Source organism: Vigna angularis, chromosome 3 (genome assembly GCF_016808095.1).
Source record: "Vigna angularis cultivar LongXiaoDou No.4 chromosome 3, ASM1680809v1, whole genome shotgun sequence".
Classification (NCBI taxonomy): Eukaryota; Viridiplantae; Streptophyta; class Magnoliopsida; order Fabales; family Fabaceae; genus Vigna; species Vigna angularis.
The window spans coordinates 17112546-17184634 of NC_068972.1; the positions used below are offsets into that span (position 1 = coordinate 17112546).

Here is a 72089-nt window from a genome sequence, read left to right on the forward strand (position 1 = left end):
GCTCCTTAAGAGCAACCATCTTTTATTATGGTTTTTTTTTTCTGTTGAGTTAGTTTAGGGATTTTTGACAAATCCCGCTTCTCCCTTTCGATTTTACAGGATTCCTATATATCTAGGATTCCTCTCTCTTTTCCTTTATAACATAGAAATAATACACAATATCTTTTACATACCTTTTTCTTCTGGTTCTCTGGATCTCTCTTTCTCTCTGCAGCATCGCTCTGTCTTTTGTTGGTGTTGCTGCCTTAAACCATGGATGCCTCTGCTGCGTTCTCTCTCTCTACACGCCAACGTCCTTTTGGGTTTTATAAAAGATACCAGTTTTAATATAAGTTTTCGTCGTCTTTCGAAAACCTATTAAAGGTTTGGTAGATTTCGAAATTCGTTGAACTCTTAATCGGTTTTCGAAATCTTATTAAGAGCTCATAGTTTTTGAAAGTCGATTAAATTGTTCAACGAATTTTGAAAATGATTGAACTCCTAACTAGCTTTTGAAGTTCGGTTAAGAGTTTGTTGACTTTCGAAAGCCAGTTAAGAGTTCAACGTTTTTCAAAAGTCGTTGATTCTTCAACCGACTTTCGAAAGCTGATGAGATCTTAACCAGATTTTGAAAGCCAATTAAGAGTTCAACTATTTTTGAAATCCGATTATTTATGACATAAAGGGGTTTTAAGTGAAATAACTTACTTGAAGAGCACCTCACGTACCACACACCTTACACCACATACTCAAGGACCACCACACATACAACAATCGGCAATGACAGGTCACCATCATGAACATTGGGACCACGAGAGTGAAGGAAGCACCAAAGAAGAAGAAGGGGTGAATGTCAATGAAGAAAAAGATGGAGTGAAGACGAAAGAGTGAATGACGTGTAGATAAATATACCAATAACATGAATTAAATTGAGTTGGTAAAAATTAAATGGATTTGGTAACATTTACTTATTTCTTTACCTATCCATATTTTTTTTCCATTTTATTCAAAGGATAAACACATCCTTTTAGAGATAGAGGGAGAAGACAAGGAGGTGTAGGGAAAAGTTCCTTAAAAAGGAATAATGTTTGTGCAAGCTAAAGAGGTAAACATACAAGCTAAAAAATCTTATAAATGATGATATACACATTCAGTTAGTTTATCATTCTACAGAAATACAACAAAAGTCATTATGGTCCACGAGTATATCACAACAAGATGAAAAGTTGTGCATTTGTCAACCTATCACTCTATGTAGACAATATTATGATCTACATATATATCATAAAAAAGTGGAAAATGGTGCATCCATTACCTATGATTATATGTAGACAACATGTTAATAACATTATAAGATGAGATGAGATAGAAACCTTTAAATAGTTACTTTGAGATGAAAGATATATCGCTTGAGAAGATTTGGATATGGTGTGTGTGGAAGGAACGTTAATAAAATGAGAAATGTAACATTAGATGCCTTAAGGGATGAAGGATATTGATATAATCTTCTAGGGTGATTCACAATATAGTCTTATTAAGTTCTTTGATTTTGACTATGTTGCAAATTTGGATGTTAGATGGTCAATTACTAGTTAAATATTCATGATTGACAGGTCTTTAGTTGGTTAAAAAATTACTCTATAACCTAAAATAACCTTGTGAACCATTAAAATATATACATTGATGAAAATAAGGATTCATCTTGAGTTTTCAAATTAGAATATTATAATAATTTGTGATAATTTAAGTGAAATATGTTTTTCTAAGGATCATGTTTACATTGAGAGATAAAAAAACATTGACATTAAATATTTCTTCATTCCTATTAAAGAAAAAAATTAAGTGTAAAAGATTAACCATAAATCCTACTAATATGATTGTTAAACATTCCTATTAAAGAAAAAAATTAAGTGTAAAAGATTAACAATAAATCCTACTAATATGATTGTTAAACCAATTCTTAAGATCATATTCACGTACTATTTGGATTTGTTGAACATTATTAAAGTTCGAATATTGGTTATTTCATGTTCCAAGTGAAATTTGTTAGAAGGTGTTCTAAAGTCTCTATGGTAGACCATATAGGTAGATTGATAATTTAGTATCATATAATATTTTGTTGTGTTAGTTAATTAAGTTTTTATATTTAGTTTAACCTAATTATGTATTTTGTTGTTTATTGCATAATACACAAAAATTCTTTATTATTGTTTTAAGTTTTTCATTATAATTGTTTACACCATTTAAATATATCAGTAGTTAATTTGAACTTTATAATAACTAAAATGTTGTAGATTGATTTTATAATTTATTACTATTATTTTTATAATAATATTTAATGAAATAGGTTATAGTGATATAAAGAAAAATGAATTAAAATTAATTTTGATTGTATTATAATAAATATATAAATAATAAATTGGAAGATCAAAGTAGTTTTAGATCAGTAGTAAAAAGAGATTTTTAAAATCATAATATGTTTTAGTTTAAAAAGAAACCAAGTATTTCAAAATGTAATGATATTTTTAAAATTTTTTATACAACAATAAACTTTGATTCTAAAATAATCGAAGTTTAAAATCTTATATCTTTTCTTTTTATTTCGTCTTATTGTTGCGTGTTTCGATTGTGAGGTCGAGTCATTCCAAACACCTTTTATAATTTCTCCTTCAGTGCCGTCCAGTCTTCCTCTTTGGTCGCCTTCCCCGTTTCTGCCGCTCGGAGGTGTACTTGCCAAAAGATCTCCGATGTTAGCTGTCTGTTTGGTAGCTCAATGCAATAGTAATAAATAAACAGTAATTGTGTTCTCCTATCTCTTACCTTTGATCTATATTTATAGTTTTTGGGCGTGAGCCCGAGATTAGTGAAATCTTAATCGTGGCTCAATCTCAGCCTAACACCCTTAATTATTATTTACCTTAATCCATGTAGTATAATGTTCTTTCTATATATTGTCGAGTGTCCTTAGTTGACCGATAGGTGCAGTTATATTCGGTTTTGTCCTGACTTTATTCTTAGATCGTCCAACTTTGACTAGCATGGAGACGTACTGTACTACCGTCCGTTTATACAGTACATTGCGGTCAAAAAATCAAAATATAATATAAAAATCCTATATGAAATAACCTATTATAGAATCAGGTTACGAAATTTGTAATTCATTAAAATATAAATATAATTAAGCTGACTTATTTTCGTGATTATAAGTTAGATCACTTTGAGAATACTATATGTTCTAATCAGACTTTCTATGAAACATTCATTCTTAATTGAGTTCTTGAACCGAATCTTCGACCTATTGATATAGAAATAAAAGGATTATAGTGACTCTGACAAGTGCTTCACGTATAACAGATAATAAAGCTAGATCACAGTTAATTTAACTCATGACAAACTCCCACAATGCTAAAATGACCTGTTGTAAGATTAACCGTTAATATTGCATCCATTATTTTCTATTTTAACTAAATTTATGTGTGAACGATAAAACAAGGGAGATTTGTATCATATTTAGTATAAATTGTACACTAAATTACCAATAAATAACTCATTCCAATCACTTTACTATTTTATTAAGAATTTTTTTGTCGTCTTTTTATGAGACAGACTCCAAATTGTCGGTCCAATGATTCTTTTGTACACAAAGTTTCCTTAAATGAAATACAATATTTGATTTGGCATAAAAAATAAATTTCCTATATATAAATTATTGATATATTTAACATGATTATAAGTTAATTATTTTTTAGATTTAATTAAGTTTTAAGTTTGTTATAAATTTATGTATCTTCAATTGAAGTCGTATTAAATATACAATATAAAAATCACATCCCTCAAATATTAATTACATCATTCAAATAACATTAACACAAAAATAGCTTTTAACATATGTTATTTTAGGTTTTTGACGTCTGTTAAATGTTTTGATGTTATGACGTTTGTTATCGTTGAACTGACGTCAATTCACGTATGTTGCAGTTATAACAAATAGTAATTAACGTATGTTGTAAAAACAACAGACGTCAATTTATGGGCTTTTTTAAAAAAAAAAATCACCGCCGTGAAGGTGAGGGAGTAGACAGGTGTCGTTGTGAGGGTGAGGAGTAAAACACACACAATAACGGGTAGAAAATCGCCATTGGAGTTGTCCTAGAATGCGCCCAAGAACTGCACCAATAGTCAATGAAAACGAATTTTAATCGGTACAAATGAAAGATAATGGTTCTAAACATAATATAATCGGTGCAAAATGATTTTAAACGGTGCAAAGTGGAAGAAAACTTACCTGAACGTTATTGGCGAACGAGAGAAAGCAGAGGAAGAAGATGGACGCATGGCGAACGCGAACGAAGCAAAAACTCAAACGAAAATGCGAAAGAAAGTGAGGCTCGCATTATGTGTGTTTGGGGTTTTAAAGGGCATTTGACGTCGGGCCCCCTCTAGATCCGACATCTAATTGGTAAAAAAATTCCATTTTTGCGCTATTTTCGCAGCTTATTAATGTTTGGGGAAGGGGATCTGATGTGTAATGTGTATTAGACTTATTAATGTTTGGGGAAGGGGATCTGATGTGTAATGTGTATTAGACGTCAGACCCGCTATGTTCGACGTCTAATGTTGCAAAAGTGACATTTCAATTTTGATTTTACAGCTTCTGACAAAGGATTTGACGTTTGATCTGGGGTGCACCGACGTTTATGTCGTAAAAAAAATTAATATTGACGCTTAAAATGAGATATTTCGAACATTTTCTTATCTAGGGGGCCCGACGTCTAAAGAAGGATTTGACGTCTGATTTGGGAAACCGACGTCTAAAGGAGGATTTGACGTCTGATGCTGGAGGAACCGACTTCTATAATGACGTTTTATTTACAAAAATGCCACTGGTCATTTTTTACGTTAAATTTTCGATGGTCAGACCTTAAAGATCATTTATGCACTAGTGTAATGAAAAAGAAATAATTAAAAGTTAGTTAAAAAATTTGAAAATTTTAAGTACCCAATTATCGATAAAAATTGAATATAAACTAAATTAAAAATATCCAAATTTATAAGAGGTTTAAAATTTAATTAAGTCTTATTAGAGCATAAAATGTGTACTTGCCTAAGAAAATAATTTAATATACTACTTACTCGTTGTTTGCCAAATTGGATTAGAAGTTCATCTAATAAAATAAAATTGATTCTATAAATATCAAAGTTCTCTACTAAAGCGTTTCCATAAATTTTCGTGTTGTAAGCATGGTTAACAACTTTTGACAGAATATCAAATTATATTTGATTAAAAAGCAGTAGTTATATTATAGTTGTGTGTTAGAATTCAGTATTCGATAGTGATAAAAAGTAATCCCTATGCCATATACACTCTCTTTTGTTTAATAATTTTAAAAAACACGTTTTAAATAATGTTAATAAATTAAATTATATTTTTATCTTTTATTTCATTTTTAAAAATCATTTTATTTTTATATCTCTTAAAACATAGCATGTATTTTTAATCTTATTGCTTCAGATCAATATGATTCTTATAAAATAATGTTTTTTGTATTTTGGAACATTATTGAACCAATTATTAACCGGTTCAAGATACGAGCATGTCATATTTGCTCCACACGCATACAAATTAATAAATATAAGATATTTCAACAAAAAAATAGTTATAAAATGGAAAACAAGTTAAAGAACAGTAAACAAGAATAAGTATAAGGTATGAGTTGAGTTAAAAAAATATATCAATTTAGTCTGATTTATTTTCTGTGAGAAAAAAATTTATAATTTGATCTAATCCAAATTAAAAGGTTAAGGAATTGAGTCACTTACTTATTTTTGTAATTTATTTTATGTATTTATTGTAATACAATAAAAATAAATTGACTGATTCATTTCTCATCTAATTATCTAAATATTATTATAAAAATAATAATTAAAAATCAAAGTATTAATATATATAACTTGACAAACAATAAATTAAACACACAGACTATTTAAATTTATTTGAATAACATTATAATATTTAGAAAAATCAAATCAAAAGTCTAAATAATTAGAAGTGATAATTATAATAAAAAACTTATAAAAAAAATAATAAATAGAAAACTAATAAAGTTTGATTGGTGATGAGTGACAAGTGAATTCATTTTCAATGGTTTAATCCTTAAATTAAGTGAATTGGATTTAATATAATCCACTTAAATTTCATCTATAAATCAAGTTGGCTAATAAATTATAATTCATTGTAACAACATCTCTAAATAATATTAGACATATTTATTAAGGTATTTATAATTTAAATATTAATCGAGCTCCGTAATCTTTATGTAAATAAATCAAACAACAAACATATTCAGGCTTCCAAATAACAAAAAAAATCATATTTCACAATTGCTCTTTGACTGGATCAAACTTATTTAAATTTAAAATATTAATGATCGAAATACTTAAAAAAAAAGAGAGTAAAACATCAAAAATAAGATAACGCACAAGAGAATGAAACTATGTTTTTAGTATAACAAACATATTAAACTAATTTCTTGTGTTTTTTAAACAATAGTTTAAAACACTAATTAACATAATTTTTTTTTGTTTAATAAAAAGAGGAATCTTTGCTTGTTTGAAGAACAAAAGGAAGAAAAAGAAAAGGGAGTTTGGTGTATTATTACTTTTAGGAAATGAAAGTGTGAAATGTTTACCAGATTCGGGATCCGCCACAACTGGCTGTGTTTTCAATAGTAATCTTTCTTTGCGCGTGTCACAGGGATAAGCAAGAAAAGAGAGTCAACCAGTCAAACTCCAAACACCATCTCAGTCTTCAAAGTAGTACTATTAAATTTATTCTACAAACAATTATGATATAAGAGAGAAAAAAAAAAAAAGAAGAAATGCAGTGCATTCTCCGTGTGGTCCGCGTCCCTTTTGTTTTTTTTTTTTTCGTGGAGTGAAACGTTGGAGTGTCCTTGTTCTTATCCCACTCTTTTATATATAATAACTTCCAACACATGAAACCATCATCCATTCACATAATATTCTTATTCTCACCTTTCTTAAAATTAAACACTCATACATCCTAAGGTATATCAAATAGCTAGCCAGTATTAGAGTTATGGATACTAACTGTGGGCCCCTATTAAATACACAACCCAAGATGCAGCATGGTGAAAACGAGATGTTAGGCCTCAGAAAAGGTCCATGGACGGTTGACGAGGACACCATTCTGGTCAATTACATCACCACCCATGGTGAAGGTCACTGGAATTCCGTCGCACGATGTGCAGGTTGCTACGCTTTCTTCTAAATTACCCTTATATATATTTTCTCATATTTTCATCACCATTTACCATATTTTTTTAAAAATTGATTTAAATATTCAGGTTTAAGGAGGAGTGGGAAGAGTTGCAGATTAAGGTGGCTGAACTACTTGCGCCCCGATGTGCGGCGTGGAAACATCACACTCCAAGAACAAATACTAATTCTCGACCTTCACTCTCGCTGGGGCAACAGGTATAAAATTCAATCTACGGTTTTTCTGTTATGTTTTTCTGTTATGTGGTTGGGCGTGGGCACGTGTAATATATGGTGTATAATGTTTTTTCGTAGGTGGTCGAAGATTGCACAGCACCTGCCAGGAAGAACGGATAATGAAATAAAGAACTATTGGAGGACGAGAGTGATAAAACAGGCGAAGCAACTCAGGTGCGATGTCAACAGCAAAGAGTTCAGAGACACCTTGCGTTATGTGTGGATGCCGCGCTTACTGGAACGGCTTCAGCCCACATCGGAAATTCTCCAGCCTCAGATGAAACTGGACCCAGGCCCAACTGAAATTCAGGGCTTTCACGGTTTAGATTCGGTGACGGAGTGGAGTAAAGGGAGCCACCCCGCCGGTTCTTATTCTTATTCGGACTCATCATCCGTGGAGCTCCAAGTTCATTCGAATTCAGACCATAGCGATTGTTCGGGTTCGGGTCTGGATCCGTGGGGGAGTTTGAATATGCAGATGTGGGAAGAAGGGAATGGTGGGGGTGAATCGTTGGAAAGTTTGTGGAATGAGCTCGAAATAAAATACAGTTCCCTTCCGTGACGCATTGTGCAAGGCACAGACAGTGTCAAAAGTTGAGCATGCGCTTCTTTGTATTGTTTTCCTCACTTTGTGTGTACAGATTAGATATTAAACTTAGCCACGTGCCTTATAAAAGTTTACAGCATTTCAAATATTGATTTTTCTTTATGTTTATGTTTGTGTAGCCACAGGATTGAAGGGTTTTGCTACAATTGCGTTTCGTAGCACCCAACTCATTTATCATGCACCCGAATTGAGCTATTTTTTTGATATTGATATTGGGTATTGTTGATCTCTGTATTTGTGAAAAGTATGATTGAGTGTGAGAGGATTGGGTTGCTTCCACGTTTGTAAAAGCACGTAATTGGTGTGCTTTTTAAGTTAGAAAAGAGTTTATGGAAAGCAAGCATGCAATGTGTTCCATGAGTAGATTAGGGCCCTTCCATTCCAGCACCCAAATCAATGGAAGTTTGACCCTCCCCTTTTAATGTTTCTCTTCTTTTGGATTGATTGATCAGTCTATCCCGAGTGGAGAGTTCATTGCAACAGACAATTATAATGAAATTACTTTCAATCCAAAATTTTAAGTAAATAAATATGTAACTTATACTTACATTTAAATTTCTAATATCAATGATACAATAAAATAATAATAATAATATAATATTTAGTGCAAAACTATTAGAATCACAAACTGAACTAATAATCATAATGAGCTTGGGAATCAAAAGGCATGAATAGCTATGAAATCATCTTGGTTCCAAAACCAAACCGATAATAAAACACAAATAAAAATAAATCATAAAATAGTAAGGATGATGAGTAACTAACCATGAAAACTTAATAAAAAAAATGAACTTCAATTATTGTTTGTCATGAGAATGTTTCTATGTTCTACAGTTTTAAATTTTTACTCTCTAAAACTTTGATGATATAATATATCGTAAAAGAAAACATATTTAATAGCTCAAAGTACAAAACATACATTTGTGATAATTATAGTGCTCAATCCATGACAGAGTTGCAAAAAGTGTGAGAACATGATACTAAGACTTCCACTCAACTACTCTAATAGTAACTTGAAAATTAGGACACATTTTACAAAGGTAAATATATCAATATTATGCATAACCACCCATATTCTCTCACTTTGGTCAATTTTCCCATTATCAATCAAATAAGAAACTAAATATAAGAATAATAGTAACAGGTATTATTTCTATAATCACAATATATCAAGCTTCTCATTAAAGACTCTTTATTATCACAAATAAACAAATATTGCACAATAAATAAAAAATATATATATTAAATTGAATAAGAATTTTATCAAAATAAAATTAATGATTGTCACAATATGGACTAGTTTCATTTGCATTTCATGATCTTTAAAATTTTTGGTGGCATGCTTTAGGTTAATGATCGACAATCATCAACTCAGTTCTAATATACTTAATAACCGTTTTCTTTTCTTTAACACATTCTCCAACGACTAGATATTCAATATCAATGTGTTTACTTTAACTTTCATTTCTATTATTCTTAATCATAAATACTTTAACAGAGTTATCATAATTAATATAACTTTTAATGGTCTAATAATTGAGTCCAAAACTCTAAGCTTCGGTATACACAACTCTTCAGCCATACATCATGTGAGGTAACCTTAAAATAATAAATGAACTCTTCCATAGTGGAAGTAGCCAAGGTATGTTATACAACTCTACAAGTTAGCATAAAATTAGATGCAAATTTTTAAGTATTAATGCAACCTATAAAGTTTGAATCAAAGCGGTTTATCACCTTCAAATTTTTGGTCTTTCTCTGTGCATGAAATCCTATGTTTCTTAAGTATGTTTGCTTATATTCTTTATAACTTTCTAATGGTCAATACCTAGATTACTATTATATCTTCCCAAAACTCCAACTACAAGTGTAACATCAAGTCTAGTACAAGCCTGAGCATACATTAAACTTTCAATAGTCGAAGCATACGAAATATTTACTAGTGCAAATTTGGGTTTTGAAATCACTTTATATGCTTTGGTTTTTATAACAAACAAAACATAAAAATCTGATGACTTTTTTGCAATTTTCAAAAACTTTTAGGCCTCAATTGTTGGGAAACCAAAACCTATACAACTTTTCTGCTTTAGTTGCAAAGGGTTCGAAACCTCATAGTTTGCCACATTTCAAAATTGCTACTAAGCGTAGACCACTATGCTTCAATTATTAGTAAAACTGAAGTATATTAGTATTTAGACTCGGTTTTTCTAATAACAAAAGCCTAAGGTTTGCCTAAGATTACTTTTCATGAAAGTTGCAAAGGCACCAACTTTCTTTATGTAGTTTTCTCCTTCATTCTTCCATTGTTAACCCACTCCACACCTTCCATAGCCACTAAACGCCCTTCATTTTGCAAAATCCTCCAACGAAACCCATTGCACTTTCACAAATGTCATAGCCTCCTTTATAGCTTTCTCTACCTAGGTCTGTACTTTATTGTGACGTCAAAGAGGTCCTTGTTTGTCTACCACCATTGTTGAAGGAACAACACCACTAGTGTGCGGTTTTTGTTTTTATTATTTATTAAGGGTTTTATGTTTCAGTTCTTGTAAATACATGATCTAATAGTGAATTTTATACTTTGGTTCATAATTGAGGCCAATAAACCATCATTTTCAACCTTTCTCGAATATGCTTGGTAGTTAAACCGAGTTACAATATTCAAAATAATTAGTATTAAAATCCTTTCTTACATTAATGATTTTTCATTTGTTCTCATTCAAGTTCATTTTTTAAGTACTAACCTAATTCAAGTTTATCATCCTTCACAATTGAAGTTAAAAAAATGTAGGAATATAGTATCAAACATGATACCAAAACTTTCACACAAATGCGTTGATAGTAGTTTGAAAAATAGGTCACATTTTACATAGGTAATTGTTAATATTGTGGGTAAATACCAACAAACCAAAAGCCTAATATTAAGTTAACTTATTACCAACATTTAATTTTCTATTCTAAACAATAGTATCCAGTGTTATTTGTCAAGTTTCTTAAAGTTTATCTTTCTTCTAATGACTTAGTTTTTTTGTAATAATTTTATATTTCATTGTTTTGACTTTGTCCATCTTTCATTTCTTCTTTTGTTCTTTTTGTTGCCTGATGACATATTGGACATAGTCAATACAAACACACTCGCTTTATCATCTAAGCAACTCAATGTCATAGAGATATGACTTCAACTTTGCTCATGTGATACAATCTTTACCTAAACTTCAATACAAATTTTTCAAAAAAGTTGTTTTTAAATTTTACATTTGATTTTTTTTAAACTGATATATATTTTTTTAAATTATTTTAAATTTATATTTGAATTTGAAAATTTGTTATTTTTAAATCAACTCAAACATATGTATAGAAAATATTTTAAAAGAATTGAATAGGTTGATAAATTTATTTTATTTCATGAAATGCAATTAGTAAACAAGTTTATCATACTTGTTGGTTGAAATTAATTTTGAATTTTTTTCTATAACATTACTTTCTATTAACAACTTTAAAATAATTTTAAATAAAATTTAATGTAAAATATAAATATAAATAAACTTAATCTTGTTAAAAATATTTAATAAAAATATTTGTATAACATTTATATATATATATATTTTTTAATTTAGGAAGGGATAAAATTATTTAATTTAAAAAAAAATTAGGACTCAGTTTAGTCAAAATACAAATACAATAATAAAATTGAGATTAAGACAATGACACATGACATGGCAATGACAAACACTTTCATTGTCATTTCATATTATTATTGCCACCGTGACAACGTCAGTTTAACACATGGTAATTTTTTTATTTTTTAAAATAGAAATAAATAAAAATAAAATAATTAAAAAAGATTTAAAAAATAAAAAATTACGAATTGATACATGACACTCTTTTTAATCATGTTATTACAATATTAACAAAAATGACTTGATTGTATCAATTTTTTAAAATAAAAATCAAATTGAAAAAAAAAAAATATTTACTATTTCACTGGGAACATGAGGACAAATAAAAATTATATATTTTTTAATTTAAATCTAAATAAATTTCACTCTAAAATGATGATGTTAAACTTAAAAAGACAATTCAAAATGAAAAAAAAATCATACAATTCAAGCGTAATCCAAAAACAAGCACAAAAGGCGAACAAATAAGTTTTTAATATTGATAATTTTTTATCACTTGTCCATGTATAACATTCGAGTTTTGAATAGATAAATCTATAATATTTTTCTCTCTTGAAACACTTTTTTATCCTATCTACAATATAATAAAAAAATGCTAACTAATAATATTAAAACACAAAAATAATAAGTGATTAAATTAAATTAGGTTGGTTGGTGAGCTAACCCGACTCACCACGGGTTCAACTCGGATGAACCGGGTTTTAAGTGAACCGGGTTTTAAGTGAGCTGGGTTAAAAACTAACCTGCGTAAAAAAAATTACATTTTTTTCAAACCCAACCCAACTCAAACCCGTAGTGAGGCGGGTTAACTCGCGGGTTAGAATGCAATTTGACTGCACTAATATATATATATATATATATATATATATATATATATATATATATATATATATATATATATATATATATATATATATATATATATATATATATATATATATATATATGATTTGCTTGATAAAAACAATAGAAAGTGAGAATACAACAGATTGGGCCTCTAAAAGAAAGTGTAAAAACATAAAAAGCATTCGGTGTAGATACCAAAATAGACTTGGGCTATTAGCCCGAAATAAGGTGTAAAAATAAAATGAGACGAGTGTGGCATGAAAAAATGAATTGGATTTTTTAAAAAAGTGTAAAAAAAAATTGAAAGTAGAAAATATAGATGGACCCTATATTTTGTTCTCTTTTTTTTAGCCACTTACTTTTTCTTTATTCTCCGTCATCATTTTTTTGAAAAGGAATTTTAATTTTTTTTTTATGTTTTTGTTTTTTTAATTGATTTTTAATCTAATATTGAATTTTAACTAAAATCCTTTTCTTTTTTCTTTTCAATTTTTTTTGAAGAAACTTCATTTTACCCTTTTTTTATTTACCACTTTTCAAAATTAATTAAACACTTAGTTTTAAAATTTTTTAGAAGTAGATTTTATTCATCCAGAGAAAAACGGATGTTCATAAGGGAAAGTGAAAAAAGAAAAACATACAAAATAATAATATAAAAAAGAAAGCAGTACAATTGATTTATAAAACAAAACAAATTTTTATATGATTTAAAAAAATAAATTTTAAATATTTCGAAAATTTATTTGATTTAAAAGTAGTTTCTAAACTTCAAGTTAGAGTTGAAAATTTTAAATTAAAATATAAAAACACTATCAAATCATAAGTTATATTTGAAAAACAATAATTTAAAATAAATTATATTACAAAATATTAAAATTAAGTTATCGATTTTTATTTAATTTATTATTTGAATATTTCTATTATAACTAAAATACATACATACATATATATATATATATATATATATATATATATATATATATATATATATATAATATTAACTTATTTTATTTTAAAGTTCGTTAACTTAATTATTATATATAATATAAAACATATATTTATAAAGTATTAATTTATATTATTATAATAAGCATATAAATATTTTTAGTAATATATATTGATAATAGATTAAGCGAAGCATATTGGATTATATGCTTATTTCTTTATAAGTCCGTTCACACAATAGCGGAAAATTTCTCATTTTAAACCTATTTTATTTTTTGTGTTTTGCATTTTTATATGTGGTGTGAGTGAACTTCTGAATAGTATTCCTATAGAAAAAAATACATATAAATGAAAATTTAGATAATTTGATATGGTGAAAATATGTTATTAGACGAGTCAGAAGTTTAGTGGTATGTGTAGTTGATTTAATTGAATTAAGACATATTAATGTATTATTTCTAATTTAATTTTAAAACTATATTTAAATATGTTTTTAACGTATATATTTTGTTGGTTGTAAAATACTTATTCAAGTTTAAAAATAAATTATTTCTTAAACATAATTATTTTGGGACCTAGGATTGAAGTTAACTGTTCAATATCAAACAAATTGTTTAGGGTTCAAACGCTATCTTCAAATCTAAATTCTCTCATAATCGTTTATCCAAATTATTTGGATGATACTTGTAAATCAACTCAATTATGACAATTTAAATATTAATAGTTTAGTAAATACAAATCACCTATTTTATTATATCGAATATATATTTATAAATTTTTAAATGAATTCTTAATTAATAAGGATTCAATTACAATCCATAGGTTATCATAATTTATCTCTAAGTTGATCAGCATTAAAAAGAATTATCCCAGTCAATGCCGATCGGTTCACTTTCCTTAGTGACTAGTCATCTGATTCATATTGAAGGGTTTATAGTTGAATGAATATCACTTTTCATTCATTTTATTCTAGGTCGGTTAAGATCTTTGGTCGTTGATTCGGGAATCTTTTAGACTGCTCGGCAAATTGGTCGGATAACTCTCGTGAAAATATGAACGTTGGAGGTAGGGTGTGTGAACAAGTTTTTGAGACACCAATTATATGCAAATAGTAATTAACTGGACATTCATGATAATAGGATTTTAAGGAAAGTGGTTTTGTGAAACTTTAGCAACAAAAGATTAACACAGTAAGTTTTTTTTTTCTTTTGTACTCTTTCATAATATTCAAGAAACACACAAGATGAGAAACCACTGAACTCTATTTAACTAGAAGACAATATTAATAATGATGCTGGTCCAACTATTGCGGCATGGAATTAAGTGCTACTATCCACTCCAGTCTCCACTTTCTCCGTGCCCTTCACAGTCAATTTCTTCAAGCACATGGTCTTTTTCTTTCTCTATATGACTAAACAAAATTATTTTTCAATTATAACATTTATGGACAAGTTAAAAAAATTAAGACAAAAACATGTTTTTTTATTACTACTCACTAGGTTAGACTGACCGGCCATGCATGGGCGATGAAAGTCATTCATTCCCGGTCGGCCACTAGAGTAATACTCGTGTGAACTCTCCAGCCGTTTGCTAGAGACAACCTTCGTTTGCTTTGCTGGAGACAACCTTTGAATGTCAATAAATGCATAATTAATGATGTAACAGTAACCATGGAGCGGTTAAGGTTTGCATTGATCGTCATTAAGAGGTAAATTAATGGATTATATTCCTTCAAACCCTATAAACAACAACTGATTAGGAAGGTAAAAGCTGATTTCTGATTTTAACTAGACTTGCGGAGATAAATTCTGACTTGAGCGTCGGAGTGTTTCCTGCAGGTCACCCCCATTTTGGCATTGAGAGAGGAAGACCCAGGCGGTAAGACCAGAGCAAGGATGACCGATCGGCAGAGACGGAGCATTCCCGAGCAGAAGCAGCAAGAGTTTTCCTCGTCTCATTCCAGCAGAAACATTTTCCTATAAATGGTACTTTAAACTGTTCATATATAAATTAAAATAAAGAATAAAGTTTTCGTCTTTATATGAAAACATAACATAAAAAAGAGTAACCTATTTCATCCATTAGTCCAATAGATATAAAATCATAAATAAATTCAATATCATAGTCACAACAACAGAAAATTAAAAAAAAATGGATAAGTATGAAGATAAAGAGTATTTGATTTGCTTTAATTAGAATTATGTAGTGTGAAGGGGCTAGTTTGACAGCGATCAGTTTAAAAAAACACCATATCTATTAATAGTGTCAGATTAACCCCAAAAAGTATGCAAAATATATAACATCTCAATAAAAAGTAACGAAACTAAAGTTCAACGGTTTGGAGGGTTGGGGGAGTCTTCAATGAACTCATTCCAATTAGTTGGATTAAGGAAGACTTCATCTTCAACAACATCCTCTTTAGCATCTTCGCTGCCATCTTTATCGTTTGAATTGTCCCGAACATAAGTTGCCCCTTATGAAAGGTCATTTCAATGTCAAATTTTCCCTCATCGAAAGGGATGCCATAAAAGTAGGTCGCCTTGTCCAAGGCCTTCTAGAAGCCAGCCTCATGTTGAGCCTACTCATTAATCTCGTCAAGCTCCGCAACAAAAAACTTATACTTTTTATCACAGTACCTCATAGACTTCCAATCGACCTATTGAGTAAGGAGGAGATCATCAACTTGTCATTGTTGTCAATGAATCTCAACCGTCAAGCTCTTCTCTTTTTCTACCAAGGTAGTAACATTGGTAGCCGCATCATTTTCCTTCTACACACATTGATCATAAGCAACTTTGAGACCCTTCGATAAGGTTGTCAAGACCCCATTAGGTTTAAAGAAGGCAACGAGATTCCTTTGGGAGCTCCTTTTCCAGTCGAACCACCTCCAACCTATTGGCTTCAGGAGCTACCCTTGACATAGAACAACCACTCAAAGTTGAACTTTGCCACAACGACCAATGCATCGGCCACAAATACCCCCTTTATTAACTTTTTTTTTCTTCGAGGTTAAGGTGAAAAGAGACTTTGTCCGCCATATAGAAGTCTATTCTAAAAATCCCACCAACAAGGGGGTTAAAGTCTCACCACCTCAATGATCATGCTTGGAAGAATGAGTTGATGAGCGCGTGGGAGGTCGTCGCCTCATCAACAAGACCGATTGGTGTCCTTTCCTCTACTACCTTAGTTTTAAGGACTTTCACCATGAATGACCCTATAACCACCAATACCAAGAGGATGCTCATCCAACAACTTAAGGAAATTGAGTTTCTCAAGGTTGGTACGAGCCATTATATAAATGTAACACAAAAGAAAATTTAGCTATGTTAAAACCGAACGAAAACAAACTGAGCAAGGAAAGACTATTCACTATAAATGTCACGGTCGAGGTTAAAAAGGCTAGGGTAGGAGTGTGACACAAAGTCTTGGAGCAGTTCTCCCTGCATCTCACCTCCTTCTTCTTGCACCTCCTATTTTACAGTTTTGCCCTCGTTTACTTAATGACTTCTCAACCACCAGCAATCTTCCTAACCTTCAACAATCTTAAATGGTATAAACCCTAAATATCATTGTTACTGTACATGCACCCCCTTCATTGTTATTTTTCTGACTTTCATTTTTAATTCTTTAGTTATTCAGTGCGCTGTTATATTGTTTTCTTCAGTTCTTCATTTAAGATTAAAACCTAACAAAACAAAATCAAATTTTACAAACAAAAAAAAATTCTTAAAATAAAATATACTAACTTAATAACAAAATAACACAGTCCAGGACCGAAACTGTAGAGACCCTAAATCGAAAAATACACCCGCCAATTGAACTGTGGTTGGCCTTAGCCGCAGTTCAAACTGCGGAAAACCCAGATTCGCACTTCCAAGTGCGCCGGCGGCCTTGCACCTCCAAAAACTAACCGCAAATCCACCTACGGTTATTGTCTCACGCAGATCCAACTACGGCGCAACCATATCTGCACTTCTAAGTGCGGCGGCCATTAATCGCAGTTTCATGTGTAGTTTGGCCTGCAACTCCCGCCCAGATCAAAGCAGATATAAGCACAAACATTCTATCATTTTTCCCCATAGCATATACTAAAGAACAACCACAAATCAAAATAAAATAACTAACCTGGACGTTGATGTACGGAAGAAGACACCCTGCAACCATGACACCAACGATTGAAGAAATGAGGGATGAGAGCTAAGGCACCAACACGAAAAATAGTGAGCAAAAAACTGAATAGAGGGGAAGGAAGAACACTCACATTCAAAAAATTATGAAAAAAGAGGGAGGAGGGTAGAACTGTATATAGGAGAAAGAAGAAAGACTCAAGGGTAGGGTTTCACATGAGATGTGGCAGAGAGGAGAAAGAAGCAGGGGTGTAGGGTTTAAAGTGAGATGCGACTAAGGAAAAGTTTCAATTTTATGAGTGGATGAGTTAACATTTTTAGAAAATCAATGCTCACTGACATAACAGAAGTAAAGTTAGGGATAGGGGTACAGTTGGAAATAAAACAAAATTAGGAGGTGCAGGATGAACTTGGTGAGGTGCAGGGAGAATCACTCAAAGTCTTGTATAGAATACTGAATACTTGCATAGTTGTCCAAGCATTCCAGTGAAACTGCGTAGGAGTGACGTTCAAATCCCGTAGGACCCTATTTTAGAAGTCCTCGAATGGCATGCACACAAAGTTCTGTGAAGAAGCAGGAATAAACGAAAAAGAAATACAATTTCAAATTCTCCTAGTCATGACACACCCGATAGTTGCCTCGACACACTCAAAGATGCAAATCATCATCATTCACGTCATCCCTCGAAATAAAAGTTCGACCGACGAGGTCCACTAAATCATTACCCTACTTGAAATGAGTAGTATATTCACCAACCTCGTGTGCAACCTAATCATACTCGAGGATCTTCGAAAGATTTAATTCATCCCTTTAACAATGGTGTCAATGCAAATCTCCCCAACTGTATGGTCACTTATTTCTCTTGTGGCCTCCTGTTAACCTTAGTCCCCAATTAGACCTTTATTAGTAGCTTGAATAAGCCTCATGACAATATTTATAGATGTCAAGATGTGCTCCAATGACCCTCAATTCCTAGACAATGACCTGAGCAATGACGATGACACGTAGGCATCATTAATATATCCCCTACCCTTCTAACTAGAGGAGCCTTGCGAAGAGATGTCAATTGGAGACATTATTACCTTAAGTGGAAGGAATTTGAAACCAAGCTACGAAAAAATGAATGAGCGAACAAAAATGGTGAAAATAGCAAGACCACCTAGTCCCTATTCATGGAAAACTTTAAGGACACATGGCGCTTTGACGATTACTAGATCTTGCACCATTCAATGACAAAAGGTATGTGACGTTTCACATTTGGTGTTAATGTTGACAACACAGTTTGTGAGGCATCAACATGGTTCACAAGGCGACACATCCGTCCCTGACCAACGGTTATATTTTTATGGGCAACTCGAGCGGATGTAGTGGTTTGCGAGGCATCGACGCGGTTCATGGGGCGACACCCATCCATCGACAAAGGTCATATTTTCAAGGACGAGTTGAGCATATGTAAACCATTTTTGTTTGTGGTCTTCACTCAAGCTAAAGGCTTGGGAGACCTATAAAATATTTCATGTATAGGGTTGAACGTTCACTTAAAACAATCTCTGAGTCACCTGCTCCAATGCTATTCTCTTCATTTGGGTAAGTTGTTCTCCGACCAGTCAGGGATACTTGCTAAAGGTGCTTCAATGCTAAAGTTAATTTGGATTCGATTAATTTAGCAATTAATAATATAATAAATGCATTGTAAAAAGTTTCAGCAACTATACCTTTAACCTCTATTTATAGTTTTTCAAATGGATTTTTTTGTTAAGATTAACTTTACTCAATTTCGTGTAAACTTGATTATTAATATATTTAGATTAATTAGATAATTAGTTAATTCTATTCATTTATCAAAGTCTTTCATAATTAAACGATGGATCGTTTATTTTAGTAATAATGTTTCACTCCATACATATAGTTATTTTTAAAATTCAATACTCTTAAAATAATAAGTTTGTGAGTTGTTTTAACGATATATTATGCAAAAGTAATGGAGTAAATAAAATAGTATATGCACCGGCAAATAGGTTAAATAGTCACTTAATTTTAATAACTAAATTAAGGTTGAAGTTAATTTGAATTTAATGGCTACTTGAGTAAAACTTTTTACCTTCTTAAAAGTAAGCTGAGTTTAATTAAAAAAGTTTCTTGCATGGCACGCCCTCGTGGTGCCTGTTGAAAAGTAGAAGGCTGCGCTAAGATGCTTTCCATATCTGCTCTGTTTGAAAGGTACACGAGGCTGCGACAACCACAAATATTTTGCTTGTCTATCAAGAGAAGACTCCTATTCTCACTTCGACACTGCAAAATTACTTATAAATTCAGATCACTTCGTTCTTGTCTCTTCACTTTCTTGCTGCTGTTCAGAGAGATCACCATGTACGCTGATTATTCACTGTACCTGTTACGTGGTTTGTTCACTTTAACGTTATTATCACATGTCTTGTTTTGATGAGAGTTCAAAATGGGGTTCTCGCAGTACGATGAATTTGGTACGTGGTACTTCTGTAATTATGTTATCATCACTTAACATTATAGCTCAAGCTCAATTTTAAACCGACACCAAAGCTTTGTTTTCTCTCTTTTTCAAAATTGGTTTTTATGATCTGAATAATGTGTGGCCGGTGATGTGTTGATATTGCCGACATTGGCTGATAATCTTATCTTTGATAATGACGTATTCAATTATCTGAGGCCTGCTAACACTTTTCCTTTCGTTTGTTGCAATGATCTATCATTGCGCCTTCTCATCTGTTTCCTATTATAAAAAGTTGGTTTTCGTTCGCTATGTCTCGTGTTTTGTTTCCTCAAAGTAACTTTTTCTATTTTAAACGATAATTTCATCTGTTAACTGTGAGGTGGTGATAAATGCACGGACACTGTTAACTTATATGGAAAAAATTTTTTAACAATTTTTTTTAACAATTATATTTGACAAATGACTGTGTGACAGTGGTCCGTTTTAAATACATAAATTAATAAAATAATAACACGTAATCCGTCAAAAAGTTATTAAAATATTAGGCAACTTATATATAGACTTTCAATACTCATTATATACATTTTTTATTATATTTGTCATTGTTGATCGTTCTTTTAATTCTAGATGATAAATAATTTAAGGTGGTCCATGCATATTTTCTACATGTGTTTGTTGTTGATAAAATGGTGCTAACCATTTTCTTTTTTTAAAAAAAAAGTTTCAAATATCCTTTGAGCACTTCATTATTTGAGATCAACTTTGTTTTAGTTGTCACCATCGTTTTAGTTGAGCTAACCCTTCTGATTTTCGAATTCAGTATTCTCCATAATTACATTTCGCGTATAATTTTTTCTCGCTTTCACCTTTTTTTCTTTTCTCTACATTATTGTTTTTTTCACACACACACTTTCTGTTATTTACTTTACACACATGCAACGAGAAAATGAGAGAAAATTCGCTATAGCAGGTTTGGATTCATTTGGAGTATATATACTAATTAATATTGAGATTACGACAATCAATGGTTATTGATGCAGGCCAACTAGGAAAACCTATCGAGTTAACGATCAAAAACTACAGAATAGGGCCTTTTTTGTGTTGTAGGGATGTATTTTGTATGCAGGTGTAAAAAGCCACAGTCAACATTACTGGCTTGGGACAAAGTTATACAATATCAAAACTTCCAAAATGAAAGAAAAGGAGGAAAAATGAGCGTTGAACAAAGCATCCCCTGAAAAGATTGATACAAAAAATACAGTAATTTGAATCCAGGGACACAATATTGCAAGGAATTTGTGCTAAAACAAATATGTCAACTTTGTTCAAAGAGTGAAACTGAAAGAGAAAATTAAATGATATTCTGAATTGTTATTTTAATTATATTTGTGTTGGAGTAGGGACAATGATATGGTAAATGGCACTTAGGATATGATTGTAAGCTATCATTTATTTTATTAAAACATTTATTTGGATGATAAAAATGTTTTTTTTTTCCTTACACCAACTCATCTTACCTAGTTATTGTGACATCCCAAATATATAACAGATATATATGCAAAGACATCACCAATTTATAATAGTAGAAAGCAGTTAAGAGATGTACTTAAAGTATTATAGGATTACAGTCTTCCAGAATTTACTAAGAAATTAAAACTTCAAGCACTAGAGTATTCCAAAATATGTCCAGAATTTGAAACTTAAAACATAACAAGGTTCTTCAAAATGACATAAGAGAACTAAGAATTCCTAGTGAGTCTAAGCTGCAACATCATCTTCATTTATCTCCAATGTTGCCTCCAAAGCAACCTCATCTTCCTCTGCTCACATCCAAGTGGATGATCATTGCAAAAGAAAACACATACAACAAGCACACAAACAAGCCAGGGTGAGCTAATTATATAAAAGCATGCATCATATCAAGCACATAACATACAAGAGTTAACTTAAATCAAAGCAGTTTAAGGCCTACATCCTAGCATGTCATCTTCTAGACTTGACTCGTCCGGACTTTAGATGATAGTCGAGCTATGGCAGGTCCTGCACTTGTGGTGACTTATGAAACTTGGGTTCCCCACCCTGCCACACTCACGAGGTTAGCCTGTTCCGGGCCTTGAAGCATACTGGAAGCCCCCAAGACTAAGACCTCCTGCTACTCCTCACCACATGGATTAATCCCTCTACTTGAGTATGATTAGCCATTGGAGTTTCAAAATGACCCCGAAGACTGAGCTCCTACTTTCATTCTAAAACACTAAGGATCTCACCAAGAGATCCTACACAGATGGAACTTGATTTACAACTTGGATCATACTTTCATCACTTTGTAATCGTATACTTTCTGCCACAATCAACATATACACAATCTCAACAATATACATTACTCACCACTCACAAATTATAAAAATAACATCTCCACAATTGAATCTAAGTTAATCAATACCAAGAACCAAATAGCTCCAACTAACCCATAACAGCTCATAAAATGCATTAATTTATACATACCTACAAGTAATATAATTATTGATTAACACTCACGTTTCAATATAAGAAGAAACAACTATCCTTACTTTATTTTATATATATATATATATATATATATATATGATACGTACATTATCTTGTAAATATACATATTTATATTATATTAGAAGCATGTCAAACTCTCTTTTCAGGCACCTGTTTTGCTGCAATCAAGGATTCTAAATTAATCATAACTAACTGCCCACCCTGTAAATCATAAAGTGCAAAATGGATATTGGAGTTATTGTTTGGAAATACCAACACACCATTAAACTAATATATATATATATTTTATCTTATAAATATATATATTTACATTATATTATTATACATATATATATATATATATACATATATATATATATATATATATATTATATTATATTAAATATATATATATATATATATATATTTATATATAGATCCTTACTTTAAATTCCAAACACACAGTGACTGATTTCCTAAAATTATAATTGACTAGAAATTAACACATGATAACTTTATGCATCTACAATCAACTTGTTTTATTTTATTTTCATCCTAGTAGAGATCTTTCTTTACCCCAATTGGTCACCGGAGAGGACCCAGATGTCTGAACGCATCAAACTCACCTTCGACGCCAGCACATATGACTAGTCACAACTAACTGGACCAGGCCAGGGCTGCTCTATGATCAGGGATGTGCCAACTCAGGTTTTTAAGGTTCCTCTATCCTACCAACAAAGAAAGGCTCTCAACAATTAACAATTAATTTATTTAAATTATCTACCCTGTTCTCTTATGCTCTAAATCTGAAATGCCTAATTTTAATATTTTCACTTCCTCTCACAGCAACCTCAAGCAGTACCTGTACATCTATTTAATACCCATATACATGCTATTTAATACCCATGTACAATTTCACAGTTTCAGTTATAACACCCAATACAATAAAAGTCATAAAACAGTTTCACAAGAGCACACCAGTTCAACATTCATATGCATATATTTTTATAAAATAAATTCATACAAAAATAATTAGCTTCCCTTACCTGGAAAGCTTAACAGTACCACTCCTAGGAACGCTCTAGCAGTACCTCCTCACAGAGGCGAGTTTGACAGCACCTATAAGTCACCAAAAATTGGTGCAGAGCACATTTCTTAGAGTTGGAAGGGACAGAGAAACTAAAGGAAAAGCTACCAGTAACAGGCAACCAGCAAGTTGCATGGCTTATGTTCAAGAACGGTTGAAGAAAAGGAAAAAAACACTTACCGGTCGAAATGGAAAAACGTTCGGTTCAAACTGAAGCCCTTGGTGCAGCGAGCGCGGAAACACTTTCAAATCAAAATTTGATCGGTTCAGTGAAGAGAAAATCTAGAAAGAAGGCAGAGAGAATTTTAGGGCAAGGGTTTTAGAGAGAGAAAGAAAGCTGGCAAAATGAAGGAATTCTGATTTTTAGAAAATCCCTTCCTAAGGTCATGGGTCCTTAGCTTATGGGCTGACTGTCTCAACATAAGGCCCAATAGTCTTATTATTTTCAGGCTCTTACAGTTGTTGTTAATATGCACTATATATATATATATATATATATATATATATATATATATATATATATATATATATATGTATTTGTGTATTTTCACTTTTGAATGTGATTTTCTAGTTTTCAAATGTAATTATTCAAAATTAGTTATAGTTTTCATAACTCAAACGTCATTGCCTCAGTTTTCAAATTATTCATAATTAATGTTGCATGTTCAACTTTATATATAATAAAGTAGGTTACATTTTGATATTCATTTTAAATAAATAAAATTGAATTAAATATTAATTTCTAATTTAAATTTAGATTTAAATATAGTTAATAAAATCAATTTTTTTAATTTAGATATAAATTTAGGTTTGCATTTTGTACAATATATATGGATTCCACACATCAAACTCAAAATAACATGGACTTGATTCAATCAAATCCATGAGGTACTAACAATGTAACATGGCACGACAATGTCACATGTTATTGTTTTGATCTCAATTTAATCTTTATATATATATATATATATATATATATATATTTATATTTGTTTTTCAGACAATTTTTAACTGTTTAAAATTTAGGTACAAAATGAATTAAGTGAATATAAAACAAAATTTATAATATTAAGAAGTGTGATAGTTTTTATTATTAAACCTTTGAAATAAACTATTAAGTAAAATATTTTAATTTATTTTGTGACAAATATAATTATTTAAAGGCTTTAATATGTTTTAAGTTCCTAAACTCTAAACCAAACGCAAAATTGGAATTCTTTCTTGTGTATTACTTTGATACAATATAAAACTTTTAAAATAAATTAATTAATATAATCATACTAGTGCAAAAACAACATATAACGTCACGCGTTCAACGTTGAACCACTCAATAGCCAACCTTAAAAATAACCGGTGACACTTTTGTAAATAAAGGCAATTATTAAACGTCGTTTAGAATTGTAATTCGACGTAAACGGATATATAACGTCGAATGCCCCAGCGTTAGACGTCAAAAGGTTAGTGAATTCAATAAAAATTTGAGCGGGAAATTGAAAATTCATTCACTTTATCTTAGAGCGCGAGACCCTCTTCTCTGCTCAAACTTTTCTCGAACGAAATTTGACGACTATCACATGTAATCTTTCTTTCATTTGATACAAATGCATGTTAATTTACTACTTTAGGTATGATTTTTGTTTGTTTTGACCAATTATTTTCGTGTTGTTGTCCTTCATAAGCGCATTCTGCTTTCTCTCTCACGTGTGGCAACACTTTATTCCGATGAACCAAGGTTACTTTTCGTTTTCGTTTTCGTTTTGAAGAACTTATTTGTTGAACTTGTTTCTTGTTATTTTTTGTTGTCATTGTTTGGGTGAACTTGTTTGTTGTTGTTGTTTGATTGAACTTGTTTGTTGTTTGATTGGACTTGTTTGTTGTTTGTCATTGTTGTTTGTTGTTGATACTATATTACATGTTGATAGTTCCTGCTTTACAAAATACCAAAAACTAAAATTTGTTGTTTTTTGTTTTTCAGATCTCGTAGAGTTCTAAAAAAGGATCACAATTAATTTAAAAAAATAAAAAATTGATTAACGTCGTTTATTGATAAAATTCGACATTAAATTTAACGTCGAATTTAAAATTCGACGTTAAATTTAACGTCGAATTTTTTAAATTCGACGTTAATTTAACGTCTCCCGACGTCATTCTGGAATTCGACGTACGCTGTTTTTGTATTAGTCATTCTAACCCAATTGCATTAAATTTGTTTTACACATCAAGTCATATTTCATGTTAGTATTTGAATTGTTTATACTATTTGACACATTCTAGTCTAAATGTCACAAGACAATTAACACCTAAAAATAATTAACAATTTTGGATGAAAGGATTATATCCATTCATTTCTAAAATTGGAGACCAAAAAGTATCAAATTATCAAAGTTTCAAATATGAACTAATTCTAATTTCACATTCAACTTTAAGGATTAAAAATATATTTAATCATTATTTAAAATAATTTATTAAATTATATGTATATAGATGATTAATGCTAATTTTTTATTAAATAATATTAATTTAACTTTTACTTAATAAAATGTAAAAAATACTCAACAATAAAAATATTTATATAATAATTTAACATAATATTGATAAATATAATAACGATAAATATAAATATTACATGACACATTAAAAAAATTAGTTATTTATTTATTTTAAAAATAAAAAAATTAAAATTATTTTTAGGAATACATTTATAGAGTAAATTGATTAACAATATAATTCAAAATTTATACATACTTGACATTTTGGAAATTAATATAAAATTTTTAATTTGAAAAAGTAATAGCTCTATTTAAAAACTGAAATAATAATTTATTTTATATTAAATATAATAAAGCTGATATATGTTGTTATGTTTACAATAAATTAGTTTAAAAACTAATTAAATGTATAAAATAGTAAAATAACTTTTTAGAGAAACAATTTTTTATATTGTAATATAAATAATTTATATATATATATATATATACCATTCTTTAAAATAATATTATTTATAAAATAAAAATAAAATATATGTTTCTAATTTAATTTTATTAATGAACAAATAACTATGTCATTAAAAAATAAAATTAAAAATAAAAATATATTTTCCTAAATTTAATTTTATGAAATAATTTTAAATCATAAAAAGATAAAATTAAAAATGAAAAAAATAATATCAAAAAAATTATGTACTAATTAAAAATCTCGTTCGTCGACTCTATTTTCACCTTACAGTCTCTTGTTTTCATTTAATATTTAAGATGTATTTTTCTTTGGAGTGTTTCAAAAGGTTCTACACCCGTATAGTTTGGATTTCAGTATTTTCAAATTTGTAATTATATATTAAAATTTAAAAACCTTCTAGTATTGGTATAGGTAAGAACGTGGTAGGTTTGGTCTCTCATGTATGCATGATTTCAACAAGTCAGTTTCTTAAAATGTAGCATGTTGACTTTCTTTTTTTCGGGCTTTAGGTCCATTTTCTTTTCGACTCTGTTTCTTCCTGTATATATCTATGTCTTATGTCTGTATTAAGATACACAGAAATCATGTCTCCAATCTAAGGAATATACATGTTGTTTCTCCTTTTCAATTTCCTTCTTCTTCTTCTCTATGTTTCCTTCTTTGTTATTGTACCATGTTTTTGAAATATGGTATATTAGATGAGTTGATCCCGCTCTGTTTCGCTTCTTGTTTATTTCTATCTTCTGTTTTCTTGTTTCCTAGCAAAAATTCAGGAATGGCTCTTGTAACTCCTATAAATGGTGTGAATTATTATACATGAAGTAAATGTATGAGACGTGCTCTTTTGTTCAAGAACAAAGTTAAAATTTATCAATATTATAGAGCCATCAAAGGATGATCTTATTTTTTATGCTTGGGAGCGGTGTAACATGATACTGATTTCTTGGATAACAACAACTTTGGCACCACAAATCGAGCAAAACATTATTTGCGTTGATAATTCTTGGAAACTATAAGATTTGAAAATATATTTTCAAAGAAAGATCACTTTCGTATATTTAATCTCTTTTGTCAAGCAAGAATAAAGAAACATAAAAAATTGCTATATTGATTTAAAGGTTTTACGGGAACAACTTGAATTCTTATGAATTACAAAGTTCTTGAAAGGTCTTGGAGAGCTATATGAAAATGTCAAGGCAGATTCTTCTCTTGTAGTCTTGATAATATTAGTCAAATTTCATGAACAAAATTAACTTTTTTTTTACCTTTGAATTTGTTTAGTTCTTAGTTTTATCTTATTTTTGTAATTTATTATGTTTTAATCATTTTAAGCTAGTTATTACTCTAATCCCCATTCATGAGTGTCTAATAAGTTAACAAGAAGCAATTTGGTTGACCAAAACAAGGTGAAATCCAAGAAACCAGATCTATACTACTCTCGAAGCCAAGCCAAACAAATTGTAAAGACAGAAATTACACAGAGCACTTTCAAAGGTTGAAATTTATAATTGTAAAATAAATGGAACAACACAACATAGCAAAACCTAGAATTGATTTCTTGAATTAGTTAGTTACTTGAATCATAACCTGTCTTAAGAAGACATTGGTAAAAAGATAGGCTCACTTTGAGGTCCTGTAAGTTCTATTTTAGAAACTAGTAATTTGCATGTTTTCATTCAATATTCCACCTAAAGGAAGCAATCTAATTCTGGATTAAAGGTTAGCATGGAAAAGGGAGAAACATGGCCTAACCATTGCACTTAAACGTAATTGCAGAAAACGGAACTTAAAGATGTGCAAGAACTAAATTTCACAACAAAAGCAACTTGAATTCATACAAGAACAATAAAATGCGATGCAAGAAAATGTAAATCAACGTATGAATTAAAAAGGAGCAGGCAATTGTAACCAGGTAGAAAGAATAAATTCACACGAAAACAATAAATGAATGCATAAACTAAATTGAATTTGAGGAAGAAATGAACATTTTGTATTAAGTAAGTGTTGAAAGTTTTAGATTGACTAGAAATAAGACCAAATTATAATATATAAATGAAGTGTAAACTCTATCTTATAAACTAATTTTGTGGGATTGAGTTAATCTTAAAAATCACATTTTATAACTCAAAACTCTCTAAGACTCTCATCCTTTCAAATTCTCCTACGAAATATAAAATTTAATAGAAAAACTCCATTTACACGAATGACTCTGACTCCCTATATACATACGGTAAAGAAAAGAGAAGCACTTCACCCTTTGGTCACAATGGAGCTTCAAAGTGCACCCTTTGAATGATTATCGAACAAGCATGCTTTGATTGAACTTGCCTTCACTTGATTTAGGCTCTTTTATTGGTCCCGGCCTAGCCTTGCATCAAATGGTTGCATGCCTTAAGGCAACTTCACCTCACGCACTGATTCAGCTGTGAGTCACGGGGTTCAGTAGCTAGGTCACCTTTAATTTGGGAAATTTTAATTCAAGTTTAAGCGCTTACTAAATATTCGTGCAGCTATAAACAAGTTAAGTACAAGTTAAAAGAATTAAAAATATATTTTATTTAATTAAAATTAATTTTATTTTATTAGATTAATATTAATTAAAATTAAATATTAATTTATATTATTCTTTGTAATTTTATTTTAAAAATTTATAAAATATATTTTTTGAATATACGTAGTATTCGCATATATTCACAAGTTTTAAAATACTCAAACAAATTTTTTAATGAGTATCCGACAAATAACAAAACAAGTAATAGAACGAGTAATGAAACGAATAACAGAACAAGTAATGAATGATTTTTTTTTTTATTGTAGATTAAGTAACAAATAGATATTATATGTATTCAATCCAATCTGTTGTCATCCTTATTTTCTCCTTTAAGTTATGTGTTTTGACCAAGATGAATCAAAGTCAACTTAAAAGACTTAAAGAGAGAGAAAATATAATTTAATTCTATGATTTTTCTCTTCTTTTATTTTTCTAAAAGAAAAAAAAAATATTTATTTCGGGTATAGGGTTGAAGTCCTTTACTCAAAGCACTTCAGGTTGACTTGAAGATTGGACGGACCTGCTCAAAACACTCCCAGTTGTGTTGAAGATCGGACCTTCACAGCTCAGCACTCCTGATTGTCTTACTTCTTTCAAGTTACATTCTCCCTTCTCCTTGTCCTTATTATTAATAAAATAATAAGTAAAATTCAAAATGTTAATTTATAATTATACAATAAATTAATTAATTATCCATATTCCACCGTTAAACAACATTAGTCTGAAACAAAACTATACTGTTAACCTACATACACTTAAAAAAAATGAAATTATTGACAATTTCTTTTATTAATAATATAAAAAAATTATTTTTCTTTATGTCCTCTTTCTTACCCCTTTTCTTCTTTATTTCTTTCTCTTTCTCTTTTTATTCTTCTTCTTCCTTAGAAGACATAATTTTCGAATTTAGCAAAAAATTTAATATTTATTTTATCAATGAATTAAAAATAATAATTATCAATAAATTTTAAAAAAATATTAATTACTACAAACTTTACTATAAAATAATCAAAGCCTAAAACAAAAACTTTAATGGATTAACAAAAATTTCTGACAAATATATTTATGGGTAGTAAAAAAATATAAATTATTAATACATACATTGCTAAAAATATCAGTCAGTTATAAAAGTTCTAATTTACAAATAAATTTTATCAATAAATTAATTCCTAATAAAAATTTATTGATAATAAAAATTCTAAAATTTATTTTACCAATAAATTTCTTTTTATTGATAATTAGATAATTTCTTGTAGTAATAGTTAAAAATAATATATAATTATATAGAAAGTAATAAAACAAATTATAACAAAATAATTATTAGCAAATTATAAGTCAACTCATCTCTAGTATGATTCAAACCAATTTAACTAGAAATGAGCCTAATTAAGTTATAAGTTTGAAGCACTCCACATATAGTTTAAGAAAGGAAGGTTTAGGGTGTATGATCCTTGAGGTTTGAGATAGATAGTCGTTTAGAGGAAAAACCAGAGACAGAGAGAGATACAAAAGAAGCATTTGGATTTGGTATCAGAGTGCTGACCGAGTGGTGAAGAAATATTGTTATTATTTTGGCAAGTTGTTCCATTTGCGTGTAAAAAGTCAAAGGGTGTGAAGTCGTAATGGGAAGGTCAGAATAGAAAACACAGAAACTTATGAGGAAAAACTAATTTAATGTCTCCTTCACTTAGTTCAACAATTCAGCGTTATGGGCAATGTTCGCAGCCCACCACTTCTGCTTTTAGTTTTGACAAATATTCAATCCTCATAGTGCTCATCCTCCTAAATCCAATGTCAGATCTTTCCCCATCTCTCCCTATATAAATCACTCTCTCTATCACCCTCTCAACGGAACCACCTAAGATATTTTTCAACAACCACCTCGTATTCCAAACCAAACAACTGTATATTGGGGCCATGACAAGCTTATCAGATAGTCAATTATCTGCTACATATGGAAGTGAAGAAGAATTCGCAATTAAGAAAGGATCATGGACTGAGGAAGAAGATTCTCTTCTGATCAACTATGTCAACCTCCACGGCGAAGGCCACTGGAATTCCCTCGCTCGCTCTGCTGGTAATTAAGCATGCATTCATCTATACTTGTGACCCAAACTCCTAAATAATTAAAATCTTTAACCGCGTTTGTTATCATGCATCAGGTCTAAAGCGAACGGGTAAAAGCTGCAGACTAAGATGGTTGAACTACTTGCGTCCAAATGTTCGACGTGGGAACATCACTCTTCAAGAACAGCTCTTGATTCTCGAACTCCATTCCCGCTGGGGCAACCGGTACGTGTATTATGATATTATTTATGTACTATGTTCTGTACAATATCATTATTTAACTTCCTATAGTTTTGCACGTTGATCATACTAATTAATATAATATAATGCGTTCTGTCATTATTTATTGAAGGTGGGCTAAAATAGCAGAACAGTTGCCTGGGAGAACAGATAATGAAATAAAGAACTATTGGAGGACGAGAGTGTTGAAGCAAGCCAAGCAACTCAAATGTGATGTGAACAGCAAGCAGTTTAGGGATGCTGTGCGTTTTGTTTGGATGCCACGCCTTATGGAGCGGATTCAGGCTTCTTCTGGGAATGTTTATTCTTCCTATGGACATGGTCAAACCACATTGTGCAACACTCAAACCCACGGTGAATCTAGTGGGGTCAATCCCATGATGTTTTCTGAAAGCTCAATGATTTCCTCGTACTCTTCAGGGGTTGATGTTCAGCCTCCTTCTCTCTCTGATGCGAGTACAACTTCATCTTGCAATTTAATGGGAGATGGTAGCTGTTCATCGGAAAGTGTTGAAAAGGGTTGGCAGCAGTGGGACTACTCTGATCTCCAAGCATTTGAACCGAACCATGGTTTTGGTGATGCAGACTTGTGGACCGATGAAAATATGTGGTTTTTGCAGCAGCATCTTGCTGATGATTTTTGATCCAGTTTTTCTTTATATTAGTTAGTTCAAAGATATCAGAGTTTATCTGACTTGATAAACTACTGAATGAAATTTAACTCATGATTGATTGTTTGTAACTGTCCAACTACTGAATGATATATATTCTTTTTTACAGAAGTAAAATCATTGTAGTCGAATGACGCATTTACTTGAGAGCATCTTCGATGTAATATAACATAATAAGTTCATAATTATCTCTCTTTTTGTAGTTATGCATAATTTGAGAACAATTACTAATTCTTACTCCGGGGATAAAATTTAACTTATCTTTTGCTCCAAATATAAAGTCGTTTAATTTTAAGAATCAACTAAAGCAATCTCTTATTGAATTTCATTGTTTGAGTTAAGAATCTTCAACATTGCCTTGTATTTTGCCTTATGATCTAGAAACATGTATGAAAAATAGAAAAACGTGATGGAAATTTGAAATTAATTAATTGACTGAGTAGGAAAACTGGATGAGTACGTTGCAAAATAATATATTGGTTTAAATTCAATGGGTTTCTCATTGGAAGCACTAAATGCCGCAACATTTGAAAAACATCATAACTTCTTCATTCTTATGCAACTCATTGGAGTCTTGAGTCGTTCACACGTAATTGGTCAGTCAACTATATTTATTGTTTCTTTTTCTTTGGCTTCGGATGTGGCTATAGCTTGTAGAGTTGAAGTCACAGCTGACCTCATATCCAGTGTCTGTGTTTCTTTTAATATGTTTGTTTTCATACCAGGTTTTACTCCACTTAAGGAGGCCTGTTATACTTTTTTATTACAATTTTCATTGTTCATTAATGCTAGCTTTAGGTTGAACGTTGATAATTTGTGCTATGCTGCCGTTTACTTGGACTTTGGTATGTCTTGCATTTGGACTCTGGATGAGAATACATTTATCTTTTTCAACTTTCTTGTCGAAAAAGCGTCGGCAATCAGATGTGTTTGTGTAACAAAAATTCAATTTTTTAATGTCTTCCCATGATGCGAGAAGAAATATTTAATAGCTGCACTAGCTCCACGTAGGCACATACTGGTATTTTGACATTTCCACACCAAACATTTAAGGGAGATAGTCAGGTGTTACTGATATTAATTCAATGATGTATTAGAAAAATGTTATTTTGAAACGTATTCAAATGACACGTCTAGTGATATATGTGAGTTCGAGTCACATAATAAAATAAGAGGGTGAGAATGTTGCAAAAAAGGAAACTGTAGTGAAATGTGAGAACACAATCCACCACGAGATCATGAAGAGAAAATTGTTAATTTGATACATTTAGGTGAATTTACATTCAAATGACATCTGTAGCATATGTAGTGGTATGTGTGAGTTCAAGTCATGCAGTGAAATAAGAGGATGAGAATGTTTGAAAAAAGAGATTGTAGTGAAATGTGAGAGTAGATGATCCATCACAAGGTCATCATCACTACACAAACACATGGCCCTTCCACCACGGATCTCCAGTTCCAACTCGACCTTTCCACCATGGATCTTCGACTCAAGCTTGGTTATTCTATTTCAAATGAACAGAAGAACCTTCCTTCGACAAACAAACGGAAGAACCTTCCTTCGACAAACAAACGGAAGAACTTTTCTTCGACAAACGGAAGAACCTTCCTTCGACAAACAAATGGAAGAACCTGCCTTGGCCATCTTGAAGAGAACTGCTCTGACCTTAGACACACTAAGCGCGAGCTTCTCCTATTCACAAGACTTGACAAAAGGCAACACTATCACTTGAGAACTTCCTTAGACAAACTGTATTCTCAAATGGCATAAATTCTTTTTCACTCTCAGAGAGCTTCTCTTAGGCACACAATTCTAATACTCTGAAAATGAAAAGATAACTCCCAACTGCCAAATATAATCTATTATCATAAGTGATAATCGATTATTTGTGTCCGTTATAGGGTTTTCAAAAAGTGATAATCGATTATCCTGAGTGATAATCGATTATTTGCGCAACCTGGGCAATATTAAATCAGACAATGATAATCAATTATTCTGGATAATAAACGATTATTTACGCGAGCAACTCTTTTTCAAATAGGCTCGTGATAATTGATTATTATACCAAATAATCGATTATCTGCGCAAATACTCTCTAAACAAGAAAACTTCTAAGAGTTCTTACATCAACAAAGTAATTCCTATACAATTAATTTTACAAAATGTTTTTAATAAATACAACGAAAGTCTTCACGTTCTTCATCTTGTAGCATCATCAAAACCATAATATCTTCAAGACACCAATGCTCCTTATTGATAACAATCTCCCCCTTTTTTATGATGATAAAAAATCTCTTGTTTAAAAACATTTCTAATTTCTTGCATAAATTTCAGACTTACAAACATATAAACATGTTAGTAATAACTGCACTAGTTTAGAATTTTTTTCTCTCCCATTTTTATCATAAGCAAAAAGTAAATAAAATCTCCCCCTTAAGTGTTGCTCCCCTCAACAAAAGAATAAATGCAATTCAAATATTATAAGGGAAACAGAGTAATTGATGAAGAACAGAGATAAATAACAAGATGTCAAACAAACTGATATATCTCCCCTCAAATAAGTATCAATATTTCATAAGATATCAATAAAAAAAAATTCTCTCATTTTGATTATAAGCAAAAAGATCATTAATAAAGATTCCCCTCAAATTGGATCAACCCTATATATATATATATATATATATATATATATATATATATATATATATATATATATATATATATATATATATATATATATATATATATATATATATATTGACCAAAAATTAACTTCAATAAATTGATCCATGTGTTAATCGTGACCTTTGAAAGTTTTAATGTCATTTAACCTTATAAGCTTTTTATGTGTGACTTTCTAATATTGTAAACATATTTGGTCTCGATACAAGTAGGTGAGAACCATCAAATCCTATGGACTAAAATTCTTTCCTACATCACTTATTTAAGTGATATAAAATATCCTAAATAATCCAAATTTATATTAAAGTAGCCTATCATCGAGATACCATATTAATTAATATTTTATACTTTATAACCATGTCTTAAATGCTAGTTTTAGTTTAAAAAAATAACTAATATATCAAATTACAAATACAAATTTTGAATCAAGAAAAAAAGAGAGAGTTAAAGCAAGTAATTTTCATCTAGTTAAAATGAAGATTTTTAAACAATACAATTGGTATTTTCCTTTTTAGAAAAAGATCTTGGAGTCTTTTAGGCATAATACATGGGGATATTCAGTTTTCGTTTTCATATTCAAAATAATACTTGCAATTATTAAAGAACTTGAAATTTTAATGAATAGATGAGAAATTCTCCCGTCCATTTTATATTTTTATAAAATCAATTATATTTTTTTTTGTCAATATCGAAAAATATTCTTTATAACAGTTTTATACTGTTTAAATAGTTTAGAATCAAATAAAATCTTGTATGAGATTATAAATATGTAGTAATATTTTTCATACTTCTCTTAGTAATTTCTCTTTTAAATTAAAGTTTAAAAAATTACAAAATCTTGATAGAGATTCATTAAGAACAATCCATATATTTTGATGATTTTCTATTAATTTTTAATTTGAATTTTTATGCTAAATATGTCTATTGAGAAAATCATTCATGTATTTGATATTTAATGTTTTGTGATAAGTAGATGATCAATTACGTAGCTGATTAAGCACTTTCATGTTTATCTTTAAATTGGGGTCAACTTAGTTCAGTCAGACTAGTCAAGACTAGGTCAGTTCTAGTCCAATCAAGACTAGGTCAGTTCTAGCCCAATCAAGACTAGGTTAAGTTAGGTCAAACTGAGTTTGCTTGGACCTAGGTCGAGCAAAGTTAGTCTTGACTTAAGTTAAGTTGAATCGACTTGAAACCAATCAAGTTGAGTCGACTCGAGCAAGCCGAGTTGGCTTGGGTCCAGGTCAAATTGAGTCGATTAAAGCCTAGGTAAAAATGAGTTAAGGCGAATCAACATTCATTCGTGTTGGGGCTAACTCATGTTTTGTCAAGTTGAACTGGCTCAGATAGGTCTTAGTTCAATCAAGATCAAGCTAGGGCCTAACCTGATTAAGTTCATATCAAGCCTACCTGGTCAAGTTAAGCCTAGGTTAAGTTTAGGTGGTCCCGTCCCAAATTGAATCGAGTCTTCCCTAATCCATGTTGAACCAAGTTAGCTCAGTTCTAAATCGGGCCAGGTTGACGTGGACTATTCAAGTTGTGTTAACCTAGGTCCAAGTAAAGCCGAGTATACTCGAGTTCAAATCAAGTTGAATTAAATTAGGATCATGTTTAATCAAGTTGGGTCAGACCCATGTCAAATTGAGTCCAAGTGAGACTAAAAAGTTAAGTCAGATCTAGTCAAGTAGAATTGAGTCTAAACAATAGATGAGAGTCATGCTAAATTAAATTGAGTCAATCTCACACTAAGTTAAGTCAAGTTTATCCAAGTTCAGGTTGACCTGATCATTGACTTAAATCTAAGTCGACCCTAATAACAAAGATCAAAATATAAATCCTAAAATAAGAAAATTTTCAAATTCTTATTTGTTTAATGAAATTTGAAATTCTTTAATTTTAAATAATCTAATTATTCTAATAAAATTATAAAAAATCATTTTCTTTCCGAATTCCTTACACAAATAACATATTTTATGACAAAAGATTTCAAATTCTTTGAAAAAATAATTACCCTCTTAAAATATATACCTTATCCAAACACAAATACATGATCATGTCCCATTCAGGACAATTAGCGTGGTACCCGTGAACCTAATCACATTTCATTGATCTTGGATCATGCTACACCAGGCTTTTAACTTCGTAAATTGAACACAATGAATAGTAGAGCATGCCTTAACAAGAGTCATTTACTATCATTTCTCATAGCGTGACGAAACATGCTTCATAAGCCTGATGCAATAAATATTTATATTTTCTATTTTCTAGAAGTCCTACCCCACGACTAATTGTTGCCTATACATGAAATGTGCTCCTATGGCTATGGCTATATACGAAACAGGCCATCCCACCACTACCATATTCTTTTGGAAAATGGAGTACAGCCAATTTTCTTCTTCCTTCCGCCATAATTCATTCCCAATGGGATGTTGGGGATTACATGGTGGTGCTCATAATTTGCGCAATGGGGCCCCAGACTCCTTCCTCAATAACCCACCAAGTTTCTGAATTTTGTTCTAGATACTGCTTAGTGCCCACTACACAGAAGGTACACCTCTGAGAGGGGATTAAAGGAAAATACATGAAAAATGGGTTCATAATGTCATGTATGTTGTTCTTTTTCCTGCTGAGGAGGGTTAGTTTAGTAAATTGCTAAGTGAGAAATTATTTTGTGTCGTATTAACGTGGTCTCTCCATTTGCACTTTGATCATGGAGTTTAAGATATAATATTCTGCCTGGTCTTGAAATTTCGGTAAGACTAGTTAGCATTTGCTTAGCCATGGTTTCCAAAACCCACTCCCAACTCATTATTGTATTTCTGTTTCTTCTTTCTTCCCTAAACATTACTTCCACCTCGTACACACATGATGCAGTCAATTTTGACAAGTGGGTATCTCGAAATGTGAAAAAGTACGAGGAGAGAAAGAGCATTTTGAAAACCAAAGTGAAGGTGGCTGCTCCTGGTCCAGATTTGAAGCTGAGGGACGCTGAGAGTAACAAAGCTATCATAACAGTAAGACAAGACGGTTCTGGTGATTTCAAAACCATTTCAGAAGCTCTCAATAGCATTCCACCACGTAACACTAGGAGAGTTATAGTGTCCATTTCTCCGGGTGTTTATAGGTATTATATGTAGCTATATAAACTGGTTGTTTATTTTACGTAGAAGCTATTATTTACGTTGAATTGAAATTGTGTTGATTTGTGTAGAGAGAAGGTGATGATCCCAAGAACAAAGGCTTTTGTTACATTGTCAGGGAACGCAGGGAATCCTCCAACCATTACTGGAAATGATACAGCATCTGCCTCCGGAAGAAATGGCACTCCCTTAGGGACGTTCCAGAGTGCAACTGTTGCTGTGGATGCTAGCTACTTTGTGGCCATCAACATCAAATTTGAGGTACACACTTATAAGAATGTTTGTAACTGTTACATAGAGTTGGTAATGAATGATGAGTGTGTGGTAAAACAGAACAGTGCTCCACATGAGATTGGAAGGAGAGGAGAACAAGGCGTGGCGCTTAGGATCTCAGGAACCAAAGCTGCTTTTTACAATTGCAGTTTCAGTGGAGCTCAAGATACTCTCTATGATCATAAAGGCCTTCATTTCTTCAACAACTGCTATATTCAAGGTTCTGTCGATTTCATCTTCGGTTCTGCTAGGTCTCTTTACCAGGTCTTCTCTCTCTCTCTTTTTTCTTCATCAACCTCCAAAATTCACCATGCTTTCAAATGTTAGTAACATTAGTAACTCTCTTAACGTACTCTTTTTAAATACTACTTTTATTATTCACTCATCTTAATAAAAAAAATTATAACATTTTTTATTTATTAAATTTTACTTTCAATTTCATAAATTTAGATATAATTTAATGACAATTAAACATATTTTTCTCCCTGATTTTTTTTAAAAATTGCATTAATTGCATCTCTATATTAAATATAGATTTATTTCATTCTTATACTTTATAGAGATTATGTAAAATATTTTTTCTAATGAATAACATATTTAGTGTTTATCATATGATAAATGAAATTTCACACTGAATTACAATATAATATTTATGTGTAATTAAAATGTTACAATATAGTTTATCGTAGAACTTTCTTCATTACATTATAAATATTTTACATACGATTTGATAAAAATAATAATTTTCATAATTTTTACAAAATATATAGAGATAAAACATAAATTTTAAAAATTAATTAGAGATGAGAGAATATTTAACCTTTCAATCAATAATAATAAAACATGTATTGTTCTTGAGGAATAATGATCAAGTTATGTACGTATCATCTGCTTGATTTGTATCTATACTATTAACAAAAGGATTCATATTTTTAGTATACACAATTTTTTTATAATTTTACTATTTTAATAACTATTTTTATAAATTTAATAACTAATATCATAAAAAAATGTGATTTTTATAATTTGAAAACCGTCTTTTTTTCTTTGAAGTTCTTGTAAATTATATAATTCAAAATTGAAAACAACTTTTTGAATTATAATTCAAAAGAATATTTCTGAAAGACTTTTGAATTATACAATCTTTTCAGATTATATTATCCAAAAGTTATCGTTTTCTAATTTTTTTTTAAATTAAAAAATTTAAAATCTATTTTTGACTTTTGTAATTTGGAAAGTTAAAAATTACTAATTTGAAAACTTTTTAATTATACATTTAGAAGTATTCTTTTACATGGAGGTGATGGAAGAAACCTATGGAGGTGCAGGGAAAAGTTGTATCCTCAGGTTTGTGTTTTGAGACGTAATGGTCAAAGGCCCATGTACAAAGGTGAAAAAATGTTTCAGTTCTCAAACTCAACATTTGGCAGTTTCTTCTTGTACCTCCATGTATTTTCTTTTCATCTGATAAATTTTTATATTTTAAATATACTGAAAAGTAAATTTTATATTTTTAAAATATATGTTTTATTTTAAATTCTAAAATATAATTGTTTGTATTCTGAAACACATAATCAAAAATTCAAAAATTATAATCTAAATTGTATGATATGTAATATATTTATATTTTAAATTATATAGTCTCAAATACGATTTTATTTTATATTTCATAATATATAATTTGGAGTGTACAAAATTGCATTTCAAATTGCGGAACTGGAAGAAGAAATGGTCTCAACATTATAGCAAATATCTAATTCTACAAAGAATGAATTATCACTTATTTGCTAGTAATATTTTGTACTTGAACGAGCAAACAAAACTATATTTTACTTAATACAATATATTATTTTGGTTTAATCATTTCAACGGTATCTGTTTTTGTTAGAAATCATCGAGCTCCTCAATTGTTTTTCTTATTTAGTTTCTATTTTTGAAAAGTTGACAAAATCAAGTTAGTTATTTGTCGTTGTTCCGTGTTAAGGTAAAGAGTGTTATGTGCGAGTTTGTAGTTTTTTTACTTTTTAAAATATTTTTTTATTTTTTTTTTTTGTCATGTGCATTGTGTCACATGGTAATGATAGTGTGACGTGACAATGACATTTCAACATGTCACTGTTATGTTATGTATCATTGCATTAATCTCAATTTAATAAGGTTTAATTGCTTCCTTTGTCCCCAGTTTGGTTGAATTGTGTCAAATTCATCCTCATTTTTAAAAAAGTTTCATTGTCGTTCTCACGTGGTGTAAAAGTTTCATTGTCGTCCTCACGTGGTGTAAAAGTGTCAATTGAATCCAAACATAGAAAAAATTTGTGTCAAAGTAGTCATTTTTCCTATATCTCTGTGTCTTCCTTTCATACAATCAAGTACAGATATTCATTTTACCTTATCCAATTTAAGGCTTTTCATAGCTCCAGAGAAGTGACATATGAAAGGAAGACACAGAGATATAGGAAAAATGACTACTTTGACACAAATTTTTTCTATGTTTGGATTCAATTGACACTTTTATACCACGTGAGGACGACAATGAAACTTTTTTAAAAATGAGGATGAATTTGACACAATTCAACCAGGGGACAAAGGAAGCAATTAAACCATTTAATAATGTATTTTTATTTTGTCTTAATTTAATTCTAATTCTTTTTAAAATTAAATAATTTTACCTCTCTCCAAATTCAAACAAGTTTTAATTTGCATATAAATTTTATACAATTTCTTTTATTAAAATTGTTATTTTATTAAATATTTAAAAAAATTAAAGTAAATTATATGGAGAAAATAATAATTAAACTCAATCTTCCTAAAAATATTTAATTAACTTCAATTTTAAAAAATTAAAATATTCAATATATTTTATCTTTTAAAAAATTTAAAAGAGTTTAAAAATTGCAAATTTTAATCAAAATATTCTAAAGATGTAACTGAATTGACTAATAATATAATCCAACTTTATTAATAATCACAAAACTAGAAAAACTTTATCAAACTCAACTTTCTTATTGAATTGAACAGTGATTTTATCCAAATCTTATCAACCAATTGTTTACACGCCTACATTAAACCTCACTAAAAAACTAAAGGATAAATCATTTTCTCCACGAAATTTTTTCTAATTTGTTAAGAAAATGTAATAAAAATATCAATTTTAATAAAAATATTTGTATAACATTTATATTTAAATTAAATTTCATTTGAATTTCAAAAGGGACAAAATTATTTAATTTAAAAATAAAATTATGACTAAATTAAAAATAAAATGAGTAAATTGAAACAAATTAAAAATAAAGAAATCAAATTCAGACTAATACAATTAAACATAATATTTCTGTCACACTATTATTGTCATGTGACATAATATTAATTTAACACGTGATAAAAAATTATTTTCTTAAAAAAATATATAAAAATAAATTAAAAATAAAAAATATTTAAAAAAAATATAACACGTGACACCTTCATTAACGATGTTAGTACCACAACAAGAACCTAATATCAAATTTTCAAAAATAGAAATTTAATTAAGACAAACAAAAATCGTTAGAATGATTAAACCTATTATTTTTTATAACATTACATGTCTATTAGCTTATAATTTGTGTTTATGCTTTTATATAAATTTGAATATTTCTATGAAAAAAAAAATTATTTATTTTTTATTTAAGTACTTTTCATTTAATTTTTTTCATCACCAAAATGATATCAGTGTTTCTTTACTTTTCAAAAACAAGTTAACCAACCATTAAAAATATAAACATGAACAGTAAATTTTTAAAATAAAACAAACTTTTTAAAACACAAAACTCAGTTAAAAATAACAAATTTATAAGTTAATTGCAAATCCATCAAACCTTTAAAATATTCTGATATAAAAGGTTGATATTCATAATATGAACTTGTGCCCTTAAGAGTTAAAGACAATCCTTTTGTCTATTAATTTACTGGTAAGTTTTTCATTGACTTGGCAAGCAGAATTGCTATCTAAATTCCACAACTACGAAGGTGGCTTCCATCACTGCTCAAAAGCGTTCAAATTCGTCATTGGAGAGTGGATTCTCCTTCAAAAACTGCACAGTAACCGGTAGTGGACATGTTTATCTAGGAAGAGCATGGGGCGATTATTCCAGAGTTGTTTTCTCTTACACCTACATGGACAACCTAGTACTCCCCAAAGGATGGAGTGATTGGGGTGACCAAAACCGTGATTCGTTAGTTCAATGCACCACAGTCAAGTCATACATTTTTTTATACAAATTACTCAAGGAAGGGCTAATTTCGTGTTTGTATGTGTGTGTTTTTCAGGAGGGTATATTATGGAGAATACATGTGTAGTGGACCAGGAGCTAACTTGGCAGGAAGAGTGCCATGGGCACGAATGCTTACCGATGAAGAGGCCAAGCCATTTATTGGGACCCAATTCATTGAAGGGGACACTTGGCTCATTAACACGAGCTGAAAATGAAAGAACATGCAGACTTTAAAATTATCTTGTGAAATTAATAGGCGTTTGAGTTCATTATAATTAATATCCTTTTTCCGAATATTCACAATTGCGAATAGTGGTTTGTTTTCATTGATTGAAAATATTAGCACTACATTACCACCAAGTCTTGTTTCATAAATGTGTTCCTTAAATGGGAATATAAATAAAAGAAGTACACTATTTAAAACTGTTGTGATGGGAAGAGAAATGATGTGAGCACAATGAACACACGCATGCGCAGGCTAAACCAGCTTTATACTTATCAAAGTACGGAAAAAGAAAGACATAAAATTTCATCTTCAAGCTTCTGAGTTATGGAATGACAGCATCATGAAGCAGGAATACCCAAAAAAACACAAACATGATGGAGCAGGATAAGACAGGGAACAGAATTTTAAGGCCAAATACAACACCCAGCTAATTTCCAGGGTCTGGTCTCCTCCTTGTGACCATTGAAGAAATTCCAGAAGTTTTCTAGGTTATCTAAGCCACTGGATGGTTTCTCTGCTTTCTTTTCCTTAATAATGGATGTCAACTCTTTTGTTTCTGTGTCTTTCCACCTTTGGCTCTCGGGCTGAAGTTCATGGTGACAGCATCTTAGTAACGCTTTTAGTAATAGCAAAATTGAAGCCATTATAGAAGACCAGAACACAGATTGGACGTGTGTTTTTAAGGTTTTGCCAGGAAAATAGATTTAAAATAGCAGATACGTATAACATGGTTTTAATACTAGGATTTGAAGGGAAGCTTTCCTCTTACGAAAAACAAAGAAAGAAAATTCTGGATTTCTTGTGAAATTAGTAATTATAACAAGTTCTTCCATTTTCTTACCAAATTATGACAATTAATGTAAAATCTTGACGGGTCTTTGGAGTAAATTATCGAAAAAATATAATATTAATAATTAATATTAATAAGACATGAGTTTAATCTATAAATAAAAATTGAACTTAAAATCTTAATTAAAACAATAAATTTATAAATTATTTTTATATAATATTTAATGTTTTTATTTTAATTAACGTGGTACTTTAATTTACATAAAAAAGTAATGGTAACATGACATATTTTTACATTCATTTGACATACATATTACAAGAGTAAAATAGTCATGAAAGTATAAACTTTTGTATTGTTTCAAGAGAGAAGAAAGTAAAAAATGAATAAGAGTAATGTTAAATGAAAGTAAAAAAGTTTAAGTATATCAAATAATCATTACTCGGAGTAAAATTCATATAAAATTGTTAAAAGATGCGTAATGAGTGAGTAAAAATAGAAAATTCAGTGGTTTATAAATTGGTAGTTAAAGCCTTAAGAAATGCTTTGAACATTGCAACCTCCCAAAGTTTTTGTTAAGAGTTGGCCATCAAAGCCTTTGAGGCATGTCGTAAAGCATTGAAATATCATCAATGAGCGAGCTCCTTGCATAACCAAAAAAACCTCCAAACTAACGCTTGTGCACTTGGCTTGTGATGAATGGCATAGAGTAAAAATTTCTTTTTCTCACGTCGACAGCACTTGTCTGAAATATAAGTTTAGCAACTTCGAAAGTTATTTTTTATCATAAAAAAAGGATATTATTACCCGTGTTACATTCGTTTTGTAAATTTCTTTTGTGCTACGAAGGCATATATAGTTGCATGAGAAAATTACCGGGCACCAACCATGCAACTTGGGAACTGAATGTAGCAAAGAAAGTGTAGTATAACAGAGAAAACCTTCTTTCAGGTCACAGTCGAGCTAGCTACACCTATCTACCATTTTGGTTAACTAAAAAATGTAAAGAACCAGGCATGAGGCATCTTCAATGGTTGATGGAACAGCTGTGACTTGATTCTTGGTGATATTGGTTAGTTGGTACGACCGAATTAGACAAGCAAGACTTTACTATCTAGAAAGGAAGGCCTTCTTTTTATTCACTTTTCTTTCTTTAGATTTACGTAGGTGTTTGCTTCTGATTCGGGGCTGTGTGGAATATAACTCTTGGACCAAGAAGAAATGTTCAAATGACAATGACAGTAAAACCATCTTACAAACTAGAGTCACCCATCAGTGAAGCTGAAACGTCGGTAAAATGTGATTTTCGTAAGAAATCACATGCGTAATCAAATCTTATATTGCAGTCAACGGGTTGGGAAGGACTGAAGCGAGTGTCGGAATCTTGGTAAGGGCATGAGAGAAGGGATTATCTATGTTGATTGTTCCCTTAAGATGGAGCCATTTGTTTGCTTAGGTCTCAATCTTGATGTGCTGCTCTTTTTGTGCTCAAAATCTTTCGCATTAGATAGTGATGTCTTGAGGTTGAGGGCGTACACCACCATGGAAGTGAAGCCAACTCAGAAAAGGCTGAACGATAATATATGCAATCTTGCTGCCATCATGAAGACGACCTTTAAGCTGCTCGATCATCAATTTCACAGGGTATGCTAGTGTTTTTAGTCTCTTTAATTACATATCAATTCTTTTTATACTTTTATTTATATTTATAAAATACTAAATTCGTTTCTTAAAATTAAAATAATATTATAATTCAAATTCTCAACCATTACAAACTAAATTTCACTTATTGATTTTAATTAAGTCATTTGTACTTTGAAAGAGACATAATGTAATTTATATTATAGGCAGTTGTAAATTAAGTTTAGCTTATTGATTTTAATTAAAGAATTTAATTTGCATGTTAATGATCATCTATCTAAATAAAAACAAAAAAAATAATTAACTTCTGATAAGACTTCGAATATATTCACTTGATTAATTATAATAACTATTTTCTCTAACATTCTTTGAATATATTTTAAGTTATCGGAGTTACATAATTCAAAAAAAAATGTTAAAGTTTATAAAAAGAGTAATGCTAAGTGCAAGTTTAACTCCCTTTATTTTAGTCTCCACAAAGGATACGGGTTTTAGATTTTAAAATTCTTTAACATCTTTGCAGTTATATTGAGTTTGAAAGAACTCGTGAGGAACTAGTTAAAATTTTCTATGTTGATTTACTCAACGATACTGTTTGTTGAATGTATAATTTTAAAGTTTGAAATGTATACATAGATGTATGTCTGAAACAAATATTTAAATTCATAATTCACTTATTTTAAAAGTATTAATCATAATAGATATATAAGTTTATAAATATTTGGAATAAATATCTTTTTAATCCTTAAACACAGGAAATTGAAATTTCTGACGTTTAATTTTTTAATGTGTTAAATGCATTTCAAACTAACATTTAATATGTAAATAGTATAAATGACTTAAATATCAATATAAAACACATTTAAAATATAAAATAAATTTAAATATAATTAAATTATAAAAAAATATTTATTTATTTTTAAAATTTGAGAATAAAAAATATATAAATTTTTTATCAAAAAGTAAATTTTAATTTTGCGTAAAAAAAATAGTTACCCATAAATATTATGTAACTATATTATGGGATTTGAATACATAGAAGTATAAAAGTTTAAAAAGTAAAGAGAAAGGAATTATAAAATACAGCTAAAAGTGTTTGAAATGTTATGTGATGTTTGACATACAAATATAGACATGTCCTACGATTGGGACATGACATTACCAGTTTTAAAAGAGTGGTGCTTCCTTCCTGGCCAATATCTGAAAGTGGGAGTTAATTACAGGAGGGTTGGCTCAAAGTTGTACTTGATAGAATACAAGAATTTGGTCCAAACTAGACATTGTACCAAGACTAAAGACCAACTAAAAGCAGCTTAAGTAATCTGAAAAAAAATACCTACATCAAACAACAATAGTAATAGTAACCAACCCCAGACAGAAATGAAATGACCTTATTTTTTAGCATAATCATCTCACTTCGCTCCAATCACCACAACGATGCTGCATAACTTTATTATGGCAAATGAAGAGAATCCCACTTCTAAGACAGATCAGTAGAGCTGCAATGTCAACAAGCCTAATAAACCATGTTAAAGTCAATGTCTATGCAGGGTTTAATGAAAATGCTGCAACTGTTGGTCTTCTTCATCACTCTCATATTGTCCTTTCTGCTTGTCATCTACAAAGAACCCACCACCTCTGCCTCAGATAGGTGGACCTTTCCCACTCTAATGGGGGCTTCTATTCTAACTCACCCTCTGCTAGCTACCTCAAACAGATTCTCTCCTTTTTCAAAACATTACACTATCTATGTCATGACACCACCTGTTCAAGCTACTGCATTATTGCTGCAACATAGGTACATCATATCCAACAAGTATCTTGCCCAGCCATTACATTTTACATGTAAGCCCATGCTTTCGTATTTCAATACCCTTTTTTCTTTTTCATTTTCCTCTTTTAAGAGTCAAAATTAAACATAGCCAACCTCAACTGGTTTTTCTTTTACTGTAGACAACCATCCATTCACTTCACTGCAAATCAGAGACTAATGATATTAAGATCAACTTAAGGGATTAATCTCAAGGGCATGCTCAAAAAGTTAGGTTATTATTGTTTTCATTGCTATTTCCTACATGCTCTTTTTTCCTGTTTGGCCTCGTTTTTTATCTTCAATGTATCTTGAAGCATATTTGTTATTTCTTGTCTCTTTAAGTCTTATTTATTCAAGTTCTGCCATGCATATAACACTCTGCCAAAGTGATATACTGTGTTCTCTCGTGTGACTATATAAGTTTCATTTTATTGTTTTGGTCTCTTTGTATTTTCAGTCTGTATGCTTAGGATCCTTTCATATTCTTCGTATCTTGTAATCACAAATTGTATTTACAATTTTAAGATCCATATATTTTGGTGAAAATGGTTTGTTAAACACAAAAAAGAACAAAATGGCTTCCCTTTTTCCTTAATTTTTGTTCTTTTTCTGATTTTTATCTGGACAATGGTGGAAATATTGTGACTTGGAGACCTCACAGATCTAAATCCTTTGAAATGTATAACATACTCTTGATACCAATTACTGGTTTTTTATAAAAATATATTTAAAAAAAGATATATTATTCTAGAGAAATTCATTTCCCATTATTCATAAAATCCATGCACAGAAATATTATAAACACTTAAGGATGTGTTTTCAACAAACCTAAAGCATTCGTCCTACACAGTTTTATCAGGAATTTGATCAATTAAAACCTACAGAGGAAACAAAATATCAGAGATAGATATGTTGTTACGTGTTTTGCACGGTCCTGTTGAAATTAGACTTGTTGATACATGATTTATCTATTTACGCCCATATAAGTCTACCAGTCTAAAGAGCTATAACATTAAAATATAGAATCTGTAGAAATTACTGCATTTTCAGAAAAGACTAGCTTCTTTAAATTAGAAGTTAGAAACATTAGCTTTGATTGGTCAAGAGCTATATTAATCTGTAGTAGACAGAACAGATCTGGTTTCCAGTTTTCTACGCTCCGCCAAAATCTAAGTTGACTTTCAAATTCTAGTAGCTGGCTTTCTCTTCTGTCAGCGTCAACGAAGACCAGAATATCAGTCTCCGGTTGCTTCATACATGTGTATAGTTTAAATAAAGAAAAAAACTAAACATGCTGCATGTTATGCTTATTCAATAAGAAAGATTCCAACTTTTTCAACACAAATCAAGTCAACAAACCTTAATTAATCATTATTTTTTTAATAAGCTTCAACAGGTGCTAAAGATCACTCTACCTGAATTGGTTTAAATGTACACGGTCAAACTTAGGGGTAATAAATACACAAATGGCTATTTTTTAAAACTTTAGCATTATTAGATCTGGTGGCTCTGTAGCAGGGTCCTTGAGAAGAATAAATAAATAAATGATGGTGGTGCTGAATTCATAGATCATGATTCATTATGTCAAAATATCCTTGTATAGGAATTCAAGGTTGGCTATATTTTACAGCAGTAGCAACTAGGTGGAATACTTTTCCACCAATGTAAATCACTAATGGTGAGCTTTTAGAACTTTATGAAACTATAAAGGCTATATTATATATAAAAAAAAAACAGAGAGAGAGAGAGAAAAAAGAGGTATCGGGAAACTCCAAAGTGCTGCTCTCTGTGACTAACATTAGGTGGTGGAAGAATATGCAGAAGGAATGCGATCTAAGTGTCAGGGAGAAGCAGATGCGAGATGGGTATCTCGTTGTCGTTGGATCTTGAAGAGATCAAGGCGAGTGTCTCCCAATCGTAGAGAGTATGCTGCTTGTTTGTATTGGGCCCACGTGAAGGGCTTAAAGAGAGTTGGATTGAGGGGTGTCACCATCTTCGGCAGTGGAGTGATCCACCAATTCAGCGGTGGTGCGGCAAAGTACATCATCGACATTCTGGCCTTTGTTGTGTTGGTCAATACTCTGTGTCTCACGCTTCTAAACCTTCCATTTGTCAAAACCTAACAAAAAGTATACAAACATATCAAACAACCTGTTACTATGTTGTTGCTAGCAAAATGATATTCAAATAATTTTAAAAGGCATAGTGAAATCACTTGAGTGGGAATTATTATGCCTAAGGCGTGTCTGTATTGGTTTGTGGGGAATGGATTGAAATGCCTAAGACATACTAAGTAAGGTATAGTAATGAGGAAAGAAATGAGAAGATGATGATTAGTGGTAATCGTGGTTGTGAGTGTGATATTGAGTTGATTAGAAACCAACCTGCAGAGCATCACCAACCATAACGAAGAACTGATTAGGATCAGGGGGGACAGGGATCCACAAGCCATCGTGGGTGGAAATCTGAAGGCCGTCCACGTTGTTGGATCGCATGATGGTCAAGATCTGAGGGTCAGAATGCTCTCCAAATCCAATGTTGTTATTATTATTATTATTATTTTGGTTGTGGAGCTGATGTGGCTCGAGTTTGGATGTGTCACTATTCTTGTTGCCCGTTAGGCTCACGGGAGGGTACTGATTGATCCTGAGGAGTGAGTCACTGTGGACGTCTTTGATGAGGTTGCTGAGTGAGAAGTTGTCTTGGACCCACAGACCCTCCACCACAAGATCAAGAATCTCACATGTTAGTCCTTTAGCTGCTTCTATATAATCATTTACGGCGCTACTGCAATTGAAACCAAAAAATGCAGGGCGTTACTCACCTCTATTTAAGGTTAAAAACCTATCTCAAGTATATCTAAACATGCGTCTTTTCTCATGTTACCAGATACTACCAGGCAAACACACATGGAGGATCATATCATATAATATTACTTTTCTCTATTCTTGATTGGATTGTGTGACTTGTTTGTTTCTATGTGACAGTGTTAGCCCAATATTTGGTCCATTTTCTTCCGGTGACATGAAGATATATGGTCACTGGCTTCGTACGGGCATGCTAGGAAAAGTGGGCAAGGTGGCTCCACAATATGAGTAAAGACCACTGCTACTCATAGCACAAATAACAGAACCTGTTACATTAACTTTGTACTCTCCTTTCTCGTTAATACAGTGCTAAACCTGGTTATAACCGCATCTTCTATACGTAGCCTTTTCGGGTTATTCCCAATTCTGACTAAAAGATAAGAAATTTGAACCCAAAATTATGCGCGTGATTTTCCTACACAAGGCTGTGTCAAATAAAAGGAATGATCTTCAAGATACAAATTCACGTTATAATTTTTTATAAATGTTTATTTGTTTGGAATGGTTTTCACGATTGTACCGTGTATGAGGGATTGATTCTGATTCCAAAAAGGATGGAGTTAAAGAGATTTAGGTCTTTTTCATTCAATAGAAAAGTTGTACAAAATTTACATCAAAACTATTTCACTAGAAAATAATTTTAAATATAATCCATTTTGTGAAATCACTGCCACGTAATGACTTATGGTAAAGCCATTAAATAACGTGATTGTCGTGCAATAATGTTAGTTCTATGTGTTGGGCCCAACACTCTTAGAAAGTGTGTTCCATAAACAAAACAGTTCTAGCTGCTGCCAATTCCCATGCATTTTAAAGAAGAAAAATGAGACATATACACACACCCATCTCAGGATAGATGCGGGAAAAGAAAAGAAAAAGAGAAAGAAAAATCAATTTGGATATGCAGAAAAGAGAAAAGGATAAAAGAAAATATAATACATGTATATGAATAACTCTTAATGATTAATTATAAAAAAAAACATAAAAGTAACATATATAAAACACAATGATTGTAAGTATAATGGTATTTTGAAATGTGTTTAACATATTTTAAAAGTTTAAACCGGAAAATTTAACTGCAAATCAGCAGGATTTGTACCCGATGAAAATAATTAATTAAGGTTCTTTGACACAGTCATTGTGTGTGCACGTGTTGCTTATACCTTTTCAACTCAAATATTCATATTTAATGGATAGAAAATTAATAAAATAAGATAGCATAATTGTTGCTATTTTACTAAAAATTCATAAAATAAGCTACCATAATTGTTATTTCACTTTATTTATCATACACGGAAAGCGCTAGACAAACCCCATTAAACTATATACATATAAATAAAGCAAAACAAAAAATATTATTAATACGAATAGATATCTGATGATCCTTTCTTTCCTCATAAGAATGGTCTACCAGTAATGTAAACGACAAGAAGACAATATTAAATATCAAGTAAACCATGAAAAAGAGTTATATTTAAATTATAAATACATTGGTGGGATAATTTTTTTTATATAAAAAAATATTTAAAAATTTAAAAAATTTGCAGCCGTCATAACTTCCTGTATAAAAGAAAGATGTCTTCTCAAAGAATGTAGACGTCAAGAAATATTATACAAATCTCTCAAATAATTCTTTCTATTTTTCATGATTAAATTATCTTGCTCATATGAAAAGATAATCATTGTTTTCTAATTTATTGAGAAATGTTATCGAAATAGGAAAATACAGCTATGAAATACAGGAGTAAAAAAAATTAAAAAGTTATATGAATTTCGTCAGTGTTACGGACTAAAGCACCCACCACCCTGCTTGGCTCTTAAGAAACAGATACAGATAAGGGCTTGTTCCCTACACTATATCCCCACAGACCCCCCCTTCCCCCAGGCTTTCTACCTATCCCTGTCACACACATGCCAATAAACAGTAATTATTATGCTCTAGTAGTAAATCTTAAACTGTTCCTATAGTAATACTATTGTCGAAAAAACTGATTAAAAAATTAAAATTACTTGTAAAATAGTTTTTTAGTCTATTATTATTTTGAGCACGTATTAACTGATATGATATGAAAAATTGCAAGGCAGATATGGAATCCGTTAAGGTGAAGTTGATGAGAGAAGAAAGGAGATAGAAGAGTTGTGAGAGTAATATGAAGGAGTACCTGAACTTGGTAGGGTCGCTGGCTATGGTTTGGGATCTCTCAGATACGGAAAGCGGATTGGTATGAAGGAGAAGATACTCGAGGTGACCCATATCGCCATTGGGGCCAATATTTCTGCAGCCATATCCGAAAGGATTGGCAGGGCCAGCTTGACGCTTCTCGGAGGTGGTTTTGGAGAAAAACGCCGTTCCCTCCTCTTCCAATCTTGAAATCACCTCCTTTGCCACACTGTGGTTCACCACCTTGAAGAAACCATATTCTTCGCATGCTTTCACCACTGTTTCCGACAGCTTCGACCTTTCCAACGAAAGGTCGATCGTCGGAACTCCCACAGCCTTTGTTTTCTTGGTTCTTACCATCATGGAAGTTGGACAAGGAGCAACCATTGCTATATTGGAGAAATATGTGTGTCTGTGTATTATTTTAATCGACGAGGACTATAAGAATGGCTTATAGGTATAACTCTGGAGAGGGTGATGGATTTTTGGTTGCAGAAAGTTGGCATCACATATCATCTATTTATACTTGACATGTAAGGGGTGGGAAGGGAGAGAATGAGGAGAAGGAAAAAGAGGTTTTGTTTAAATATTGATTTTTTATTTTATTGAAAGCGATTAAATTATTACGTGCAGGACCAGGAGCGAGATGGGGGTATGGTGATTAAGTGACAATTTTATATATAAGAATATGAAATTGATATATTAAATGTTGTGATTATTTAAGGTGGCGTGGACTTCGTAGACAAGACAGTCCAAGATGGGTGAAAAAGCAAAAAGAATTCAAAATGAAGAAGGATTATAATCTTGGTGGTGTGCATGAATTGATAGAAGAAAATTTGACAAGTCTAAAATCTTCCACAGTCTACATTGAGCAATAAGACGGATTTAAAAAGGAAATATTATAATGCAATAGAGTAACTAAACCAACCAATCATCAGAATTAACGAAAGCAGGAATGTTGAAGGAGTGATTAGCAGTTGATTAATTTTTGAAAGATCTGAGATTTGTACTGTTATAGTGTCACATTAATTATTTAATTTAATCTTTTTCAGAGGAAGATTTTAAGGTGGGAAGTGACGAGATTAGGTTAAAGTGAAAGAAAAATTTTAGACTTGGGAGCCAACTGGTAGCGGCTGCTTGCTGCCTTAATTGGACTTGGCTGCTACCAAAGCTTTTCAGAACTGCGTGGTCTAAAATTGCTGTGTTGGCTGCTCTACATATAATACATATTTACTCATACGAGTTACGCGTATATCTTTGACTCACCCACTGCAACGTATCCAAGATTGTACTTTACCCCCACTGCCTCCTTTCTTTTATCATAAAATTTACTCTTATATATACACCCGTGAATTCGTATCATTTATTGACCTCTTCTTTTTAATTTCAACATGTAATATTTTACTAATCTAATCAATTCATTATTGTAGTATAGATGTTAAAATATATGTAATTATGTGTAATTATGAATATAAGGCAATATTTTAAAATTATGTAATAGGGGACCCAAGGTTTATAATATGAAAAAATTGTTATTATAGCAGGATTGATATGATGCAGAAGTAAGTTATTGAGAATGGTCAAAGTGCGCATGATGATGTTGGGTGGTGTTGAGAAACTGAAAACGGAGAATCTACTCTTTCTCTAATTTGCATAAGACATTGTCGGGTATCCTTATTGTTTCAGGCGGTTTTTGTTGAAACATGTTCCTCAGTGGTTCGAAGTGAAAGCATTTTAATTTGAGAGAAGTAGAAGGTTAAGTAGTGATCTTAAGAGATATATGATACAAACTTTAAACATATAGCAGGTGTTGCCCAGGCAGTGTTGGGTGTAGAAGGTTCAAGTTTATTCATTATTCATATTTTAATTTTTGTTTGGCGAAGGTGGTGGCTTGTCAGGTTTGGACCATGTTCTTTAGAGTCGCCCATGTTCCCCACACTGTTTCTTCGAACAAAGTTAATGGCCAAGCTTTCACACAAAGTTTATTTCTGAACAACTTTTTTCACTAAGTTAGGGGAAAATACACTTTCAAGCACCTTTCTAAATTTATAATTAGTGTATATGTAATCTACTTTAAGATTTAACACTCATAATTATAATGTTGGTCTCTTCAGCATTCATACGGAATTAGTTTATTTCTACTTTTGCAAAGCTTTTTAGATTCCTTCTCCGAGTTATGTTTTCTTTAAGAAAGAGTGAAAAAAAGGCATTTTTAAATTACTTTTGTGATCCTTTTTTTTATTTACTTTTTCAATTTAATGGTAAAAAGTTTGTTATTATATAAATTCATTAGATTAAAAAAATGCGAAGATGGGAAATTCTTTTTTTAAAATTATATTTGATGTAATTATTCCTCTCTTTTGTTATCTTATGGGGTTGTACTTTCTATTTCTTTTTTTTCAATTTCACTCAGTTAAATAAATGAAAATTTTTATTAGTCTTAATTTCTATATTCTTTCGGTTAATGCATTTTGTTTTTATCATAAAGTATGATGATGTAAACATAATATTATAGAGATAATGCGAATAGTCATATCATCCATTAGTTTAACTTCACATAAAATTTTGTAAAAATTATGACTTTAGTTTTTTACAATAACACCAAATTATTCATTAACACCAAAATTGTGTCATGTGGACTTTAAAATCACATATATTATAATTCATTAAGTTAATTTTTTAGGTTAAAATTTTTTTTTTATTAAATCAGTTTAGCTTCAATAAAGTCGACACTAATAACTTTCTATTTTAAAATTTATTTTATTTAACATCAATTTAGTTTAAGTCAAATAAAATATATTTATAATATTCATTAAATATATTTTTAATCCTAAAATTAAAATTGCTTCATATGTTAAATTTGGATACATTTTAGTCCTTAAGCTTTAAAAACAAATTGATATAATCATTCTAATTTAACAATAGTAATTTCTTTTGTCTTTGTTAAACAACATTTCAAACTGACATTTAAGCATGAATATATCAAACCGTGTAAACAATTTAAATGTCATCTTGAAATGTGTTTGACACGTCAACAATATTTAATCTAAGTTAAAAGAAATATATTCACTTATTTTTAAAATGTAGAAACAAAAATATATCACACTTTTTAACTATGACTAATTTTAATTTCAAGTCAAAATTTATGAATTAAAATCGTACTTAACACACATTAATTTAATTTGCATGGACCTAGCAAAAATTAATGGTAATAAATTCAAAACAGAAATATTCTCATTCAAAATATTCTACCAAATAAAATAAAAAGTTATAAAAAAAATGTTGTGGATGAAGGAGATAAGTGTGGATAAAGAAAATAAATGTAAATGAAGGAGAGTAGACAAAGAAAATGTGTTCGAATGAAAGAGATGAAGGAGGTGAGCATGAATAAAGAAGATGAGTGTCACAGGAATATCATATCAAAAGTGAGAGAGAAAAATTATGAGTAAAAAACTAGTCCTCTTTAAATTTGAAATTTGAAATTAAAAATAATTTATGATTCTTATTCAATGTTACATAAGCACACATATTGATAACATAATTAGAATTAAATTAATCAATAACACAAAAAATATATTATATTAATGTCGATTTAAACTATGTTAAATAAATAACAAAATAAATAAAATGAATGTCAATTTAGTCAATATAAATATAATATAATGAAAATATGGTTAGTTGAGTCTAGTATGATACCAACATAAATACTTTTATTTATTAAAAATATATAGTTAATATTATCATAAATTGGTAAACAAACTTTATCAAAATTTAGGAATTAAAATCGTTTTTAACACACATTAATTTAATTTGTATGGACATAGCAAAAATTAATGGTAATAAATTCAAAAGGAAATATTCTCATACAAATCATTCAACCAAACAAAATAAAAAATTATAGAAAAAATGTTGTGGACAAAGGAGATAAATGTGGGTAAAGAAAAGAAACGTAGACGAAAGAGATAAGAGTGGACGAAGAAAATATATTTCAATGAAAGAGACGAAGGAGGTGACTATGAATAAAAAAGATAAGTGTGACGGGACATCGTATCAAAAGTAAAAGAGAAAAATTATGAGTGAAGAAATTCACTAGTAAAAATATTGGTCCTCTTTAAATTTAAACTTTTAAATTAAAAATAATTTATGATTCTTATTCGTTGTTACATAATCGTACTGATAATATATAATTAGAATTAGATTAATCAATACTAATACAGATAAAAATAAATTATACTGATGTCGATTTAAACTATGTCAAATAAATAACAAAATACATAAAATAAATGTAGATTTAGACCATTCTAATATAAATATAAAATAATGAAAATATGGTTAGTTGAGGCTAGTATGATCCCAACATAAATATTTTTATTTATTAAAAATTATAGTTAAGATTATCATAAATTAGTTAGCAAACTTTATAAACCTTCCACAATGAACAAAATTCAACACAAATATTGATTTATAAGAAAAAAATTAAAATTAACTAACGTCAATTTAGAGTTATTAACGGTTGAATAATTTGAATTTTATTTTATTTTTTAATTTATTTATGTTTAAAAAAAATAATAGTTTACCTCCTAGATATATCACAATTTAATAGACACGACTAGAAGTAGTACCAATAAGAGCTGAGTTAACAATATAAGATATTGACACCACTTTCAACTAAAAACCTTAAGTCAATGGATCTTTACTCTTATGATATTCCATTCTCTCATTTTTACACAATAATGAACTTTCTTTGATAAACTTAACAAGTACTATTAAAACTTATGATTAGTCTTGGTGACCAAATTATAAGACTTAATCAACATATCAAAATAGTGAATTCACCTTATATACCTCACACCATAATTCTAAATGAAGTTTTAATTATGAGTACTTTTATAGTTTAATATACAACTATAACGTTAATAAGATTGGAAAATTAAATAAAACGTATATATATATATATATATATATATATATATATATATATATATATATATATTCTAACAATGATTGAACGGAAGTACATATTTTTATTTAGTGTAAAAGCATAGGTTAAGTAAATATAATGTAGAGAAAAAAATGGGTGGATTAGCATAGAAATCATATTACTATTTTGAACAAATAATTTTATTCATTTGAATGTGAACCAGCCGATTAAATCACAGCTTACGTGGAGGGGATGCAAGCTTGTTAAAAATAAGCTCTAATGCACTGCACCATTAATATAAGAAAAAAAAATCTTGGGAACAAATTGTAAAATTACTAAGTTATTTTATTATTAATATTAAGTATTCAAACTTTTTAAAAATTTCATTATTACTATTAAGTATTATCTTTATTAATGTCATTATTTTCCTCTTTCTTCTTCTCGTTCTTTAAAACCCATCAAATTAAACACTCATAAATATTAGTTATTTTATTTTCAAAATCGATAATACTTCATATTAATGAATGATACAGAAAAGAAAAGTAAGTTTAAATTAAGTTAATTATGGATTGATTATAGTGTGAGTTCATAGTTAATTTTAGGTTATATATATGCAATTAAAATATTGTTCTTCAATTTCTAAAAAATAGAATATATTTTTTTTTAATTCTGATTTTTGTTATTAGAATTGATTTAAAACACTTGATAATTTAATTTTATTCTTTAATCACTTAATTTTTGTTATTTTTTTTAATGCTAATAACTTTTGGTTGTTTAATTCAACTTAAAATCTCACACGTGAGAAACTTAATCAACTAGTTTATATAAGCTTAATTAATTTAGATTTGTTTGAAATTAAATAAATGATAGTCATACGATGATTGATGAAAAATTCAACTATAAATAATGTAAAAGCTCAATTTGTCTTCATATAATTATTCTATTTTTACATTATTTATAGAAAACTTATATTTTAATGTTATTTCATGATTTTATGCTATTTGTAGACGCTTATAAGTGTTGGCTTAATAATATTCCTATTGAAATAATTAGAAGACAACTTGATTTGAGTAACCATACTTACATTCTTAATAAATATTTATTGAACAATGTAATTAAGATCAAACAATCTACTCTTTTATAAAGTGAAAAAAAATAGTCTTGTATTCATAGACATTACTCAATCTAAATGTTAAATTTTAGTATTAAACTTGAGTAATTTATAGTTAAAAATATATTCAAAAACTCTATGATCTAGCAGTATCATATATGAAGGATTTTGTGATTCAAAGATTTAAAAGATCGAGTAAACTATATTTAAAATTATTTAGCGAAGCGGTTGTTACATTAAGTAGTATAATTACTATCATATATGTACTTATTTGATTATCTTTTAAAGGTTTAAATATGCTTTTAATCAATAGATTTGAAATGTTCCTTTTGGTTTTAAAACATTATAAAATTAGTTTGTGTATAAGATATCGTTGTTATTTATAGTTTTTTACAAATTTCGTAAACATTAATCTAGAATTTTGATGTTGATCTTTCTTTTACTTTGTTTGTACGTATTATTATTTGGAGCTGGTTTTATTTATTCGTATATATAAAAGCAATTGTAAAATATTTTTAAAACCAATTTTGGTAGAGTGAATCAAAAGGAGTTAATATAATTTTCTTAAACTAATGTGATATATTCTTTTAAATAATTGAAAATAGTGGTGTTGTTTTTAGACAATTATGTTCTACAGATTTGTTTAATGACAAAAAATAATAAACAAAAATATATATTTAAGTAAATTTTAAAACATCCATAAGAGCTATACATTTAAAAATAGATTAAATACCTATTAGATTTTTACAATGGATTAGAACTAATTAATGGAGCGCTTAAGTAGGTAACCAAGACGAGTTTTTCTTGGAAAGAGAATATTTTATAGGGTTAATTTGTAACAATCACGAGTGCACAAGATTAGACCTCATAGATACCTGATTTAACAAGTTAAAATTTTGAAAAATATTAAATATTTAAAAGATATTTCTAGTGTAATTAATGCAGATTTTAATGCTAATATCATTAAAATAGGTATCTAAGAGATTTAATCTACCCACCTAGGTTAACAATACCCTAATTTTATAAATATTTCCCTAAAAGTAACACGTGAAACCAGAGACTACTGACTGATATTACCCGTTTTATTGATAACAGCATCTATAAAAGAAATTAGTAAATAAGCTTAGAAGTTATAAAGTTTTTTATAAACTGAGAATATTCTTGAACCAGAGTCAATGAGTATTGTTTTAAAATAGTAGAATCTATTTAAGGAATATTGACCTAGTTGGGAAGATTTTTTGATAGAAAACCTCGTGATAAGTCGGAAGTCATAACCTTACATTCATCACCCCTAGCCTTTACCAATATTCCTTAATAGAAATACACACCTGTCCACAAAATATATTTAACACCACCTGAACAACCACAGCTTCACATGTTCTAATTAACCATTTTCACTAAAACCACCTACATATTAGAGTACAACTGTTTTCCCATACGACGAGAATTCAGTGAAACAACGACCACATGCAACATACATAGTATATATATAGTTCATCCGAATGGACCAAAGTCAAATCGAAACTGATAAAACAATGAAAACAAGGTGTCTGTCTCGGACATGATTATGCAATATAGGAAGGAAATGAAAGCGTGATTAATTAAGGCAAGCATCTAGGGCAGGAAGGAAGAATATAGAAATGGAATGAGGCAATGATTGAGCGTAAGTTACGGAAGAATATGAGCTAGGTCTAATATTAGATTATTTTGATGAATTGATAATTAATTAATGTAGAAGGTTGATAAGGACGAGGTGTTTGACTGGAGAAGCAGAATGGTTACAGTGTTGGGTCCCTCCCTCTGCAGGTCTGGAAAGAATTGGTTATTTAAGAAAATGGAAAATGAGGAATATGGTGGAGGTGTTGTCGTGAATTACTCTGCTACTTGCAATGGTAGGTAGAATCTATTAATAATGCTGATCAAGTGGGTGGCATTTTGATGATGACAGAATTATATTAAATGTGGTTAATGGAATTAATTAGGGAAATGGTCTTTAAATATAAGAATAAGGTAATCAGGAAGACGTTATCTGGTGAAAGGATTCAGACAAAAACGCCTTTTTCGTCTCCAATCATATTTATAATATATACAAGCTGCCTGCCACCCTCCTCCGGTGGCAGTTGCAGTTGCAGTTGTAGTTGCAGTTGGTAGTGCCTTCCACCCTTATCTCCTGCATCCTCTCTATTCATCTTTCCTCTTCTATTAATTATTTTCACCCTCATCCATGCTGGGACCCAATCCCCACTTTTTCAAAAACAAAAATATCTCATTCTTTCATTTTCATGTCCCAAAATGTTTCCCCTTTTGTTTCGACAGGAATTGTGAGACCGAAACACTAACCTTCGACTGGTGCACTTTGCTTGTCTGCTTCCAGTTTGGACTGATTGGTCACTTTTAATATTGGCCGCTCGATGAACTTCAGTCTTGACCGTTCAGTCATCCTTTTTGTAAAAGAGGGGAGGTACTTGCAAAAGACACTCCGACGCTCAAGTTAGGAGCGGTTTTATGAACTGTTTGTTACAGTTAAATATTGAAGTCCTAATAAGACGTAAATAGGGCGTATTGTAGTATGAGTTGAATCTGTCTTTACCTCAAACCTAAACCCTTATTTATAGAGTTTAAAGGAATCTGACAAATTAATTTACCTCATGGTCATTAATACAAACCTTAATTGTTTAACGGTAGCCGTTATCACATTCATTGTGCGTTAACTCTGTTCAATAGTTGTCGAGACCGAACGACCGATCGGTAGCCTTTGAGTCCATAGTAACACCTTTAATGGAATCTCCTCATTTTTGTCTCCACAAAATTTCATTCCCAAAAAAACATATGTCATTCATCAATGAACATAATCATAGGTTCACATGCATTGTTAGTATTTTACTCGTTTCTTAACAATCTACATTGTGGTCTCTTTTGGATAAAAATAAAGAGTAAAATGTTTACACTTTTTTTCCTAGTATCCTTAAACGATTTGGGGTTCTGTTGTTGAATGAGTGTATGGCGGATTGTAAGGCTTGGATTCAGATTTCGGTCGAGAAGTAGTTATTATTATAGTAATAAATAAATAAAGCTGCAGAAAAAGATGTGTTTAGTTAAATGTTGCACTTTCTAATGATCACGTATGATGCATGAGAAGTCTGGGAGGACTAATTAATTTTATGAATTATTAGTTTATAAAATAAGTATATATTTGGCTTCCCACCTCCGTCCTGCCGACATATTTAATCAGAAAAAGTAGAAGTGATAATATGTGATGATGAATGAAGTTGATTTATCTGTCTGTAAAGGGGGAAAATATTTCATAATATAATAATACCTTAACTTTTGTCTGAAGAATAACGATGTGGAAAACAACAACAAATGGAGACATTAGCTTATGGACAACCACTGTTTCTGCAAATAACTATACTTAAGTTCTTCACACAGAGAGAGGCCTGTGTTTCAACTCAAATAATACAATAATACTTTTATATTCATGTCATTTTAAAATTTTAATATTTACATCTAATAAAAATCACTCTGAATCTGACTTATAATATTCCAGTGTTCTTAAATGCATGAGTGTGTTAAAGTTTTAGTATAGAAGCGCCTGCAAGGAGAGCATAAAGGGCAACAGAAGACAAGATGGAATTGACAGGAAAAGATGAAATTAAGAGACAAAGGTGATATAAGAAAGGGTAGATAAGAATATGACAATGAGAAACAAAAGCCAAATATGGTGTCGTTTTGGGTAAAAAGGAGAAGTTCGTGTACAAAAATGAGTCAAGTGTTGGAAGTTTTCTGTTGTGTCTTGTTGAGTGGAATCTTGTGCAAAGTTGAATCAAGAGCAAAGAGCAGCTAGCAGCTAGCAGCAGCAACTTTTCTGGCGTCATCTCAATTCAACTTCTTTTTGCTTTAAAATAACTCTTCAGGCCTGCAAATGGAGATTTTAGACTTCACTCGTTTGTGAATTAAAATGTGCAAAGACATACGTGTTACGAACACAATCCATATGCTAAAAGTAAGCTCGTTTGTTTTATTATATTTATATATTTGCTATTGGTGTTACATCATAAACAAGAATATTAATTATTCTGATGTTTCTCTCATTATTGGCGCGGTTATAATTGCTTCATCAATCTTTTCTTTTGTTAGAAAACATTGTGATGATGATGCTTTTGATAAAATTATGATTGGAGAGATGATTTTGGCAGAGAATTTTAATATTTGGTTTGTGTGTGTTGGATCTCTGCCTCTGCATCTTAAGATGTGTAACTGCGGCGTCCACATAAAGGAGAATGAGATGAAGAAACATCAAAGAAGCATAGAGTATGGTGGGCCAGCCCACATACCAGAAACCAACTGGCCCAGAGACCGTATTTGAGCTGTGTGGTGTTTTGGTCTTCTTCAATGGGGACAATCAGAATAAGATTCGGCATTTTTTTTTATCACCTCAAGATTATGTAAATTAAAATTATTCTGTAAAAATAATGTTTTTTCGAGATCAAAATAAAACAACCATTTTAACCCAGTTACACCACCTAAATTTTGTCCAAGACAGGAGAGAATAACCGAGAAAAATATAAATTAGCAACAGGATGTAAGAGATTTGGGTTTTTTATACTGAAATGGGCCGAGGCCCAAAACTTGCATCTACTTAACTAACAATGCGTTTTAATTTATTCTTATTTGGGTGTTGCTCCCTCCACCACCACACCATGCTTCCTCCACCTCCCCAAATTCTTTTAATTTCAATTTTATCCTTTCTAGTTTTACTCATTTATTTTTGTTAGGCAGCTACACCCCCACTCATCTCTCACGGATTTCATTTTCTTCTTCCATTTCCGCTTCACTTTCTCTCCTCTCTCATTTTCGTTTCTCTCCCATTTCCGTTTCATGTCTTCTCATTTTTTGTCTTCTTTTTTGCTTTAATTATGTTACACCTAATTACTTCTTTCCCTTTTTTTTCCCAAGAAAACCCCAAACAAGAAAAAGGGACAAACCCCAAAAATATGCTTAGAAAGCTTGCTATTATAGTCAATGAAAGGAGAATCCCATAGATGTTTATAATGTATAAAACACCAAGTAAAACAATTGTCAGTTAATGCATGCACATGCAAGACAAAGAAGTGATTATAGCTGACTTTTCTTGAGTAACATTTATACATAACTTACCCAACAAAAAACAAGCAAGTGGAATGTCCAAAAGAGTCCCCTGAGCATTAACTTTGGTTTCTGCAATAAAATTTGGGGTATTTCTCTCTATAACTAAAACAAGGACTGCAACCACCTGTTCGCAAATGACAACATAAAAAGCAGTGTTCTATGAGAATGAGAGCACAAATATTTGATGGATAAATGTAAAATCAATTTACCTTGCATCGAAGCACTATTTTCTTGTGGGTCAAGCCCTGAGGCAATTCAGAGATCAAACAAGAGATATACTCTCGAGATGCATCATCGGCATCTTTAGTAGAGCTTAAAATAGAGGGTCTGTCACCACATTGTTTATCACATACTTTTATGAATTTTATTACAATAAATGACACAGGTTGCAACATGAATTTATTTTTGTGTCCTGCAGAGCAGAAGACAAGGAATCAATCATGTTGAAAATTAAAGAACTTTCACATGATAAATGGGAGGATATTCCTTCATATGAGTGCATATGAAAAAATGGAAGAATAAAATTATGTATACATAACAGATTGGCATACAAGAACACATGAAATACACTCGTCAATGGATTTTGTTTTTATAGAGCAGTTCACCACTATCAATATTACTATTTTTTCTTTAACAGTGCATTGAAACAAAAACTGGTTTCCAATTGTTTCTTGTCCGATAATCAAATGCATACCTTGCATAGAGAATTCGATGAAATACTGCAGTTACACCAGGTCCAAATCCAGTGGGGAAAGTATGTTTATTTACAGAACCATAAATATTCACCTAATAAGAAATAAACTAACAAGATTATGTTGCAAAATAAGCACAGAAAAATATGAAGATAAATATAGAATAAGATGGGATTCCACTTACAATGTGGTGATGCACCACAACATGAATGCAAAAATTGCTTTTAGTCCCAACGAGGCCTTTCAATTGAAGAGAATGTTGACATCCGTTGACATCGGTTTGTCCAACTAATGTTGACATCCGTTTGTCCAATAACAAATGTTGACATTCGTTTATTAAAGGGTAAAAAAAGAATAAGGAGGTGCAGGGAGTACTCTGTGGTGGTGGAGGGAGTAACTCCCTTCTTATTTTTATGTTTCTCACATCTTGATTTTTTTTTCTTTTTATTGGTGGCGAAATTTTATGTATTTATTGATTCAAGATAATTCAAATAAAAATAGACACAACATTTTGAGGCAAAATATCGCATTGAGAGAAAATAATGTAAATATGTGATATTAGTTGGAGAAATATAAATATTTATTGTGAAATATAAACACTATAATGATTTATTATTAATTAGGAAAATTATTCATTTATTATTTATAACGAAAATAGCCAAAATTTATTAAAAAGGTTTAGCAAGGCATTCAAGATAAAAAAAAAATTCATTGGTGTAATTGTTGTTTTATTAAAAAACTATGAACTCTATCATTTTCACATTTTATATATATATATATATATATATATATATATATATATATATATATTATAATTTAGTCAAGATGTATAGAGAGTTCTAAACCAAAGTATTAAATGTGTTTTATTCTTTTCTCTTATGTTTTCTCATATTCTTGTCGCTTTGATTTTTCATATCTCTTTTATTCATTTTTCATTGTTTCCTTTAGTCATACAATCATAAGGAATTATAATTCCTTGACAAAATTTTATTATGTGACAGAAGTATTTAGTTATAACAATCTGGAATGGACCTAATAAAACCTTTGGAATTAGATCTAACACCACACATCCCTTCTAACCATAGTCTTTAGATTATAAGACTACACAAATGTTTTAGCCGAAATATAAGGAGACTCTTAAGTTAGAGCATTTAGTGCGTTCTATTTTTCTCTATTACGCTCCCTCCTTATATAAAGTTAAATAAAGATTAAAGTTGGGACTAATACTACCATCAGAATTAACACAAATGTTTTACTACAAAAATATAAAAACTTTTAAACTAGAACATTCATTGTGTTACTACCAAGGGCGGACAACCGACCGGGAAGACTTGGACACTACCGATCGGGCGTTCCAAACCTGGTATGTCCGATCGGAGCTCGTAAGCACAATGTATCCGATCGGGCAGTTGTGTAAAACTGCGGGCTGGAGACAGCAGTTGAATGCTCATGAATGTGTGGTTAATGAGGTAACGGTCCTTGTCGAGCATTTAAAGTGTGCATTGAAAGTCATTAAGAGGTAAATTAATGGGGAATATTCTCTGAAACTATATAAATACTAGTCAAAGGAGAAGGTAAACTCTCTGTTCTTTTGATAATTATAGACTTGCGAGAGCCCATTCTGACTTGATCGTCGGAGTGTTTGCTGCAGGTCAACCCATTTACACTAATACCGAGCGTAGAGGAGGCAAGAGAAGGAAGACCGAGCGGAGGAGGAGGAGTGTTTCCGGACGGAGGTAGCAGGAGTTTTCCCCAGTCCCATTCAGCAGAAACATTTTGGCGCCCACCGTGGGGCTATCCGAGGGTCTATCCGAGGGCAACATTTGGCCGACTTTGCGGTCGAGTTACCCTGGGAAGAAGAAGGGCATCCTGAATGGATCCTTTACGTGGATGGCTCCTCTGAAATGTCTGGTGGTGGAGCAAGAGTTGTGTTGGAAGGACCGAACGACTTTATTGTCGAACAGGCAATTGTCTTTCAGTTCAAGATAAGTAATAATCAGGCCGAGTACGAAGCAGTACTGGCGGGGCTCGAGCTAGCAAAGGACTTGGGGGCTGTCGTAGTCAAATGCCGAACGGATTCCCAATTGGTGGTAGGGCAGCTAACGGAGAGCTTCCAGACCAAGGATGATCAACTGCTTCGATATTTTCACAAGATCAAAGAGTTGGTAAAGCAGTTCCGGACGGTGGAATTCAAACATGTGCCAAGGGAGCAGAACGCGAGGGCGGATATCCTATCCAAACTCGCCAACAGCAAAGGGAAGGATCACTTGTCATCAGTTATAAGGCAGGTCATGATGAACCCGTCGGTGGAGTGTTTGACCGTTCACGAGGTCTCTGATCGGTCTGACTGGAGGAAAGATATAAGGGAAGTCATTCAAAGGCAGGAGAATGGCTTGCACGTCCGAGCGGCTGAGGCGAAGAAAGCCGCTCGGTATTTGGTAATAGGGGAAGACCTATATAAACGAGGATTCTCATCACCCTTGTTGAAGTGCATATCCGTGGAAGAAGCTGAATATGTGATGAGGGAGTTACACGAGGGGGTGTGTGGAATGCATACAGGGCAGCGAGCGTTACGGGCCAAGGTCATACGAGCGGGTTATTTTTGGCCGACGGTGGAGAGAGACTGCAAAGAATTTGTGCAGAAATGCTTGAAGTGTCAGGAGCATGGTAAGAATCTCAATCTTCCAACCGTCGAGTTGCATAGCTTGGTGTCACCGTGGCCGTTCGCGCAGTGGAGAGTAGACATTGTCGGACCCTTTCCTGTGGGCCGAGCGCAAAAGAAATTCCTACTGGTGGCAATTGACTATTTCACAAAGTGGGTGGAGGCAGAACCGCTCGCAACGATCACGGCAGCAAGGGTTCAAAAATTTATGTGGACGCTCATCTGCAGGTTTGGAATTCCCAAAATCATAGTTACAGACAATGGCCGACAATTCATTGACAAAGGCTTAGGAGAATTTTACAAGAAGCTGGGAATTAAGCATGTCACGAGCTCGGTAGAGCATCCTCAAACGAACGGCCAAGTGGAAGCAGTCAACAAAGTGATCGTTTCGGAGTTGAAGAAAAGGCTGGGAGAAGCCAAGGGCCTTTGGGTATATGAGCTTCAGGAGGTCTTGTGGGGATATCGTTGCACCCCGCACGGTACAACGGGAGAAACCCCGTTCAACTTAACATACGGAATGGGCGTGATGCTACCGGTTGAGGTAGGCGAGCCTACTGTTCGAAGGGAGGTCCAAAATCTCCAACATAACAATGAGGAACTTCGCGTGGACCTCGACACTTTGGACGAGCGGAGAGAAGTAGCTATGATCCGAGCGGAAGCTAAAAAGAGACTGTTGGCGAGGCGCTACAACACCAAGGTCAAGCCGCGACAATTTGCGGAAGGAGACCTTGGGTGGAGAAAAATAGCAGAAGCCCGACGAGACCGATCAGCGGGAAAATTAGCTGCAAATTGGGAAGGCCCCTTCAGAGTAGTAGAGAATTTGCAAAATGGAGCATACCGCTTGGAGCACCTGACGGGAAAGGCTATACCCAATACATGGAACGCGTCCCATTTAAAATTTTATTTCAGCTAAGAGCTTTGTACTCATTATTTCATATCAATAATACATTGTTTATCACAGAATTTGTCATGTGTTAACAGCCGAGCGGGTGAGGCAGATTTCTTTTGTGAACTCTCACCTTGGTCTTAGGGCACGCTTCTATAGAGCTCCTAAGACCTAAACCGAGCGGGTGAGGCAGATTTCTTTTGTGAACTCTCACCTTGGTCTTAGGGCACGCTTCTAGAGAGCTCCTAAGACCTAAACCGAGCGGGTGAGGTAGAATTCTCTCGTGAATTCTCACCTTGGTCTTAGGGCACGCTTCTAGAGAGCTCCTAAAACCTAAATCGAGCGAAACTCTTACGGGGCAAACCGAGCAGCAAACGAAAAGGCTATGCGCGAAAAAACGAAACAGGAAAATGCAAGTAAACAGGAACAACTGTAAAATGGCAGAATGAACTTGAATTTTTCATTGATTTCAAAAAGGTATTACAAGTACAAGTTCCAAAGCAGTAAAGTTCTAAGCTTAAACACTCAAGATTGGCCTGCGGCTTCACCGGTCTCTCCAACCACTTCGACGGCAGCGTCGACAGTCTGACCGATCGGAGGAGAAGATGGGGGGACGCTGATGGGAACCAGTTGGTTGTCCACCACCATCATACTCACGTCCAGGCGAGGATCGTCAGTAGGCACTTGAAAAAGAAGATGACACTGGGCGAGAGCCTTGTCAAAATCGAGCACATGCTCGTTCACTACCTCATCACCCAGCAGCTTGACTTCTGCCTCCAACTTGGTTACCCGATCGAGAAGAGAGTCCCGTTCGGCCATCAAAGTTGTGTTGGAAGCAATGGCCTTCTGAAGGTCCAGTTGTGCATCATCCAGAGACCGTTGCGTACGGCGCTGGGAAGCACGACCCTCGGCCAACAATGTGCTAGCTTTCTTCTTGTCCTCTTCCGCCATCCGTTCAGTCTCGGCTAGCTGAAGAGTAAGGTCCTGGTTGGCCTTAATAGAAGACTCGAGCTTTGCTTGGAGCGCTTGAAGCTCGGCGGAAGCAGAGGCTTTTTTATGGGCAGCGTAGGCCTGACATAAGGCTGCCCGTGCCGTCAGCTCCATAGACATGTTGGAGGCCTCTTCCTCGGTCATCCCACTGACCAGGGCCTTGTCCTCGGCGAAATGGTCGAAGTGGAGATGCTTGGCTACCCAGGAGTTGGGACTCAGAAAACTGGGGAGAGGAGGCCCGTCGGGCAAACTCCTCTTAGCATGCTTGGACTCGGCCGAAGTCTCCCGAGCGACCTTTCGTTTCCCCTTCTTCTTCGGGGGGGGACTTGGAAGGAGGAGCGGGATCGGCCACAGTCTCGACCGGAGGCAGAGGAATGGAAACCTGTGGCACTGGACGAGGAGTGACAGGTTTAGCAACAGCGGAGGGGGCTTGGGATGAACTCCCGCTCGGTTTTCTCACATCGCCTCCCCTTTGAGCGAACAGGCGGGCGAAAGTGCTGTTCTTGGAAGGATCCATCTTCGATAGGTAATCTACAAAGCGGAAGAAAATTCAGATAAGTTCCAAACGGCTGCTCAATGAAAGGAGATCAAAAATAGCTTACCGAACACATTAGATGGAAGATTTTTGTTGCCCAAAAAACCGATCAGAACACAGCAAGAGGACTTGGGGGGTAGCTGACAAAGCTGGTTTATTAAGTCCAGGTCTTCGGGAGCCATCTGGGGTTTAGGCCAGGAGAGGACTTTTCGCGGATCTCGGGTCCAGTAGAAAGGGAACTTGGCTTCTCTGGTCGGGGTGCAAAAGCTCTGGTAGCCGGTTTCCGTCGGCACGACTTTAAAGAAGTGATTCTTAAAGTCTTTATAGGAACTGTTGTAGAGGGTCAACAGGTGCTTGTTCCCGACCATCCGGAAGGAAACCCAAGGTTTGGACGGGTGAGGCTGAACGTGAAAGAAGTAAAGGAAGGCGGCAGGAGTCGGATTGAGGGCTAAACCAGAGCAGATGGCGGAGAACGCCTGGATGAAGGCCCAACCGTTCGGATGAAGCTGAGTGGGAGCCAAGTTGAGTGTTCTCAGTACACTCATCTGGAAGTCCGAGAAGGGCAGAAGGACCTTCAAATCCTTGAACATGGTGGCATAAACATAGAAGAAGTCAGTAGGGTAGTTGCCCCGACCGTGGCAGACACGCTCGGTCCTCTAACAGATGGCTAGTTTGAAGTGTCTGGCGTCGGCGGCAGTCTTGACCAGACAGATGTGTTTGATTAAATTACGAAAGGCCTAGCGATCATAGAAAGAAGAGGGAAGTTGCCTGACTTCATGAGGCACCCAGTCGTAGCCCGAAACAGGTGGCCAAGCTCGGGGCTTCCCATCCCAAGCGCCGGTGGAGTCCACGTAGATGGCAACTTCGTCTGGAGCGTCGCTGTCAACCAGGAGATCGGAGGAGTTCCCGGAAGGGGAGGCCCTAGCACCGGGACCGGAAAATACAGCCAAGGAGGAAGAGGATGGACTGGCATTGTCATTGTCAGCGTACCCCCTACCCTCATCGCCGGAAAAATCAGAAGACATGATTACCTGAGTGGAGAACCGAAGGAGTAGAGGAAGATTCAGAGGAAGGAGAGGCTTCAGAGGAAGGAGAGGCTGGCGACGGCGAGGAAATTAAAGTGAAAAATTAGGGTAAAAGAATGGGTATTTATACCGAGGGTAAAACTGACTCAACGGGTACATCCGAAGCGCCAAACGTCAGGAGATCTGACGACCCAAGTGACTTGACGTTTCGACCACGAAAGGATCTGACGGATCAGGCGATCTAACGTTTCAGTTTTTCACATTTCCCGCCTAAAGGTTACAGGCGGGACTTTACAGTTCTCACCAAAGCGAGTGTTAGCGTAAGACTTGTCGCAGCAAAGAAAGATACCAGCCGAACGGAGATCACTTCAAAACCCTACGCAAAAGTATTTTTGCTAGGGCTTGGGGGACTTGTGTTACTACCAAGGGCGGACAACCGACCGGGAAGACTTGGACACTACCGATCGGGCGTTCCAAACCTGGTATGTCCGATCGGAGCTCGTAAGCACAATGTATCCGATCGGGCAGTTGTGTAAAACTGCGGGCTGGAGACAGCAGTTGAATGCTCATGAATGTGTGGTTAATGAGGTAACGGTCCTTGTCGAGCATTTAAAGTGTGCATTGAAAGCCATTAAGAGGTAAATTAATGGGGAATATTCTCTGAAATTATATAAATACTAGTCAAAGGAGAAGGTAAACTCTCTTCTTTTGATAATTATAGACTTGCGAGAGCCCATTCTGATTTGATCGTCGGAGTGTTTGCTGCAGGTCAACCCATTTACACTGATACCGAGCGCAGAGGAGGCAAGAGAAGGAAGACCGAGCGGAGGAGGAGTGTTTCTGGACGGAGGTAGCAGGAGTTTTCCCCGGTCTGATTCAGCATAAACACATTGTATTTTACTTTTCTCTCTTATACTTCATGCTTGTATCTTTGTCGCTCTGTCTTTTACTTTTTTTATCCCTTTAATTGATTTTTCATTTTCCCATCTATTTATGCAATCATCAGATTATATTTTCTTATAAAAATTTATCATGTAACAAAACATCAATCATTTATTCCAAAGTTTTTTGACTCCTCGTATACTCACTCATAATAATAGAAAATAGTTCTAATAATTAAACTTTCGAAATTAGACCTAATAATTTAATCGGGATTAAGTCTAACACCAATATAAATATAATATAAATAATTTAATAGATGATGATTTATATATAATATGTTTCTATCATAAGATATGTTTCTCCTATTATATTAGGTTTAAAGACTAAACTCGTTCTCTAACTTTGATAAACCTCTAGATCTTCACTCTTAAAATTCATTGTTTTGAATAAATAACTTTTACAATATTTAGGCACATATGTGTAATCAATATGTTAATATATTTGATTCAATATACATTATATGCAATACTGTATAAAGATAAAAAAGTAAATATATTAATTAGCAAATTAATGAATTATGTTTAAGAAAATTGCTTTATAAACATTTTTTAAAATTGAGTTCATGTATAAAACTAACTTATACAAGTTATTTTATATAATTTTATCAAAATAGAAAAATAAAATTAATTTTCTATTAAATGAAATTAATTTATGTCTAAGTTTATGCGTTATCTCATATAGCTTTTCTAAGCTCTCTCATATATACAATGATTTTTTAATTATATTAATATTTGATTCATTAATATAATATATATTTTGATAATTAATTACAAATTTATTCATGAAATTAATTATCATTTGATTCAAAAAAAAATTACAAACCTTTATTTCTAACATGGTAAGTGATATCTCATCTACCAAAATGTCAATATTGATTTTTCCTCACATTTAATTACTTTGGGAAAATTTTCAAATATTGATATATCGTGTGTATATTAATCTAACTTCCAACTGTTAGAATTACCTAACAATTAAGTGACTCATGTGAAAATAAATGAGGGTCAAAATGTGATTTAATATAATTGAGGGACTTAATGGCAATTATTACAACTTGATGGAAGTTGTATAAGTAAGGATTAAGGGTTCT

General features: G+C 31.7%; 4 protein-coding genes, 1 long non-coding RNA gene and 1 other non-coding gene across 6 annotated transcripts; 4 read left to right on the forward strand and 2 right to left on the reverse strand.

The window, feature by feature from the left end:
* Positions 1 to 6978: 6978 nt before the first annotated feature.
* Positions 6979 to 8327, forward strand: LOC108325328 (transcription factor MYB2). The gene is made up of 3 exons (XM_017558386.2): positions 6979 to 7250; positions 7347 to 7476; positions 7573 to 8327. The coding sequence occupies exons 1-3, from the start codon at positions 7079 to 7081 to the stop codon at positions 8054 to 8056; spliced, it is 786 nt and encodes a 261-aa protein (XP_017413875.1). The 5' UTR covers positions 6979 to 7078; the 3' UTR covers positions 8057 to 8327.
* Positions 8328 to 20308: 11981 nt separating this feature from the next.
* On the forward strand, positions 20309 to 20391 carry LOC128196063 (small nucleolar RNA SNORD34). Its single transcript, XR_008248163.1, has one exon. It is a non-coding gene; the product is annotated as a small nucleolar RNA SNORD34 (small nucleolar RNA).
* Positions 20392 to 21841: 1450 nt separating this feature from the next.
* Positions 21842 to 24117, reverse strand: LOC108325785 (uncharacterized). Its single transcript, XR_008247993.1, has 3 exons — positions 23946 to 24117; positions 23725 to 23797; positions 21842 to 22511 (listed from the first exon to the last, which is right to left on the reverse strand). It is a non-coding gene; the product is annotated as an uncharacterized LOC108325785 (long non-coding RNA).
* Positions 24118 to 31097: 6980 nt separating this feature from the next.
* Positions 31098 to 32366, forward strand: LOC108324679 (transcription factor MYB78). Its single transcript, XM_017557617.2, has 3 exons — positions 31098 to 31348; positions 31434 to 31563; positions 31691 to 32366. Exons 1-3 carry the CDS (start codon positions 31189 to 31191, stop codon positions 32220 to 32222), a joined length of 822 nt encoding a protein of 273 aa, XP_017413106.1. The 5' UTR covers positions 31098 to 31188; the 3' UTR covers positions 32223 to 32366.
* A 4988-nt stretch (positions 32367 to 37354) lies between these two features.
* Positions 37355 to 43378, forward strand: LOC108325640 (probable pectinesterase 53). The gene is made up of 5 exons (XM_017558733.2): positions 37355 to 38056; positions 38144 to 38333; positions 38406 to 38609; positions 42321 to 42556; positions 42651 to 43378. Exons 1-5 carry the CDS (start codon positions 37713 to 37715, stop codon positions 42802 to 42804), a joined length of 1128 nt encoding a protein of 375 aa, XP_017414222.1. The 5' UTR covers positions 37355 to 37712; the 3' UTR covers positions 42805 to 43378.
* A 5244-nt stretch (positions 43379 to 48622) lies between these two features.
* LOC108325599 (gibberellin 2-beta-dioxygenase 2-like) lies at positions 48623 to 52544 on the reverse strand (the record flags this gene model as incomplete). Its single annotated transcript, NM_001329815.1, is given in 3 exon segments — positions 48623 to 49181; positions 49447 to 49849; positions 52092 to 52544. Coding segments are annotated over 3 exon segments (1068 nt in total). The 3' UTR covers positions 48623 to 48902.
* Positions 52545 to 72089: the final 19545 nt, after the last annotated feature.

What these genes read in the sequence shown, in the direction of transcription:
- LOC108325328 (XM_017558386.2), top strand. Translation starts at nt 7,079, where the DNA reads ATGGATACTAACTGTGGGCCCCTATTAAATACACAACCCAAGATGCAG. An exon ending in TTCCGTCGCACGATGTGCAG is followed by an intron (nt 7,251 to 7,346) that starts GTTGCTACGCTT and finishes TTAAATATTCAG; the next exon opens with GTTTAAGGAGGAGTGGGAAG. An exon ending in CACTCTCGCTGGGGCAACAG is followed by an intron (nt 7,477 to 7,572) that starts GTATAAAATTCA and finishes GTTTTTTCGTAG; the next exon opens with GTGGTCGAAGATTGCACAGC.
- LOC108324679 (XM_017557617.2), top strand. Translation starts at nt 31,189, where the DNA reads ATGACAAGCTTATCAGATAGTCAATTATCTGCTACATATGGAAGTGAA. An exon ending in TTCCCTCGCTCGCTCTGCTG is followed by an intron (nt 31,349 to 31,433) that starts GTAATTAAGCAT and finishes ATCATGCATCAG; the next exon opens with GTCTAAAGCGAACGGGTAAA. An exon ending in CATTCCCGCTGGGGCAACCG is followed by an intron (nt 31,564 to 31,690) that starts GTACGTGTATTA and finishes TATTTATTGAAG; the next exon opens with GTGGGCTAAAATAGCAGAAC.
- LOC108325640 (XM_017558733.2), top strand. Translation starts at nt 37,713, where the DNA reads ATGGTTTCCAAAACCCACTCCCAACTCATTATTGTATTTCTGTTTCTT. An exon ending in ATTTCTCCGGGTGTTTATAG is followed by an intron (nt 38,057 to 38,143) that starts GTATTATATGTA and finishes TGATTTGTGTAG; the next exon opens with AGAGAAGGTGATGATCCCAA. An exon ending in CCATCAACATCAAATTTGAG is followed by an intron (nt 38,334 to 38,405) that starts GTACACACTTAT and finishes GTGGTAAAACAG; the next exon opens with AACAGTGCTCCACATGAGAT.